Consider the following 72,089-nt stretch of genomic DNA (forward strand, 5'->3'; position numbering starts at 1 on the left):
CATGTATTTGATTTTCTTCATAAATAAAGATTACAGTTTATAAGTTTATTATGAAACTAGTTTGTTTAAGTGCAATATTTAAATTGTACTTAAGAACTTAAGATTGATCTCGCTAAAGACTTAAGTTGGACCAATTGGAAATAAGTATGACTGAGATCACATTGCATGTAATTTCCATGTTGCTTATCCATATTGACCTATGTCATTTAGTGTATTGATGTGGTGATTATTAGGGTCTAGTCACATTTGTTGTAGTGAAGAAAGCCTCGATGATTCCATTATTGATACATGAGATGAACCGAATTGTTAAGGTGGAAGTCTAAAGGTAAATAACATATGGATGCGCGCCTAAGGATTTTTGATATAATTGTTACAATATGTAGTCCAAGTGGGAGATTGTTGGAATTTTCTATTCCAATAATTAATGTGGGCTAATATAATAAGACAATTATTAGGAGATAATAAGAACCCTATTAGGTTAACACGCTATAAGAAGACCATGGTTCCTAATATATCGAGCCATCACACATAATTTCTCTTCTCTCTATCTGAAAAGTTACAAAAGTCCTATTGAGGAATAAATAGATTCTGGTTGAGGAAGAATCATAATGTCATTGTTCGTGATTGTGATGGATAGCCGCAAAGATCTTACAACAAATGTCAAAGGACGCTTAGATCAAGAACCAACCACAGATCTAGGTATTTTATTTAATTCTTAATAATCAAACATGTAGATCCTAAGACTTTTGGTGAATTGTCCTAGATTATAGACTTATAAATTTTTAGCTTCTGCATAAAGAATAAATATTAAAGATATGCCAACATGTACATCTTGTACATGAAAGTTTGGTGTAATTTGTTACTATAGTCATATATATAAATATATATTTTACCTTTAACAAAACAAAAACAATAACATGGAATCCTTGAATTAAGATTAAATAAAATAGACCGTTAAGATTAAAATCTAAGTATAAATATTTTATGAGATCACCATTGTTGTTACATCCTTATTACTACTGTCATCATTATCATTACCACTACTGTAAAAACAAAGCAAGGGGGAATAATTGATAGGTGAACTTCGTTGTTTATTCATTGAATTGCTATGTTTATACAAACTGATTTACAAGATTAAAAAAGCTAAAAACTATCAAATCTAAGTCTATTGGCTAATATATCTATAAAGAAGTTACAAAATTCAAAAATTAACAATAATCTTAAAAACTAATATATTAGTAAAATTAATAAGTTTATCTATAATTCTAAAATAACATATTTGCATATCTAAATCTAAAAATTGCTAACAATTCAAATTTAAAACTTTAACTCCTTGATATGTGTCCAACACTCCCTCTCAAGTTGGATTGAAATGTCAAGAACACCCAACTTTCTAAGAAATTGTTGATAAGCATCACCTCCAAGTGGTTTGGTAAAAATGTCTGGTAATTGGTCACGAGAACATAGATAGGAAGGAGCAATAAGGCCTAATTGAATTTTTTCACAAATAAAATGACAATCGATCTCAATGTGTTTAGTGCGTTCATAAAACTATATTTTCAGCAATGTGAATAGCAGTTTGATTGTCACAATGAGCTGGTATTTGTCATGGATGGGCAATATGAAGATCAGAAAGGAGAGATTTTAACCATTGCAACCCAGAAGTAAGGACTACAAGGAATGATATTCTGTTTCGACAAAAGAATGAGAAACTATTGGTTGTTCCTTGATTTTCCAAGAGATAGGACTTGAACCTAACATGGTAAAATAACCAGTGGCAGATTGACAAGTGATAGGACAACCAGGCTAATCTAAGTCAACATATCCAACTAAATTAATAGGATTAGATGCAGAGAGAAATAAACCTTTACCAACACTACCTTTAAGATAACGAAGAGCATGTTTTGCTACCTAAATATGGGAGAAACATGGAGATTGAATGAATTGACTAAGAGTATTTATTGAATATTGAATATCAGGTCGAGTGACCGTTAGATATAAGAGGTACAAGTGCAAAAGTATCATGATAATCTATACCTTCAACTTGAGTATAGCCTTTTGTGACTAAATGGGCTTTATATCTCTCAATAGAACCATTGGCTCAATATTTGATCTTGTAGACCCATTTACAACCAATTAGAGATTTTCCATCAAGGAGGGAGCACAAAGACTAAGTGTTGTTTGATTCAAGGGCCTAGATTTCTTTAGCCATGGCATCACACCATTCAATTGATTTCATGGCTTGAGAAAATGATTTTGGTTCATGATTTTCAATGATATTGTTGAGAAAGGCTCAATGAGAGACACATAGATTTGATAGGCAAAAGTGGTGTGCCAATGGAAAATTTGATGAGGATAAAACATGATTACAAATGAAATCCTTGAGATTACTTGGTTGATGACGAACTTGTTGAGGACGATTAGATGTAGAAGTCATCTCTAGAGGTGGACTATGATTGGGTGGCTCACATCTGTAGTAGTAGATGGGGCATTAACTAAAGTGTCATATTGCAAATCAAATGTGGGAATGATCACACTTGTGCCACTCAAATCATCATTCAAATTAGGTGAAATCTGATTATTGACAAGATTAGTATTGCTAAAAGGTTCATCATCATTGATTGGATTGTTTCAATTGATAGATTATAGGAGCATTTGATTGAGAAAAACAATCGTTTAAATTTGTCTATATTTGTGCTGTAGTTTTAACGTACAAAATACTTGGACGAATCTCATAAGAGGTAGAATTAAGAATCCAACTTGCAACCAAGTCATTATAGTGTTGTCAATTAGGAATTTCTTCTTTTTGCTTCAGTGTTGGGAGGGACCCATCAACAAACCCAAGTTTGTTTTTTTGCATGAAGTGCCATTGTGACAACACAAATCCATGAACCATAATTGTCCCTTGTCAACAAGGGTGTAATAAGAATAGTTGAAGGGCTATTTGAGTAATCAATTGTATAGGAATCTATATCTATGGGTGTGATTGAATTGGGAGAAAGGAATACAAAAGTCATGGTGGAAAAACCCATGATTCAATGATGCCATGTAAAATGAAGCAAGGGAGAATAATTGATTTGCTATGTATATATAGACCAATTTACAAGATTCAAAAAGCTGAAAACTATCATATCTAAGTTTATTGACTAATCTATCTATAAAGAAGTTACAAAATTCAAAAAATAACAATAATCTTAAAAACTAACATATTTCTAAAATTCAAATTCTAACAAGTTTATCTATAATTCTAAAATAAAAAATCTGCAAATCTAAATCTAAAAATTACTACCAATTCAAATTTAAAACTTGAACTCATTGATATGGGCAAATTTACGTAAGGGGGCTTATTTTAAAAACTATTTACGGATTGGGGTTTGTTTTAAAAGTAATGACGGAGGGGGTCTGTTCTTGGGTGTAACCCGCCATTGCCACTGGTGGCAAAGGTGGAGAGAGGCTGGTATCGTTACTGGTAGTGGCGATATAGGTGGAGAGAGGTTGGTATCGTTACTGGTAGTGGCGATATAGGCCACGTAGGAGGGAGAAAGAACAGTGTCGCCAATGGGAATGGCGACACCCAAGCTGGGACTCGCCGACCGTGATGGCGAGATAGGGCAAGGGCAATCTCGCCGTTAGCATTGGCGAGATGCTCCCTGTTCATGACTGGTGCCGCTAGCCCTTCTGGCGGGATTGGCGCTGTTCATTTCAGGTGTTCAGAGGCACATGCATTGCTTTGTTGTTGTAAATTTTGTTTAAATAAAGCAGTTGCATGATACTCAACGTATGAAGTTGCAGATGCTCTCCTTGTTCATGATGAGACTAAACATAAGGTCTGAAATAGGGTTCAAAGCTAGCTGTAGATGTTCACAGGTTGCGCATGCTCTCCTTGTTCATGATGAGACTAAACATAAGGTCTGAAATAGGGTTTATAACTAGCTGTAAATGTTCACAGGTTAGGGGTTCAGAGATGCTACACCTTATTCACATACATACAGTTTAATGGCGTGTAAATTAAGAGATAGCTTCAGCTTTCTTGTTGTAAATTTTGTTTAAATAGAGCACTTGCAATGATATTGAATACTTGCAAAATTTCATACTGAAAGAGAGTAAGAAACTGAAGAGAGGAAGAAAGACTTTCGTTTGAAGTTTGAAATTTGTTGATTCTATAGTAAGTATTTTATATTTATTTAAATAAGTCTTATTTAGTTTTGTTTATTTCTCATGTATAAATTTTTTATTTTGAAGTAATAAATTTTATGGTTAGAATAAAATTTGGAGGTCAAATTGCATTAATTTTGTAAATTAGATTTTTAATTTAGAAATTATTAGCAGTAATTATTTGTAAGCCTTTTTTTAACTGTTTTTGTGAATGAATTTAATTTCCGTATTTGACATATAGAATTGTTTTGGTATTATTTGAAATATAATTTAATTTAAGACAAAAACTAATTAGATGCTATTTCTTAACTATTTTGTGGTTTGTTTAGAGTTAAAAACGAAGTTTCATTTTACTTGTGATAAAATATAGTATAAGTTAACAACAAAAAAATTGTAATTTTAATTATAAAATATAGTATAAGTTAATAAAAAAATTGTAATTTTAATTATGTTCCGTCTAAAATTTTTTTAAGTGTAATCCTTTCATTTATAACCCTTTTATTTTGTGTCTGAAATTTTTTGTAAAGTTGAGGATTTTTTCATAAATTATTTAATTAGAGTAATTTTTTTTAGAATAAAGTATGAATGTGTAGTTTAAGTTTAATAGAGCAAGCAAATAAATAGTTTATATTTGTATCATTGATAAAATATTTAATTGAAGTAATAATTTGATTTGTTAGACTAAAATTTGAAGGTAAAGTTTAAGTGAATTTTTTTTAATTAGAATTTTTATTTTAAAATTAGTATGACTAATTATTTGTAATCCTCTTTGTTCATGGTTTTTGTGGCTTAGAAGAAATTTGACGTGTGACCCTTCCGGTTATAAATATTATATGTGAGTCTTTAAGTTTTTGAAGGAATTTTTTTTGAATTATTTAATTTGACATATGAGTAATTTTGTTTTTTTTTTGTTAGAATGACGTCTCAATGTTTATTTAAGTTTACTAGAGGAAGCAAATAAATTTTTTTATTTTTATGATTCACAAAATAGTTAATTGAAGTAATAATTGTTTTATTTAGAAACAAATTTTAACACATGAAGTTTAAGCCAATTTGTAATTAGGTTTTTTACGTTGAAGTAATTTTTTAATAATGTTTACTTATTTTAATTTGTATTTTAAGTTTAAGTTTAAATTTAATTTAGTAGATGCAGCAAGCAGATACACTTATTTATTTTAAAAAGACTGTTGTTATGATTAATTATTTTTAATTTTGTTGATGTAGGTATATCATGAATTCAATTATTACAGTGTTGTATTTCAACGGAAGAGTATATGAAGACAATGATGGTGTAATATTTGAAGGCAGTAAAAAGGCCATTCAGATTAAACGCGGAATTAGTTTCAATGCTTTGAAAAAAAATTGGAGATAAGGTAAAGTTAGAAAATAATGAAATTATTTCTACTATAAGTTGTAGATTTTTAGTTTCAGGAAAATATGTTGCGTTGCAAATTTGTGATGACGAAGATGTTGAAACTATGATTGAAAGTTTTCAACAACAACAACAAATGTCAGTTCTAGAGTTGTACATAGAAAAGGATGTTGCTGGTAGTTCTATGTTTCATGCTGCAAATTCTGTTACGTCATGTGGACGTAATGTATCTCATCATGAGTCGGAACTGCCAAGAAATATAAGCAATTTACATGTTGATGAAGATGATGATGATGATGATGATTATCTTGCATCTAACTCATACGTTGAAGAGTCTTTCGATGAAGATGATAGTGATGATGGAATATCTCATACAAACGATGAAGTCACTGACATCGTTGAACCAGTTTCAATTGTTCACCCAAGCGAAGGTAAATGTTTGTGAAATACAAAATTATTTGAATATATCTATCTTTTTATGAGAATTGTATTTAATGGTAATTAAATAGGAGTAGTTTGTTGACGTGATTTTATTTTATAAATTATTAGGTGTACCAGAAATTCAAAATCCATTTTGGAATGATGCTAGCCATTATAATAATATCAATTGGAGTCATCCGAACGAGGAGGACATTTGTGGTCTGGACATGCCAACGACTTTTAATGTTGGACAAGAATTATATGTTGGCATGGATTTTGATAGTAAAGATGCGGTCAAAAATGCACTCAAACAATATGTGATGAAGGTGCATCAAAGTTTTAAGGTTGTTGAAACGAAATCACACAAATATATCGTTTGTTGCCCCAACAACACCGAAGAGTCTCCTTGCCCTTTTTATATGAGGGCAATTTTATCCAAAAAAACTGATGCATGGAAAGTGACACAATGGGGTGGACCGCACACATGTCTAAATATGACTATGACACAAGACCATGAGAAGTTTGATTCAAATTTAATTGCGACTTGCGTAGTAGGTACGTTTTTTATGTTCATATTATCCTACTTTTGTGTTATTTGTTATTTTAATTTGTAATTTTATTTACTTATTTGAATTACAGGCATGATCAGAGAAGATCCATCAATAAAAATTTCTTTGATTCAAGAAAGGATAAATAGTGAATTTTCCTATAAGGTTTCATACAGAAAAGCATGGATGGCCAAACAAAAGGCGATTGCAATTGAATATGGCGATTGGGAAGAGTCGTATGCGAAACTCTCGTCATGGCTAACACACATGCAAAATCATTCTCCTGGCTCTTACTTTCAAATACTACATGACGATTTTATTGTTGGTAATAGGGTGAGTCGCGAACATCGTCAATTTCATAGAGTATTTTGGACATTTGGTCAATGCAAGGAGGCTTTTAAGTACTGTAAGCCAATCATACAAGTTGACGGCACACATTTATACGGCAAATACCGTGGGACCCTGTTAATGGCCACATCGCAAGATGGAAATGGTGGTGTTCTTCCTCTAGCATTCGACGTGGTCGAAGGCGAGACGCTAACAGCATGGTCATGGTTTTTGGCCCACTTGCGTGAACACGTCACAGATAAGAATGGAATTTGTCTAATATCTGATCGTCACGCGAGTATAAAGTCTGCTGTCGCTAATGAAGCACTTGGTTGGCAACCTCCCCACGGTTATCATGTGTACTGCGTCCGACACATAGCCAGCAATTTCAATCGCAAATTCAACAACGCGAAACAAAAAGAGATGTTCAAGAAATTGGGTAAGGTTTATTTTATACATTAATTTAATTTGAGTTTCATGTCTACGTACAACTTTTGATGATAACAAATTTGATGCAACATACAGTCCTTGCAAGCATGTGTTTGATCAAAACTTAGAAAAATTTCGTCAATTGAGTCCAGCCATAGCAAGATGGATTGATCGAATCTCAAAGGAAAAATGGAGCATGGCTTACGATACATCTGGACGACGATATGGTCACATGACAACCAACTTATCAGAATGTGTGAATAAGGTGTTGAAAGATTGTCGCAGCATTCCAATAACAACGTTGGTCAAGTCAACATATAGTAGGTGTCGAAAGTACTTTGTTGATCGTGGTCGTCAAGCCCAAAGACAATTAAGAGAAGGCCAAGTTTATTGTTCTAAGCTTGTTACAGAACTTAGGAAAAATCAAGAACAAGCTTGTTCGCACATCGTTCGCGTGTATGATATCCACTCGACAAGGTTTGAAGTAGAGGAGACCTTCAATCCTATAACGCAATGTGGCGGACAAAAATGGGCAGTTAACTTGAATGGCCATTATTGTCAATGCGGAAGGTATTATGCGCTTCACTATCCATGTTCACACATTATTGCAGCTTGTGCTTACGTGAGCATGAACTACTACCAATATATAGATGTTGTTTACACCAATGAGCACATCTTAAAAGCATACTCCGCACAGTGGTGGCCTCTTGGGAATGAAGCGGCAATTCCTCCTTCTGATGAGGCATGGACACTAATCCCTGACCCAACTACAATTCGTGCGAAAGGTCGGCCAAAATCAACAAGGATAAGGAATGAGATGGATTGGGTCGAACCATCTGACCACCGACAAAAATGTAATAGATGTGGAGCTAAAGGGCACAATAGGCGCCGATGTCCAATGCAATCTGACCGTGGGAGTAATTCATTGAATTGATTTATGTATGTTACATGCCTGACTTGTATTGCTTTAGGTTTTGTTCAATGTATTTACTTGTTGGTCTTCAATGAAATCGTCAGTTACTTTTTGTTGAATGTGTGCTTCTAATGAAATAAAATTACATTTAGAAGTTGAAATAAATGGAGTGGATCAATCGAGGTTGAGTGACATTGGTGTTGATCGTTAGTTAGAAATGTTAGTGTCTAAGTATTTTGTCTTAGTTTTTTATTTGAAGGGTTAGGGCTAAGTTCTTTTTATTTTATGGTTAGGGTTAAGTTTTTTATTTTAGGGTTAGGGTTAATTTTTTAATTGTATGGGATAGGGTTAGGTCTTATTTTTTATTTGTTAGGGGTTACTTCTAATTTTTTAGGGGTTAGGGGTTAGTTCGTATTTGTTAGGGGTTAGGGCTAAGTTTTTGTTATTTTAGGGTTGGGGTTAATTTTTTTATTTGAAGGGTTAGGGTTAGTCCTTATTGTTTTAGGGGTTAGGGGTTAGTTCTTATTATTTTAGGGGTTAGGGTTTAGTTCTTATTTTTTATTTTAGGGTTTAGGGTAAACAAATTTTATTTTAGGGGTTAGGGCTAACTTTTTTATAAGGGTTAGGGTTTAGTTCTTAACTTGAGGGGTTAGGGTTGAGTGTTTATTTTTTAGGGGTTAGGGCTAAGTTCTTTTTATTTTAGGGGTTAGGGTTTAGTTCTTATTTTTTATTTTAGGGTTTAGTGTTTATTTTTTAGGGGTTAGTGTTAAGTTCTTTTTATTTTAGGGTTTAGGGTAAACAAATTTTATTTTAGGGGTTAGGGCTAACTTTTTTATAAGGGTTAGGGTTTAGTTCTTAACTTGAGGGGTTAGGGTTGAGTGTTTATTTTTTAGGGGTTAGGGCTAAGTTCTTTTTATTTTAGGGGTTAGGGTTTAGTTCTTATTTTTTTATTTTAGGGTTTAGTGTTTATTTTTTAGGGGTTAGTGTTAAGTTCTTTTTATTTTAGGGTTTAGGGTAAACAAATTTTATTTTAGGGGTTAGGGCTAACTTTTTTATAAGGGTTAGGGTTTAGTTCTTAACTTGAGGGGTTAGGGTTGAGTGTTTATTTTTTAGGGGTTAGGGCTAAGTTCTTTTTATTTTAGTGGTTAGGGTTAATTTTTTTTATTTTAGGGGGTAGGGCTAAGTTTTTTAGTTGAAGTGTTATGGTTTAGTTCTTAATTTTGAGGGCTTAGGGTTTACTTCTTAATTATGAGGGGTTAGGGTTGAGTGCTTATTTTGTTGGGGTTAGGGCTAAGGTTTTTTATTTTAGGGTTTAGGGGGAATTTTTTTTTATTTTAGTGGTTAGGGTTAATTTTTTTATTTGAAGGGTTAGGGTGTAGTTCTTATTTTTGAGGGGTTAGGGCTAAGTTTTTATGATTTAGGGGTTAGGGTTAAGTTTTTTATTTGAAGGGTTAGGGTTTAGTTCTTATTTTTGAGGTGTTAGGGTTTAGTTCTTAATTTTTAGGGGTTAGGGCTATGTTCTTTTTATTTTATGGTGTAGGGTTAATTTTATTATTTGGGGGGTTAGGGTTGAGTGCTTATTTTCGAGGGGTTAGGCTTATTTTTTTTTATTTAGTGTTAGGGTGTATTTCTGAACATTTTAGGGTTAGGGCTAAGTTTTCTTATTTTAGGGTTTAGGGTTAATTTTTTTAATTTTATGGGTTAAGGTTAAGTTTTTTATTTGAATGATTAGGGTTTGGTTAGGGTTTAGTTCTTATTTTTTAGGGAAATAAAATTGCATTTAGAAGTTGAAATAAAATTTCTTTTTTTTTAATGTGTACTTCTAATGAAATAAAATTACATTTAGAAGTTGAAATAAAATTTCTTTTTTTTTAATGTGTACTTCTAATGAAATTAAATTACATTTAGAAGTTGAAATAAAATTTCTTTTTTTTAATGTGTACTTCTAATGAAATAAAATTACATTTAGAAGTTGAAATAAAATTTATTTTTTTTAATGTGTACTTCTAATGAAATAAAATTACATTTAGAAGTTGAAATAAAATTTCTTTTTTTTTTAATGTGTACTTCTAATGAAATAAAATTACTTTTAGAAGTTGAAATAAAATTTATTTTTTTTAATGTGTACTTCTAATGAAATAAAATTACATTTAGAAGTTGAAATAAAATTTCTTTTTTTTAATGTGTACTTCTAACGAAATAAAATTACATTTAGAAGTTGAAATAAAATTTCTTTTTTTTAATGTGTACTTCTAATGAAATAAAATTACATTTAGAAGTTGAAATAAAATTTCTTTTTTTAAAGGGTAAGGGTTTAGTTCTTATTTTTTAGGGTTAGGCTTAGTTTTTTTTATTTTAGGGTTAGGGTTTACGTCTGAACATTTTAGTGTTAGTGCTAATTTTTAGGGGTTAGGGTTATGTTTTTTTATTTTAGGGTTAGGGTTTAGTTCTGAACATTGTAGGGGTTAGGGTTAGGTTTTTTATTTGAAGTGTAAGGGTTTATTTCTTATTTTTTAGGGGTTAGGGCTAAGTTCTTATTTTAGGGGTTAGGGTTAAGTCTTTTTATTTTAGGGGTTAGGGCTAACTTTTTTATAAGGGTTAGTGTTTAGATCTTAATTTTGAAGGGTTAGGGTTGAGTGCTTATGTTTTAGGGGTTAGGGTGTAGTTCTTATGGTATAGGGGGCTAAGTTTTCTTAGTTTAGGGTTTAGGGTTATTTTTTTTATTTTAGGGGTTAGGCTTAAGTTTTTTATTTGAATGGGTAGGGTTTAGTTCTTATTTTTGAGGGGTTAGGGCTAAGTTTTTATGTTTTAGGGGTTAGGCTTTAGTTCTTTTTTTGTTAGGGGGTAAGGCTATGTTTTTTAGGGTTAATTTTTTTGATTTAGGGGTTAGGGCTAAGTTTTTAATTTGAAGTGCTAGGGTTTAGTTCTTAATTGGTAGGGGTTAGGCTTTAGTTCGTTTTTTGTTAGGGTTAGGGTTTAGTTATTATTTTTTTGGGTAATAAAATTACATTTAGAAGTTGAAATAAAATTAATTTTTTTAATGTGTACTTATAATGAAATAAAATTACATTTAGAAGTTGAAATAAAATTACTTTTTAAGGGTTAGGGCTAAGTTTTCTTATTTTAGGGTTAGGGTTTAGTTCTGAACATTTTGGGGGTGAGGGTTAGTTTTTTATTTTAAGGGTCAGCGTTGGTTCTTAATTGTTAGGGTTAGGGTTAGTTTTTTTATTTTAGGGTTAGGGTTTAGTTCTGAACATTTTAGGGGTTAGGGTTAGTTTTTTATTTTAGGGGTTAGGGTTAGTTCTTAATTGTTAGGGTTAGGGCTAGTTTTTTATTTTAGGGTTAGGGTTTAGTTCTGAACATTTTAGGGGTTAGGGTTAGTTTTTTATTTTAGGGGTTAGGGTTAGTTCTTAATTGTTAGGGTTAGGGCTAGTTTTTTTTATTTTAGGGTTAGGGTTTAGTTCTGAACATTTTAGGGGTTAGGGTTAGTATTTTTAGGGGTTAGGGTTAGTTCTTAATTGTTAGGGTTAGGGCTAGTTTTTTTATTTTAGGGTTAGGGTTTAGTTCTGAACATTTTAGGGGTTAGGGTTAGTTTTTTATTTTAGGGGTTAGGGTTAGTTCTTAATTGTTAGGGTTAGGGCTAGTTTTTTTATATTAGGGTTAGGGTTTAGTTTTGAACATTTTATGGGTTAGGGTTAGTTCTTAATTGTTAGGGTTAGGGCTAGTTTTTTTATTTTAGGGTTAGGGTTTAGTTCTGAACATTTTAGGGGTGAGGGTTAGTTTTTTATTTTAGGGGTTAGGGTTAGTTCTTATTTTTTAGGGTTAGGCTTAGGTTTTTTATTTTAGGGGTTAGTTTTTGAGTTTTATTTGGTTTAGGGTTCATTGATTATTATAGTTTGATACGCGACATAAATATTATCCATAAGTAAGCCTTAATAAACTGAATATCATACATTACACCATGAATGTCAAATTACAAATATACAACAAAGCCTTAATAAACGAAGACATGCAAATCATTCATTTTGGTGTCCGTGATGTCGTGAGGATGTGCCACATGGTCGATCTCATCTTCGTGCTTGGGGATCAGGATTTCTTCTGCCCCGATGCCTCCCCGCTTCTTCTTCGTCAGCCTCCGCAGAAAATGCGTGCCGCAAATCAACACCGAATAAGTCACCCGTATTAGGTATTTGTCCCGGTACATTCCATTGTGTTCCTAACGGGGCATTAGGTGTTGGAATTGGGCCATGATATTGCTGTGAAGGGGTCATTGTGGGCCATGAAAAATGAGCTTGTGTTTCTGCAACACCACCAAACGATTGTTGGCTTGCAGAAGTATCAGTGTGATGACCCTGAAAAGGATACTGATACATATGTGTCGGATACTCAGCAAATGTTTGTGGCGTGTAATACATTCCATGGCCATGCTCCGCCATTTGTTGGGAATATTCTTCCGCTTCAATAGTGTCCCTTCTTCTGTCTATCCCCTGAGTTTCAATACTTGACTGAAGCATGTGAAACTGTTGTGCAGGAAATTGACGCTCTGATGCGGGACCATGTGACACTGGCTCAGTGACTCTCTCTTGCTCTTCGGATAAAATTGTAATTTTTTCCACATAAGACACGAGATCATCAAATGTGCATGTATTCCTCCCTTGAGGAGACACCATGTATTGTAATGCCTCCGCAACTTCACCCTGCATTTATAAGGGTAAGAAAATTAATGGCCATCATTAAATAAAAGTTCAAGTTAAAATTTGAAAAAAATTAAAAAATACCAATGTAGCCGTCTTTGCATTTGCTGGGTCAACAAACATCTTTGTCTTTCGCCTATACCAGATCATGTAGTCCGAGTTAAAACTCAATAGGCCTTCTTGTCGGGGATAAGCGTCGACCCTAAATGCATGGCGATTATTCCATTGATCAATCATTGGGGCGAACAATTGCCCCCAATTTTCGTCATGTTTCCCTTTCAATGTTATGCCATGAATGTTTAAGGGTTGTGAAGGAAACTCTGAAATTGGTTGTTGCATCCCAAATTGTCTCAATACTCTGTCCGGTTGGTGCCACTCAATAACTTGGAAACAAATTAGTGGCACCACCGCGTACCACGCGAGACTTCCGACTAAACAAATGGGAGGCAACAATGATATTACGGTTGATGGGTACGGCTCCCACACAAACTGCATATAACAACATAGTTATGAACATTTTAGTAAAATAACACATATAATTTTTTATTTTACAAATAGAATAACATGTTCTTACCTCATGACGTTTCATAATATCTAACTTGCGACGAAAAACTCTCACATCATCATTGTCGATATGTTGGTTTCCACGTCGCAGCCATCTACAAAGATTAAAATTTAATATATGCTAAAACCATTTATTCTATTGAAATGAAAGACGCTGCTAAAAATGACTAACCTATGCCCCAGTGGTGTATTTTCTACTTGGGAAGGAGTCCTCTTTGGAGCCAAGGTTGGACATCGTTCCCATGCCCACATTTGTAGTAAGATGCACATACCTCCGATTGATTTAGTTTTATAATCGGTGGCATTGCACATCTCTCTGTATAGAAAACCAAGTACGGCAGCTCCCCATGCATATCTGCCACATTCTTCAAAGTCACGTAAAAATTGAAGGTATCTTAGCGAAACTTTGTTACTGCTTTTATCAACGAACAAGACACCTCCAATGAATCTCAATATCCATGCACGGGAAAACCTTCGTACTTGTTCTTCGTCGTCGTCATTATTTATTTGGGCAAAATGGTGAGCCAGCCAACTTAATTTAACCACACTACCTCTAATTTCATCTTCTTGTGGTCTGACTCCCAATAATTCCTCACATAAATCAGCCCAATCAAGATTTGTTGGACCGATTAATGGTAAACCATCCACACTTATACCTAACAATACAGAGACGTCTTGGAGAGTAATAGTACATTCTCCGCATCTCATGTGAAAGGTATGTGTTTCCGGCCTCCATCTTTCTATCAGAGCACTAATTAATGAGGCATTTATTTTTAAGTACCCCATCTTGATAATCCAGGCGAAACCAGATTGTAGAAGAAAAGGAAAAATTTGCTCAGGAATTTGTTCTTCCCCTTGATACGTGGGGACAGCTCGTCTGATATGTAATTTCCTATCTTCTTCCCCATTCCAAACATGTTCTGAAACATGTTTAGGTTGCATCCATAATACATCAGCATCGATGGGGCCAGACTTAATGTTAACATGTGATGAAGATGATGATGAAGATGCCATTGCTACTACAAAAAAAAAAATATAATACATTATTTGTAGATAATATAAATTAAATTAAACTACACACATTTATAAAAACATTATTAAATATATAACAATAAATTTGAAAAAAATCAAACTGGCCAATTTTTAATATATTCTATACATAAATTAAAATACATGTGAACAAAACTTTAAATAAATAATTTTTTTTCTACAATTAACAAAAAAATAATTGAATAAAATATGGACTAACAAATTATTTATAATACAAACAAATATTGAAATACAAAAAATTATTTAAAAATATATATACAAAAATTATAATAATGTACAATCTATCATATATTTAATAACATAAATTTCCTAAAACAATTAATATTAACCTACAAACTAAAACTAACACTGATCATATATATATATAACTAAAAACTAAAAACTAAAAATTATTAACTCAAACAATATTAACTTATTAATTCATTTATTTAAAACTATACTATCTATATATAACATACAAAAATATATAACACACAAAAATATAACACTAATAAAGCAAATTTACGCATCTCTAATATTACAATTATTTATTTACGTGTAACATGCTTAATATTATAAAAACTAAAAATCTATGTCTACCTAAAATTTACAAATATGTACGCTAATATTAATTTATACCTAATATTTCTACCTTATCTAATATTACGTGTGTGCCTAATATTTCTAAGGCTAATATTAAGTGTGTCGGAACGTTTGACTGTGGCTTACTAAAATATCATATATATACTACAAACTAACCTTCAAATATATACTACAAACTAATAACAGTATACTTATTTTTATACAAACTAACCTTCAAATATATACTACAAACTAAATAATATTTTTATACTAACTAACCTAACCTAACCTACTCTTCAAATATCCGTTACTACATAAAAATTAATAACAGCATACTTATTAATTTATTAATAATAATAACTAACCTAACCTTATAATACTTATTAATCTTAATTAACCTAAACTTACAATACCTATCTAGCTAACCTATTATTTTAAAAATATTAACAAACAGAATATATAAATCATAAAATATAAATATATAAATGTTATTTAAGAAAATCACTTACCAAGCAATTAGGAATTATGAACTATGGAAGAAAAAAAACTCAGCAAAAGCAAAGCACCAACAGCAAGGAGAACACTCAGGAAATTCAAGAATGGAGAAAAGCAAAGGTAAGGTAGAAGAAAAGAAGTGTGAATCCAAGGTTTACGTTCAAGTTATTTTATAGAAGAAAAGCGTATACAATGGTCAAATCCTACTCTGCATCCCTAAACAATGCTATGCTGCATCCCTAAACAATGGAGAGCAGAAGCCTGCAAGCCTGAAAAGCTGAACTTCACGTGAAGCATGGCTGCCTCGCCAGCACCCTGGGCGAGTTCCACGAGACCTATCCCGCCATAAGGGGTAGCGGTACCAGCTGGGTGTGTCGCCATTCCCATTGGCGACACCCTCCTCTCTCCCTCCTACGTGGCCTATATCGCCACTACCAGTGACGATACACCCCTTTCTCCAGCTTTGCCGCCAGTGGCAATGGCGGGTTCAGCCATGCCGCCAGTGGCAATGGCGGTTTCCCCTTAGAAACAAACCCCCTCCGTTATTTCTTTTGAAACAGACCCCATCCCGTAAATAGTTTTTAAAATGAGCCCCCTTACGTAAATTTGCCCATTGATATGCATCCAATAACTACTATTATCACAACCTTTTCCACCAACGTTCCCACAACTAACATCACCATCACTATGGGAGTGGCACTAATGGACTAGTGACGATAATTAGGGAAGATAGTAGTGGTAGTAGTGGTGATGAGAAAAAGTATGACTAGAATAGAGTTGAACTAAATTAAGTTTGACTCGTCTCAATAAGAATTGATTTATCTCAAAGCTTGATTTAAATATGAACTTTTTTTTTCTTTTCATCTGACTCATTCAAACTTATAAATAAACTCAATTGAACTTGTTAGTTTTATTAATTTTAAAATTATAATCACTTTAAATCTTTTATTATTTATTTTATAAAAAATTAAAATTATATGAAATTAATTACAAAATAATTATATATAGGATATATCTTATAAGATGAAATATTTTATTTAAGAGTAAGAAAATTAAATTTCGATAACATAATTAAACATAAACGGTCAAAATTTAATATTAAAAAATCAGATGACATTTTTAAAAAGAAGTGAGATCTTTTATATATACCCTTAATATAGTTATCATTGTCTCAATTTTTTATTTACTCTCATATTTATCAAAATTTAAAAAGAAAAAAAAAACCTCATAGATAGGAAAAAGTTTAGGCGACCTTTACTTGTTTTTGTACTTTTTAGTTGCAAAACTGTCACCTTATATTCTTAATAACTATATATTAAGACAAAAAAATTATAATTAAAAAATGAAAATAAAAAATAAAGAAAGAAAACAAAAGTACAAGTAAATCTTTATTTTTCATATTATTAACTCAATGTATAATGCATTTGGATTTTTTTTTTTTGAAGAAATTGAAAAACGGATTGTTCAAAGACAGAAATAGAAGTCATAGATTATGAAGCACGCAACACTTTTTTTCTGTCGCATTGCGTCATCCTTTTAAAAATCAATTTTCTTAAAAGTGTAATAAAAAGAAACAAATCATTTGGTATTTGTTCCATCATTAGTTTTCCACTTATTAAATGCAGATATTTTATTCATACAATAGTTTTATATAATTTCTTTATCAATAAAAAAATAAAGAACTAGATGATAAAATAAATGATGTAATAAACAAAATAAGAAAGAGAGTCTTGTATAAATTTTGTATAATTTAGTTTTAAATTTATTACATTAGTGCATCATTAAATTATTTGAGAATTTTTAATTAGGTATGTAAACTAAAAAAAATATAATTTAATCGTTGATTTTAGGCAATTTTTATAATTGGATCACTTGAGTTATTCATCTATCCTAGACTTATTTTTTCGATAGTTTCACGTCCGGATAAATTAATTATAAGAATTCAATTATAAAAATGGTTGAAAATGAATTATTCAAATATAGTTTTTTTTTTAATTTAAGGACTTATTAAAAGAAATTAAAAAGTTCTGAGAAATACTGATATATTGAACCTCAATTTTTATAAATACAACATTTTTTAGAGTTATTACATTATTATTTATAAAAAAAAAAGTTATATAAGAGTATATAAAGTTTTACACACTCATTCAATCACAATGTATATGTATAATATGTTTTTTAACTTTTAAAATAATTATTTTAATGCAATTCAAAAAATAATTTATAATTGGATAGTGTATATTCATTCAGAAAAAAAAAGATTATGCACTAATATTATAAACAAAATTATACAATTATTTAATCATAAATTTTTATACATGATAATTTTTTTACTTTAAAAATAATTATCATAAAATAATTTTAAATAGTAATTTATAATTAAATGATAAGATAAAACGATTTTATTTTACATGTGAGTACATTAATATTAAACTCATTCATTAAACTCTTATTTATATAATATTCGGTATTATATTTTTTTATATTATTCTATTTCTTTAATCATTATCTATTATTTTATCTAATACTTCTCTCTCCTTTATTGTTTTTTTGTCTTTAATAATTTTTTATATATAAAAAATGTACAAACATAATTTCTCGTTTTTTTTCTTCTTCTAAAGGTTCTTAACCACCGGCTCTGGCTGTGCTGAATTGAATCAGTCTATGGTTTTCATCTCTCTGCCACCCTCTCCAACAAAACCAACCTTTGAATCTTTCTTCATCAAACCACTCATCATCATTTCCATTTCCAAAATCCCAATCTTTGAACCCCAAATGCCACATTATTCTTTGTCTCATCATATCCCTTTTCTCTTGCGCCATTGGACCATTGAAAATCAAAAACCTTGCAAACTTTGATTTCATTACATACATATTTGATCACAATTCAAACCTTCTTACCGCCATCCTTTTTTTCTTTTTTGAAAACCAAGACTTGTTATATTGCAGTCTTTGGTTGGTATTGATTATTGATTAATCTAAATTGACTTCAATATTTTGCTACCAACTTTTTGAACCTTTTTAATCCAAAAACACATACCCTATGTGGTGAACTTCCCAATTTTTTAGAATCCTGGTGTGAGTGGTTTTTTTTTTAACTTTTAATTATTTGCTCTAGTTTTTATTATCACAAAAGGGTTGAATTGAATTGAATGAAATGGTTGTTGAGATTTGCTCAGAAAATTGTGGGGTGTCAATGAGTCCAAGGATTTCATTCTCTCATGACTTCTCCCAATCAGATGTCATCCCAGTTGAGAAGCACCCTTTGAGATCAAACTCATCTGGCTTGAACTCAAGCATTGATTTTGATTTCTGTGTTCATGAAAGCTTAGAGCTTGAGTCCTCTTCAGCAGATGAGCTTTTCTCACATGGGGTTCTCCTTCCCACACAAATCAAGAACAATAACATCAACAACAATGCTATTTTGAAGCCAAAAAGCCAACTAGCACCGCCACCACCTCAACCTCAACCTCAATTACCACCTCCCCCAAAAGCTATTTGTGACAATGCTTCTTCCACCACCAGAAAAAGCTCAAAGAAAGAGAGTCACAAAGTTGGCAAGGAGTTGAATGATGAAGTGGATGAGAAGCAAAGTTCCAAGTCATTTTGGAGGTTCAAGAGAAGTAGTAGTTGTGGAAGTGGATATGGGAGTAGCTTGTGTCCTTTGCCACTTTTATCTAGAAGCAACTCAACTGGGTCTTCACCAAGTGTTAAAAGGATACCACTTTCAAAAGAGGTTAAGCAAAATTCTCAGAAACGTTCTTCTTCCAGCACAAGGTTTTCTCAGTCTCACCACTTGGCTTCACACAATCATCAAAAGCCTCCATTAAAGAGGAGTCATGGGTCTTATGCTAATAATGGTGTTAGAGTTAGTCCTGTTCTCAATGTTCCTTCTGCAAACCTTTTTGGTTTAGGCTCAATCTTCTCCAACAATAGAGATAAGAGCAAGAAGTAATTTTACTCTAAAGAAAGCAAAAAAAATGTTCAATTCTAATTTACAGTTTTACTAATTTGCAAATGAGAGGGGTCTACCTTTTTATGTGTACTTCCCAGGTTTACCATCATGTGATTAGGAAAATTTGGTGTAGAGTTTTGAAAAGGTAAATGAAATGGTTTGCATCAAGAAGACAAAGTGATAAAGAAAAGATGTGTGTGTGTGTGTGAGAATGGGATGGACAAGCAATGATGTAATGCAGGCACATGATTTGGGGGCACAAAATGTCAGGAAAATGTTGCTTTCATGCCTGTCCCTTCCTAGTGTTTAATTTCTCTCTCTTCTTTTGTTCTTTGGTCACACGAAGTGTAGATACATTGATTTAACTTTGTGTCCCTCTCTTACTTTTTTCTTCTTCTATTTCTTCTGGTTTTCTCCACTTCTGTATGAATCTAAGATTAAATGAAAAAAGTTGTTGGTGCAGTTATAACTTGTAAGGATTATCTTCTGCTTTTGGTTGTTATTGTCCTGTATGGATTCATTTTTTTCATACAATGGTGACAATCAGAATTGAATTTATGATCTTATAAAAATCTACCACGCAATCCCTACTATTAGGCCGAATCCAGTGAATTATCCTGTATGGATTGATTAGTAACAATAAAAATGTTTTCAGAAATAAATATTTGAAGTCTAACAAACATAGAGAGCCAATTGAACATTAATATTAAAAAGCACATTAGATCATTGTTTTAAATACATTAATGGAATGAAGGGTGTTCTTTTTTGTTGATTTGTTTTGCCCCCTCTTTGCATAGTGGTTGCTGTTTGTTCTGGTGATCAACTTGAAGGTGACATGACTATGATTATGATCAGTGGCCCCTGGCATTTCCAGAGCCATCTCCTTCTCTTCAATGTTTGCCAACCAGGTACTGTGTCTGAAATGATTGATTTTTGACTACCTCTTTTTGGTTGCATTTTTTGCCACTTTGCAAATTAATCAATGATAAAGTCAGGGACTAGTGGTGAAAATTAAAGTTGAAATTGATGTCTCAAGGTCTCTGAAAAGATAAGCGAGTATGGACATGATCTTAGCCTCTTAGGTGAACTTCAAATATTGAAAAGCTTTCCAACTTTAGTTTATAATATTTGTGTATCTAACACAATTTTTTATTTGATGAGTCTTGTTTTGGTTTACATTATTCTTAGTGTTGGTAATGCTCGTGGCATGTGCATAGTTATTAACGAATGATTAACAAGAAAAAAAAAATACATTTTTTTATATTAAAAGATGAATAGTTGAAATTATCATAAGACAGATGCATGCATAATAAATTATGATGTTAAAATTTCAACCACCACAACTAGCACTTCATGTTTTACTTTCTAAAAGTGCACCTAGTAACTTAAAAGAAACTACAGGAAATTGTTTAGCTTTGGGGCTAGCTACCAAGTGAATTGGACCATAACCATCACAATTAGCACTAGTACTGTCGCAAGTAGTTTTCAACTTTATTCAAAAGCCAATCTATAAGGTTTCAATCTCTAGTTCCCATAGAAATAAGGGGATACACATCAATCTAAGTTGTTAGAAAACGAAATTACATCTTGGTAAACGAAGAAGACTATAAAGAAACCTCTCTTTTCGGTTCTAAAGGATGTAACACCAAGATAAAAACAAGGCAATTCAAATGAACGTGTGAAAAATATGACTTTGGCTAGGTAAATTAATATGGAATCGCAACATTACTAATAGTACCCAGAAAATTACTAATAGAAAAAGTTGTGTTATTATTGTATTCCTATACTTCCATTTTAAATATTCATAGAATAGAGGAATTGGACTGTTAATTCCAAACTTGTGAATGATATTGAAGGAGTTATAATATTGATTTGGTGGTTGAAGAAAGTAATCGTAAGTTGGAATTTCTCTTATTATTGACCGATAAAAGTAAATAAAAATATGAATGATGTTGCTTGAGTTTCCATGTTAATGCATGCTCATCCAACAAGATGCATTGAAATTTCATTGGTTGCAAAATGGAATGAAACTTTAAGTCAAAGATACTAGTTCGTCAAAATTGCCCACTGTGAATACTAGCTAGCTCCGTGGACAATCTCAATTTTTTATGCAATGAGCCCATCCTCTCTTCGCAATTTTTATTTTTTGTTTTAAAAATATTGAAAATAATTACCAATATAAAATGTTACTAATTTTAAAAGATGACTGTACCATAGAAGGAAACTGGCTATTCGCTAGTGTTGTTAGCCACACAGACACAATATCTATATATATAAGAGGACCACTAGCTAGTAAGAATTAAAATTAACTAATTTTAGCCACACAAATGCAACTATTATACATAAATGGTTGAGATTAATTTTATTGATGGAAAATATTTTCAGTTCGTACTTTCCCTATAGGTTATATACATACATGTACATAACGAGAGATCAAATTTGTTGTGCTTGAAAAATTATGAGTCTATCATAGTTGTGATAAAACAAGAACATGGTTTGTTTACATATTTATATATGGATAAAGTTTTAGCAATTGAGTCAATATTTTTACATGATCAGCTATTAGCTGACTCAGCACTTTCAAAAATTTGCTTGACGGGGTCACCTGCGTATTGTAGTTCAAAGGTTTTACTGTTTTTTTTAAACCAAAAATAAAAAAAATACTGTAATTAATTTTCTATATATTGCACTCTTATTAAAATATTCGATAATTTTCATTCGACACTTATTAAATGATATGGATTTTACTAGGATTATTGAGTCCTCGGTCAAAAAAAAAAAGGTCAATTGAGTCCCGTTTCTTGTTTTACAAATATCACATAAATTATTAAAGAAAGTGTTATTAACATTATTTTTTTATTGTTTTAGACTTTTAGTCATACATTTCTTTCATCATAAGTATTGTTTTTAAATTAATTTCAATCAAGACTATATTATTTTCTGAAAAACCAATTTGATACATTTAATTAGTTCGTTCATATATGTTATCAGAAAAAACAAAATGCAAATGGAAGAAGAAAATAAAAGAATCAAATGGAAGTTTAAAGGGTGATTGCTAATTTTATACTTGTACTTTGAGTTACACATTATTTTGTTGTAATTACAAATACTTTATTTTGTTTATACTCTGTTTTTTCTTCCAATTTTTTCACCTCTCTTCTATTTTTCTCCAATATTCTAAAAAACATAATCTAAAATTCATCATCACAATTTGATCCCTAAGTTTGGTCCCAATTTGATCCCTTAGTTTATTAAAAATGCTCTATTAGATTTCTTAGTTTTTTTAGTATATAATTAGGTCTTTTATTTTTAAATTTTATCCAACTAAGGGATCTAATTGAATGCTTTAAATAAACTAATATTAAGCCTTCTATTTTCTTCCCCTCTATCCAAACCACACATGGTTGAAAGTGAAACTCTGTGGTCCTCGTTCTTCAACTAGAGAGGCCTTTTTACACGCTATATTAAATAACAGTCGAAGCTATAAGTCAATAGTGTCATACCAAGATATGAATCATCCAAGATTCCAAGTCAAATGTCAAAAGAAAGGAAAATTAATTTAAGGAATACACCGAATACGTATTCATAGTCAAATAATGTCCCCACTTTCTTCCCAAAGTATTAATTATTTACCAGTGAACAAGTTAACGATATACTAGCTAGTTTTTTTTTTTTTTTTTTGAAAAAATAGAAAAGAGTAAATTAAATTATATTTGCTTCTTTCTCGAAATTATACATAATTTTTATGCTTTATGTTATCATGTTAATGGAATGAAATATTCCCTAGATTTATCAATGATTAATCTCCATAAAAAAAATTGATGTATCATCTTTTAGTGAAATTTTTTCTTCTAATTATATTTTTTTTCATTTATAATATTTTGAATTCGACACCTTATTTATAATATTTTTGCTTTATTAACATTTATAGTAGTCTTTCTTGGTACACCGTATAACTTTTTTAAACAATAAGAATTTTTTTACAGAACAATAAAGGAATTAATATAATATATAAATTTTAAATATAAGTATAAGATTATTTAAATAATTAAGGAGTTAATGTAATTAATAAGAAGTGGTCAGTTAATTATTTTTTAAATAATTAAGTGAGTTAATATAAGAGTAGAAAAATGAGAAATATCAAAGAAGAAAAATTGACAAAACCATGAGATTTTAGTAGATTTTTTTAAAAAAAAATTATAAAAATAAAAAGGAAATTAATCATGATAATTTTTTTTAATCATGTTATTGATACCAAGTTGTTTCCGTAAAAAAAGTGATAAATCTTTATCAGGAACTTTAAGCCATATAAAATAAATATTTTTTTCCTAATATAATTTATTTCATACTCAAAAGATGAATCATAATTCAAATTATAAATCATTTTGTTAAGGAATATAAGATCATTTATTTAAATCATTATCACTGATTAAACATATGGTAGTTGAAGCAGGCTGATTTTGCTTGCCAATACCTCCAATCTTTTATTATGATAGTAGTAGCATATATGTGATGTCATGGACGTTAATATTGTAGTAGAATTATTGGTCAACCACGTGGGTTCTCTGGTATGTCTATGTACTTTATATGGTGCGATAGGGATTTGGAGGGAAAACTCTTCCAATTGGGGGCACCTTGACCTTAGAAACAAACACAAACAAACGCGTAGGACATGGATGGCCAACCCTGCAACCTATCAAAATCCAATTTCTTGAACAAAACAGCCCACTGGTTTGTTTAACCTGCTCGATCTATGAGCATGAGTTGTTTTTGGTTTGTGCATGTGCCAAGTGCCAAAACATGAGACACATGTTCATATATTTTAATGTTTGCCCTGCCTTTCTAATCTGGTTTTATGGATCTACTTAATGAAGAATTAAAGTACTTGAGAAAAATCTTGAAAGAAAAAAATACTTGAGAAAAATCTAATGAGTACAGTTTAGTACACAACACATATATACGTTCAGTTTGTGGGAGGAAAAATCTAAATTGATCAATCTCATGCGAAATATACATTCAAGAAGGGATGGGAAATTTTAAGTGTCACTAAATTCAGATAGAGAATTAATCTCATCATAACTGATTCAAAAGACTGAAAATTTGTATGAGATTGAAATTTTTTCTGAGATCCAATCATTGGGTCGTCAAGAACTGATGGTTAAAAAACAAATACTTGCCAAAAAAGTAGTGAAATATTTCAACCACTTTTTTTTACCTATTTAGTAGTTTTTTTAATCTCACCTATTTAATAGTTATTATATATACATATATTCATTCTATTACGAAATTTTCCGTTTTTTTTTAACTAATATGAAGATACTTATTAACATCACTTTATGTTAGCTTTTTTTATCACCGTCGAAGAAAATTTATGTGTATTCATTTAATTTAAAATGTGACATTATAGACTAAAAAGTTATTGTATTTTATCAAAATAAATAATTTCATTATAAAAAAATAAATTATTTGTATGCTTTAAATACAAATATAAGATTTTGCATATTTTGAACCCCATTAGGCTCACTTCGACCCATATAAGTAAATAAACATGTTGACCAAATGTTTATTAAACCCAATTATCCACCATTTGACCATAGCCCAATATCTCTTGCAACTCCGAAACTTCTTGATACTACACCCAGTTCATTCAAATGTGAGATACTAAATGATTACAAAAAGATGGTTGGTAAAATTTGTATTGTAGATCTTACCATCTTTCGCCACTCATAAATTTTGTACAATTCTTAAAAATTGATGTAACACATGAGATCTACAAATAATTGTTTAAGATCCAAGGATTAACATCTTTATTGTGGACGCCTAATAGTCAATCAAGAATTTAGTTAATGAATTTCTTTACATACGCTATCATGCGGGAAAACACTACTCTACCTCAATAAAGGCCTTTTATGAAAGCTTAATAAGCAAAAGATACATATATTCTAATTCTACATTCTTAATCGTTTCATGTATATATGAAGTGCATGTTTGGTTTAGCTTTTGACATTTTTGGATCCACGTGACATGAAAATGAGCATCCATGTTCCCGTAAGTGAAAAAATTCTAGATTTTACCACGAATATTTTTCAACTCGAGGTGGTGCTCAACAATGCCAATATATGATTTCGGATGTGACTTTTTTTATAAAAAAAAAAAAAAAAAACAAAGGGCTGTTGCAGCAAGTGAAGGTCGTTTATAACTCTCCACTTTCACTTGTATTATATCTAATTGTTACGTTAATCTTTTGGTGCATATATATCATTTTATCTTCTGGTCATTTTAGAGATAGAAAATACTTTTACTTAGAATATTAATTGTGATATTTATTTTATAACTGCGTTGTGACGACCTATGAATATCTATTGTGATTTACGGCTTAATTTACCTCCTTTAAATAAAAAAGCTCATAATATTAAAACCACAAATAAGATTATTCCGCTTTTTTTTACTGACCAAATAATATTAGAGTATCAAAATAAATAACCCACGCCAAGTGGTAAAACTATGCTCGAGATTTGTTAACATTTGCAAATTATAAAAAACCATGGTTTAAAAAAGTTGACATAATTTAGACTAAGATTGTAGGTCCTCTTTCGAAGACCCTTTCATAAAAAATTGGCGTATGCCGCTTAGAGTGACAAACACACGGTATTCTTTAGTAAAAGGCGAAAGAATAGTTCGCTCTGTGCTTATCACACGGCTCCGTGCTTAAAACTAAATGCAGCTCTTCCATTTTATAGCATAAGCAGTTCACTTCTATTTGGTATATTACTCAATGTGGGCTTTGCTCAAGAAATAGACACTCGATCATACCCATATACAATACTTCATTTTCTATCAACTGTGCGCTAATAATGCTATACACAGAAAGCATGTCTTTTCTCTAAAGGTACCAACTTATTGTTGATGAATTGGGAGCATTCTTTGTAGTTTTGGGGGTCATAAAATATGAAAAGATTGTATGAGCTTAAAATGTCTTTATCTCCTTCTAATATTGTAGTGGAGAAAAAAGAAGATAAAAAACAGAATTACAAATTGCTTGGTAGTGTCCCATGAGAATTTATATATTATTTGTGCCCTTCGTTATATTAACTTTGTCAAATGACTCAGTACTATTTGATAAGAGAATAAACTATTGGTGTTTAACAGAATTTAGAATGGAAAACCATGAGCAAGCAGATGCTCCCATTCTTCTACTTCTGCATGGTTTTATGTTGGTTAGCCTGTTATCAGAAAATTGAGAGGAGATCAAGTTATTCCTACTTGGTGAGGCCAAACATGATAGAGTTTAAATTATAGAAAAGGAGTACCATAGAAGACATTCATTATATTGATTAAAATTGATAAAAGACACATTGACAGGTAGGTAAGTGCTCTATATTACTCTTTAACACCTGTAGTATTCATTTTATTTTTTGTTACGGTTCATCAAAGTCTGCTTTGTACAATTTAATCGCATGTAAAGAGAATTAGGAATGTGAACAGAGGAGTGCATTGCTTTGGAGGCTTATGGAAAGCTACACATCTGTGGCATAATGCGTTTGTTTTTATGAGATGTGTGGTACTTCAATTACTTGTGTTCTGCACATGTTCTTGTGAGCAAATTGCACTCCAAAGGGTCATTATTGATCATTGATCAATTTATGTGCATCTCATCTATATTTCTTTTAAATAACAAGTGTTTCAAATTACACAATTTAGATTTCTTATAAACCGTCTTTATTTTCTGCTAACCATTGTATATTATGTTTTTCTCCTCGCTGATATGATCTGTCTAAAGATTAATTTGCTTATCAGGTTATGGTGTTCTTTGACACCTAAATAACCTTTTTAATACTTATAAGTTGGGGAATTATCTTCGAATACTATTGTTATATCCTCCTACAAATCACAAGCGTTTAGTTTTTTAAACTTGGCTTGATTCCAGTTCCTGAGGCTCTTGTTCTTGCATCAAACACTTCATGTGCAACCATTTATTTGTTAAATAAAAATAAAAGGAGCTCTTGTTCTTACATCAAACACTTCACGTGCACCCATTTATTTGTTAAAAGGAAAATGATGTATGACATCTCTGCTAATTGACGTGTGCAACCATATATTTTAATATAAAAAACCACAATAAATGCTAATACTGTTATTGTTACATTGAAACAAACCTAGAGTAGGATAACAGTGGCATTCTTCACTAAAAAATCATAGAATAATTCACTCTGTTCACTTTGTCAGTAACGCATGGCTCCGTATTTATAACACAGATACACCGTTTCATTTTACTCGATGTGGGCTTTGGTTATGAAAGATTCGCTAACACAACCGGTTCTTCTTGAGAAATCTCCATTTCTACACAGAAATTTTCTTGTTTCTTGAATCCTGCACTGACAGGATGTAAAATTTCAACTAACAGATTTTTTACGTGTTCTACATTCAACATTATTTTTAGTTTGTAGTTTTTACATAACTATAGTGTGATGAGGAAAGTTATCAAATATCAAAGATATTATTTCTGAACTCTAATATTTTGGGAGTGTGGAATGACTGCAATTATTTCTTTACCTTGGTAAAATATAACATATTCCTTGAAACCAATACACTTATATAGTCATCTGAGCTTTGATTATACTCAGTTTAAGCTTGATCTCTGTGTTCAATGTAATAATTTATTAAAACCTGTATTATGATTGGTGGATATCTGCATTTTGATAATTATAATTGACATTAGTTTTTTTTTTCTATTGGAAGCTTTCTTATTTTGCATTACTTTGGATGAAACTAATGAACCATACATTAACTATGGCAAGGCTCTTGGAGGTATACCCATAGTCAAATTTTATATGTTAAGCCAGTGTCTCAGTCTGAAAAAAGAAACTGTATGATTACACATTATCCATGATAACATTTCAAATGTTGTTATGCAGCAGAAGTAATCATTTGCATAAAGAAAATACCTTCTGAAAATAATCCAATTCTATGGGAGTTAAAATTTGTAAAGATGAGATGTCCAAAACATGAATTGACAAGCACAAGTGTGCAACTGACATTTTTTTTTTTACCTCATCTGACTTGTTTGGTTCCAATTACTTACAATGGGAATTCTGGTTAAGTATCAAAGATGGGGCCATGGACATGAATGACAACTGTTGATTACAATTAAATATCGCAAAAAAAAAAACACAAAATTTTTAAGTTAAATTTGCAGGGTCCTCTTTTGAAGACCCTGTTACAAAAACCGGCGTATGGCGCTCATAAGTTACGGAGAGAGATGTTGAGGATGAATTCCAAGGTTTTGAACTTATAGAGAGGTAACAGAACAAAAGCATTATTTGATAATTTTGCATGTTTAGAAAAAAATATATTATTCACAAATTTAAAGAAAGAACGAGAACCTGGTACATGTTACAGTCTGTGCGCTAATAACAATACTTCATTTCAAAACTCTACATTGAACAAAGTCCATTTAAAAAGGAAAGTTAAAACTTTGTACAATATGATAGTGATAAACACTTTTTACATACACCATAACTTTACAATTTACGTAATCCTGTAAGTTGCTCAAAAGGAGACAAAATAAATGAACGAAAAACTAAAGAGAAATGTCATAAACCATCACCACAACCTCTAGAAGCAACAAACTCAACCAACAAAGAACAAGTTCAAATTTAGGGAACCAATATTTCCACCCACATTCAAAAGAACTGAAAAAGTCCAAAAAAGGTTTTCTATTCTCTTTCCTTAATTCAGCAGAGGGCGAGCCCTGGTGCAGCGGTAAAGTTGTGCCTTAGTGACTTGTTGGTCATGGGTTCGAATCCGGAAACAACCTCTTTGCATATGCAAGGGTAAGGCTGCGTACAATATCCCTCCCCCATACCTTCGCATAGCGAAGAGCCTCTGGTCAATGGGGTACGAAGTTTTTTTCCTTAATTCAGCAATAGAATCTGGCACAGACAGATAGAAAAGGACCTCTTCGTTGGTGGGGTTGCAGACTTTGTTAGTTTAAGTTCCTGAATCAGAGATAAATGATTAAGGAAACGAGTATCATAAATATTAAAAACCTTGATGATTTCAAGTACAAACAGAATTCAAGTTTAAGATTGCAGGGTCATCTATCTAAAAACCCTTATTCAAAAATTGGCTTATGCCGCTTAAAGTGACAAGCACACAATATTCTTTAGTAAAAGGCAAAAGAATAGAATAGTTCCTCTGTACTTATCACACGGCTCCGTAGTCTAAACCAGTTGCAGTCCTTTGTTTTATAGTATAAACAGTTTATTTCCACAGTACATCACTCGATATGGTCTTCAGTCATGTCCACTTCCACATAATATGTTTCAGTTCTTGCTAATTGTTAAATGCAACAGAGAAATCTAGCAGACTGAGCAAGAAAGGACCATTCTGAATGTCCTCAAGAAGCTTGAAACTTGACCTGTTAGTTACTTCCATGGTGGGTTGCACTGTTGCAAGTTTTGTTGGTTCCCAATCCTGAGGCTCTTGTTGTTCTTGCGTCACGCACGGTCATGTGCAAACCTTGATTATCTCAGTTCAGCACAAGGTTTTAAAAAACGATCCACGACTGAGATTTAGGCCACAATATCAAGGTTTTTTAACTATCCACAATCACGATTTGACCTACATCTGCCACATTTGTCCTTGATTTGCTGCGACATCAACAAACGCAACGAAACCGCAAACCCGACCATAACCGATATTTAAAACCTTGGTTCAGCATATGTGATGAGAATCCTAAAACTGTCAAAATACAGAGACCTATGACCAGGAGTAGGACCAAACAATCAGTGGATACCCCCCAACAAATAGTAGCAGACATACTTAACAAGGCCCAAGTGAAGAAGGATGAAGGCCTAAAGGCAGAGGCACTATTAAGAATATTAATTGTTGCTGAAGACCCAGACTAATTTGAAGGCTCATACCAAATATGTTCTTTTTTTATTTATAATTTTTTCGTTTTAATTTTGGCCCAAACTGTTTTAAAGGTCCATGTTTATTTCTATCTTTTTGATACTCTATATGTATGGATTTCGTTTTCAATAGAGAGAACTTTTGGCATTTGATAAAATTTGATAAGAGCTTTTCTCTGGGTTTCTTGTTGAACCAATCTCAGACTTATCTACCCTGACTTATCTTCCCTCTCTGGAGGTGGCGTCATCCAAAACTTTGTAACCTATATCAAGCGATCCGCTCCTAGTAAGGATCACATCATGTGGTATCAGAGCTTCGGCTCTTGTTACAGGTTCTATCCTATCCAATTTTTATTTTTTTCCTTTGTCATTTGTGTCTCAGTTTCGTGTTTACGTCTTGTTTGCATCCTTGTTGCATTCTTGTTTGCATCTTGTTGCGTTCTTGTTTGCGTTCTTATTTTTGTTCTAGTTATTGTTTTTGTTTTTTTCAAATTCAATGTAAAAAAAAACAAAAATTATGTTTCAAATTTTGTTTGGGGACAATTTGGCTTACGAGAGAACTTTGGGGGTTTAGGGTTTAGTAGGCCATTGAATTTCTCATATTTGTTTGTTCGAGTATTGAACGAATTGCCCAATTAGCTATTGAATTTGGACCAGTGGAATTGATTGAGTGAATAATAGTCTATTATCCTAGACGAATTTTGAAAAAGAAAGCAAAAAAAAAAAAAAAAAGCTGCAGAAAGTTTGAAAAAAAAAAGTGGGTGTTTGAATCTTTGAACACGAATTTGAGGAAGTTAGAGGCATTTTATTTTGGCAAAAATCTGTTATCCAAGTTTGTTATCCAATATGTTAGTTTGTGATCCTAGTTTGTTATACAATCTGTTAGTCTGTTATCCTAGTTTGTTATCCAATCTGTTAATTTGTTATTCTAGTTTGTTATCAAATCTGTTAGTTTGTTATCCAATCTGCTATTCCATAATTATGTTGTCTTTCCTGTTCTATTACCTTTGTGCATCCAATTTGATCCATCTAGGAACTTACAAGGGAGTGAATGGTAAAAGGCAAGAGTGACAAAAAAACATCATACAAAAGCCTATATTGAGAGCATCAAACACGAGTGAACTATCATTAAAGATAGAAACACGTGAGTAGAGTGTGGTGAGGTCATGTGATCTTTGTTTAAATTATTGCAGAATTGTTTGTTCCTTAATCATGGCAGGAGCTAGTGACGGTGGTGGTGAATATCATCAACTGGACGGATCTCAGCGCTTATTATTGGACGTAATGACTACACAAATGCAACATTTGTTGAACCGTAACAATGAAGAGCTCTACAGACGAATAGAAGGACTAGAGCACCAAATGAATCCAAATGTTGGGAGACCTTATGGTGGGAACAGAAGGTCCAATGATGGACCGAACTGAATGGAGGGGCAGAACAAAATTAAGGGAGTAAAACTTAATGTACCCCCTTTCAAAGGCAGAAGTGACCCAGACGCCTACCTTGACTGGGAGATGAAGATTCAACATGTATTCTCTTACAATGATTATATTGAAGAGCAGAAGGTGAAGTTTGCAGCAGTTGAATTCTCATACTATACCCTTGTTTGGTGGAATAAAAATCAAAGAAAGATGATGAGAGAGGAGGGGCGAGAGATAGATACATTAACTGAGATGAGAAGGGTTATGCGAAAGAGGTATGTTCCAACTAGCTACAACAGAACCATGCGACAGAAACTCCAGAGGTTGTCCCAGGGAAGTTTGACTATGGAGGAGTACTACAAGGAGATGACACTAGTAAGGGCCAACATTGAAGAGGACACTGAGGATACAATGGCTAGTTTTTTGAGTGGCCTAAATCCTAACATTAGAGATGTTGTTGAATTATAGGAGTAGGTGGAATTAGATGACTTGTTGCATAAGGCAGTCCGGGTTGAACAACAGTTGAAGAGGAAAATTGCAGCAACAAGGAACTCATCCAAAAATTTCAACCAGAACTTGACCAACAGATCCAAGAAAAAGGGAGGCAACATGTCCAGTTCACATGGAAAGTCACAGTGTCCAGTGCTGAAATCAAGCATAATTCTGCTTCATCATCCAACACTAGTACGAGAAACATAAAATGCTTCAAATGCTGAGGTAGAGGACATAGTGCTTCTGACTGTCCAACTAGGAGGACCATGATCATGAAGGCAGATGGAGCAATCACCAGTGAATCTGAAATCAGTGAAGAAGAAGAAGAAGAAGAAGAAGAAGAAGAAGAAGAAGAAGAAGAAGAAGAAGAAGAAGAAGAAGAGATGTACGATTAATGGTAAACTTTGCTCTTTAATTGTTGATGGAGGAAGTTATACCAATGTTGCAAGTTCCAGGTTAGTGTCCAAACTTAATTTGGATACTAAGCCTCGTCCTAGGCCATACAGACTTCAGTGGCTTAGTGATGATAGGGTGTTGTGTGATGTGGTTCCAATGGAGGCAACTCATATACTGTTAGGAAGACCATGGTAGTATGACACCAAAGCAGTGCAAGATGACTTCACCAACAATATTTCTTTCCAGCACCATGACCGGAAGATTATTCTTAAACCTCTATCCCCTAGAGAAGTGTGTGATGACCAAATTAGAATGAGAGAAAAGAGAGAACAAGAGAAAGAAAAGAGTGAGGTACCAAATAGCAATAGGAAAAAGAAGAGTGATTCACCTGAGAGAAAGAGTGATACACATGAGAGAAAATTTAATTGTGTAGCAAAGGCGACTGAAGTGAGGAAAGTGTTACTTGCTCGTGAGTCGCTCTATCTATTGTACTGCAAAGACAGTAGAGTTTCTGTTGATAATTCTAATGAGTTAACGATTTCTGCTTCTCCTAGTGTTGAACTCTTATTGCAGGAATTTAAAGATGTCTTTCCCAAGGAGACTTCTTATGGACTACCACCTTCAAGAGGCATAGAACATCAAATTGACCTCCTTCCAGGAGTTTCATTGCCTAACAGGTCAACTTACAAAAGCAATCCCCAAGAGACTCAACATAAGGATGCACAGGCTAAAGTTGAGTATATGAAAAGATTGCATAAGCAGGTGAAGGTTCAAATTGCAAAGAAGAATGAAAGTTATGTCAAGCAAGCCAACAAGAACAGGAAGGAAGTGGTACTTGAATCAAATGATTGGGTTTGGATACACATGAGGAAGGAAAGGTTCCCTAAATAAAGGAAGTTCAAACTTCAACCTAGAGGAGACGGACATTTCCAAGCACTAGAGAGGATCAATGACAATGCTTACAAGATCGACATTCCAGGTGATGATTCTGAACATTTGAGGATAAATGCTTTCCAAGAAGGAGGAAATGATGAGAATCCTAAATCTGTCCAAATACAGGGACCTATGACCAAGAGTAGGACCAAACAGTTAGTGGATACCCTCCAACAAATGATAGCAGACAAACTTAACAAGGCCCAAGTGAAGAAGGATGAAGGCCTAGAGACAGAGACACTACTAAGAATATTAATTGTTGCTGAAGGCCTGGACTAATTTGAAGGCACATGCCAAACATGTTCTTTTTTTTATTTATAATTTTTTTGTTGTAATTTTGGCCCAAACTGTTTTAAAGGCTCATGTCTATTTTTGTCTTTTCGTTCAGATACTCTATATGTATGGATTTCATTTTCAATAGAGAGGACTGTTGGCATTTGATAGAATTTGGTGAGAGCTTCTCTCTGGATTTCTTGTTGAACCAATCTCAGACATATTAAGATAATCCTTGTGGCGTCTATCCTGACTTATCTTTCTTCTCTGGAAGTAGCGTCATCCAAAATATTGTAACCTATATCAAGTGATTCGTTCCTAATAAGGATCACATCAATATGCATAATAATAGGGTCCTCTCTTCATGAAGAAAATAAATCTAACCACAGAGCTAAGCCTCGAAGGGAAAGGGTGGTCTGAATTGAAATTGTGGTTAAGGATCAAAGATATGAAGGGAAAGGGTGGTCTGAATTGAAATTGTGGTTAAGGATCAAAGATATGGGGGTCATTAATGAAACTTTTGATTCAAAAGTGAAGTGAGGCCCATGAAGGCAGAAGTGGGAAGTAGTGAAAAATGTGGTTGAAGGAAAAACAATAATAATAATATAACATTAATAGGTGTGGTAACACAGGTTTATATTATATTCTGGTTCCTAACAGCAAACAACATGAATGGAACTATTAATAGTTCTAGGAAATGAACCATTTATTCAAATATGCAAAACTTAAACTGAAGTTGTAGGGTCCTCAAAAGAAGACCCTTTTACAAAAATTGGCGTATGCTGCTTCTAGTAACAAGTACACGGTATTCTTTAGTAAAAGGCGAAAGAATAGTTCGCTCTGTACTTATCACACAGCTCCGTAATTAATTGAAATGAAGCTGTTTTATTTTATAGTGTAAGCGGTTTACTTCAACATAGCATATTACTCGATGTGGGCTTTGGTGATGTTATTTTACTTGCTGGGACAGAATGTACCCAACTGTGTCAGATTTTTGGCTTGAGGAAAATTAACAAGCATCAAAGATGTTATGTTAATAATGTTATAACTCTCTAATACCCTTGGTTTCAACTTTTTGGGAGTGTGGACTGACTGACTGTCATTAGTCATTTACCTTAGTAAAATAAGACAATATTTCCTAAAACAGTACACTAATAGTCATCTGAGCTTTGATTATACTCAGTTTAAGCTTGATCTATCTGTTTACTATAATATTTTATTAATACTTGTACTATGATGGGTAGATATCTACATTCTGGTAATTATAATTCACATGACCTTTTGTTTCTACTTGTAAGTGCCTAAGTGGTAACAGTATGCACCAAATAATGAAATATTATTAGGATCCTCTTGTAATGATAATCGTGTTAGTCCTTCCTGTAGTTTGTATGAAAACTCAGGTAAACAGAATTAATAAAATATGATTTCTAATTTTCATTTATTTAATCCCTCTGGCTTTCAGGCCAAGTTTATTTCCTCCTGTTGTGACGCCTTTGGTCCTTGATTAAATTCCAGGCCATGGTTTTCACCTTGACTCAATCAATTGCTCATATGATCAACTGGAACAGTTTGAACATAATGCTAGGCTTTTAGGTTCTGCATTATCATTCAACAAAGGGCAGATAGGTTGCGAGATACTGACTGCACTTACCAACCAAATTCCTAGAATATTGCAAAGTCTAAATTATTTTAGTAATTGATTGATACAAAGCAAGCTCAATATGAAAGATGTTATCCTCAATGCTGAATTGGTTCCTTGAAATGCCACTCAGCAAAATGAGCATACCGAGTGCCTCAACTTTTCATTTTTTGCTTTCTGTTTGACAAATTGAAAACCATGGCAAGAGAATATGTACACAGATTGTAATGTCTTCGTGGGATGTGAGGAATCTAAAGTGAGAAACCAACTTAAGGTAGGTAATTGATTGTGTGATAGAATATCTAGATTCAAATTGCTGTCAGTATTATAAACAGAGTAGTCAAGGCATGGTTTGCATGGAAAAGAGCTGCATTATGCATGAAAGCTAAGATTTTGGTTCAAGAAGCCAAGAGTTAGATTGAGAAGTAGCCATGTATAGACAAGATTGGTAAAGGACGAAATAATGGATTGTGAGATGAGCAACCCCTTGAGGAAAAGGACTTAATTTAATATTGAAGCATTTGAGACTGATGTTTATATACATGGGAGATGTACTCCAAATTTTGGTAGGTGAAATTTGTTGAAGTCCTTGTTGATTCCAGGAAAGGGCACCATTTGAATTTGTTTACTTCTTGCTACTGAAATTCCTCTAAACTAGTCATGCAACATATTACTAGTAATTTTTCTTTTTTCTTTTTTTGTTTCTGATCCATGAACAACGGTATACATTGTTGTACAAATAGATCGATGGTATTTCTAATTGGGTCTCTCTGGATCTTTTGCATAACTGGATAGATAGCATCCAAGGATGATAGTATTTATTATTTTCTGTATGTGTTGCCTAAAACTCACCAATATTATTCAGTTCTTGGATCATTAACCTAAGCTGATGATTAGAAAGTTGAAAACTGTTTTATTTCTATGTATTCATTAAACAAATGAAGCAAATATTGAAGATCAAAACAAACAAATGAAACAACTGGCATTAGCCATATCTTAAGCACACCAGAAACAGAAATTTTCATATCTTAAACTTGGTAATTAAAAGACTACTAGTATAATGTGGGTATAGTTGAATGGGATAGTCCACTTCAGGTTAAACATTAGTCACCAGACATAGATCTATTTTGAATCTTTGATGAACAAAGTCCATTCTAAGAGGAAAGGGTAAAATAAAACTATGCATCTCCTATAGTGTTACAGTGAGAAACACTTTTACGTACACCATAAAAATTTACAATTTTACATCATTCTGTAAGTTCCTCAAAAGGAGACAAAAAAAAAAACAGAATGAATGGAAACCAAAAGAGAAATTGCACAACCATCACCACAGCCTCTCAAAGCCAACAAACTCCACCAATAAAGAACAAGTCCAAATTCAAGGAATCAATATTTCCACAACACCCACATTCAAAACTGTCTGTGGTGCCCGGAAATTGTTCTCCCCATCACCTTGTTACTCCTTCCTCCTCCTCTACCTTCACCATTGATGGCAATGGCAGTAGCAGAAGAAAAACTCTTAAGCTCATCAATGCAAGCATAGCTCTTCCTTGCCATCACACCACCACCACCACCCTTCTTCTTCTCCCCTCCACTCACTGACTTGCTCCCTCTTGAACTCAACACCACCCCATTTCCACTCTTGCTTGGTGGTGTCATTGAAGGCAAGTTGTTCACTGGTTTCCTATTCTCTTTCCTTAACGCGGAAGAGAAATCCGGCACAGACTGAGCAATGGAAAAGGACCCTTTTGAGTGTCCCCCACAAGCTTGAAACTTGACCTGTTTCTTCCTTGGTGGGGTTGCAGGTTTTGCCCTTGGTTCCAATTCATGAGCCTTTTGTTGTTGTTGTTGTTGCTCTTGCATCAAACACCTCATGTGCAACCTTGATTCTCTCAGTTCAGCATATGCAGTGTAGTTTGGTCCTCTCTCCAAGATGAAGCTGTCTGCAGAGGTGAGCCTCAGAGGGAAAGGGTTGTCTGAATTGGAATTCTGGTTAAGGATCATTGATATGGGGTCAAGGGCATGCAAGAGAGGCTCAATAGTGAGGTTTGGTTGATGAGTTTGTGGCAATGACATGTTACTGTTTGTGTTTGTGTCAGCCATGATTGATGGGAAGAAGAATATTGGAAGAATTTGAAGGTTTTGGCACAGTCTTTTCTCTTTTGTATCTATGGCTGATTGAGTAATCAACAGTTTATTATTATACACCTTCTTCTTGAAATTCTTTTGCTTAATTTTCTTCTATGTAGAATTTGATAAAGTGAAAAGGATTTAATTTTGCAACGGTCTAAATATTAGGTGGATGTGGGTAAGAGAAAAAGCCACTTTTACTTTATTGTTTTGTTAAGCCTAATGATGGGTTTTACTAACGTTCAAGTTGAGGTTGGATATGGTTGAAGAATCTAAAGTCTTTGTGCATTTAGGATATTCTATATTAACCGAATAATTAATTGGTTATCAAAATGTATGTGAAGTAAGAAAAAAAAAGTGGGATTTGTTTTAAATTGTATTGTATAATAATATTATATTAAGTTATATGGGTTGGGCTTTTAATCATTAGGGGATAAATTTTTCTTAATTTATCAAATGAGGTAATTTTTGAATTATTTATCAAATAAGAGGAAGTTGTATGGATGGTTACGACTTTTTAGAGATTTCTATTTTTTTTAATGAAATCGTATCAATCATCACAACTTTTGCCATTTTTATTTTTATGGGGTTAGTGTTGCATTATTGCGCAGTGGTGCACCATATGTTTGCATTTTGAGTAAGGTATTTATGTTTGATTTTCTTGCTTTATCATCGTAGACGGCCATTGTGGGCTGTGCAAATGGCTGAATCCTAGGGAATGTGCATGTCTTTGAGTTATTATATGATTGATATTGAGGATTGATAGAAACACATTCTGACAAAAATCCACTTATTAATTAAAAATTATGAATCAAAAGAAAAATTCATTAATTAAGATATGAGACTCACCTGATGATTTTCAAAATTTTCAACCTATGAGAGATAATATATTGAACAAAATGTGTTAAGTGTATTTTTATCATTTCTCTACCAGTATGAGTATTGTATCAATTGAGATTCTTAGTCTATGAAATTTTTTATTGTATACCATTGAATGTCTCAGCTATATATATACATCATTAGTATAGTATGTTATTTCAATTATCTTTTTCAATATTATATAAAGTTGATGTGCTATAAAAGAATCTTTCATCAATTAAATAGGTGGTTCTCTTAAATTTTCATATTAAATGTAGAAGAATTTGTTGAGAGCTAGTGCGAATGTGCGATAGCCTTTTTACATCTAATTTCTGATTTGATTCTTGGAATACAAGTAATTTTGGATTGATTTATATGCTGGTGTTTAACTTAAGCAGTTAAGCCTTTATATTATCACAAGAATGGGATACCTAATCCCCATTTTTTTTTTTTTTTGTGAATACCTAATTGTAATCTCCAATATAAGCTATATGTTATCATGCAGACAAAATATACCGAAACAAAAATTAGGACTTGGAGAAAAGTTTATCAAATTAACGAAAAATATCTAAACAAGAATAAGTAACGCTTGTATTATCCTAACAACAGCTACTGCATACATTTTTTTTTAGCTTATTTTCATAAGTTACGATAATATGCTCAAAATAATTTTATACTAGTTTTGAAAGTTGTATTGTAAGCTCTTTTGTACGTTGTCAAAAAATTTCATAATGTTTTTTTGAAGATAAGTCCAAGTAAATTAAAATAAATTCATCTACAATTTTCTTCGCTAAAAATATAATTTAGTTTTAATAGAAGATTAATTAATTAAATGAATTATGACAGCAAACTTAAGTTTATAAAAAATATAATGTTAAATTTTTAAAATGGGCCTTATAATCACGACACGACGGAGCGGGAAAAAAAAACTCAAGACAAATAAGTTTATAAAAAAGTAGAGATGTAATAGTTGATAGTTTATTTATTAAAAAAGATAAAAGCTCATTTAAACCAAAGTAATTATTTTTTAATTGAATGTTTTGATTTTAGAAAAGAGTTTAAGAACATCAATTTTTTAAGTGCAGGGATTGAGAGTAGCTCGAAAGCAGTTGCGGAACTTGACTAATTTTGAGGGGGGTAATATATTCAAAAAGAAGAAAATAACAAAGTTACTAAAAATTGTTTTCTATTCGGTGGGTATAGTTCAGTTAAAATAGGTTGAATTTGTGGGTTAATTTCCACAAAAAAAAAAACATCTTGGAAAGTAGAAACGATTTGGGGCAGTGGGATAACAAAGAGAAACAATAAAAATTAGAAAACTAGAATTGCAAATTGTTTCTCTTGTTGGTTGGTTTGAATGGTTTTCCCTATTGGGAGAGTGGACCGAAGGGTGTGGTTGGTAGTTATATAAGGGTGTTGTTAGGTGCACAAGATTGAAATATCTTTGATCCGTTGATCCGTAAGTCTTTTATGGATCAAGTTGATCCGTATGTGCTTAATATCAACATACGGATCAACTTTACCGAACAAGTTGATCCGTATAATTTACGGATCATCCTCACACACTCCTATCATAAATATGAAGAAAGCGCAGGTACAGTTTTGACATTTTAAAAAATGCTGGGTGCACCTAGCAACACCCTTATATAATTGTTTAAGCTCAAAGATGATCCTAGAAACTGTGTTCTTCGCTGCTTATGTTCAGCTTGTTATGGGTTTCACTTCTTTTCAGAAATCTTACTGAGATGAAGAGATAACAAATTGCCCCTGTGGCGTTGTTCTTCAAACTGAAAGGTGTGGCCTTTGTGGATGCAGAAATACATTTTATGGACATGCAATTTACTGGTTTTTTTTTTTAATTTTTGTTCATGTAATTTTCTTTTTTATTTTTGTTCTTGTAAAATATGTGTTTTTTTTTTCATTTTAAAAAAAATTTAGATAGTGTTTTAGATAATAAACAAATACTTTTAACATATAAAAAAATGATATCTAAAATGTTTTAAAAATGAAAAAAATAAAAATAATACATGTTGCAAAAAGACTAAAACTTAAAAAAATTATAGGGACAAAAAAAATTAAATGACATCAATAAAAAAAATATTCAAGTCTTATTTTTTTTAGTGGAAAAAAATAACTTTGTCAAAAGGGTGTATTATATAAAGGTAGAAACTAGATGAATCTTATGGTATTAAAGAGTGGTGCATCATGAATCACTTGTGAAAGTGGTGCTTGTTATACTCAGTCATCTTTTAGCCTTAATTGCTTTGTACATTGATCGAGAAATTAAGGGGGCTGAAATGTGCGAATAGGTATTCAATCGATTTTTATTTTGAGATTTTCGTTCTTTGTTGGATTTGAATTGAAATGTCATATTTGTTCTTTTTTATTCTTCTTATTTTGTTCTAATTGATTTCGATTTTGTTTTAATTGATTTTGAAATAAATATTGATGATTTTTTAGACATCATCAATTATTTTTTGAAATATTTAACAAACATATTAAACTCATCGGTCACCTACATCACTTAAGTATTTATTAGGAATAAAAACTTATTTTAATCAACTAAAAATTAACTATTCACAAAACTAAGAGAAAGTGAGTTAAACATCACTCTAAATAAGGTTAAAAGTGAGAAAATTACCTCAAAGTTTTCTTCAACAATTAAGTGTATTATGTAATTATCAATTTCACACCAATAACATGATTAAAAAATAATAATTATAAATTATATTTTTAAAGGAAAATCATATAATTTATTACTAGTATCCATATGTGAAGTTTCAATCTTTTGATATAAATATCTATTATGTGATTAAATATACAGGAGATATAATTTTGCTATAAAAAATTTCACAACTTAAATCGAGATCACTTGTACCCAAACAACACCATGCAACACTCTTATAGGAAATATATCAACTTCATAGCTCAAGTGAATATTACTTGTACTTAGAAATAACTATTATGATATACGCCTAGACTATGCGTCGGCCCATTACTAAAGAAGGCATAAAATCACTCTATAGATCAGACACATGAGGCCAAAGGTCCAAAAGGCCAATAAAAAGGATTTCTTGCCCCCACCAATCACTTAATTTTACTCTCACTCAGTTCAAAATAACAAATTCACATTCAAAGATGATTCTTGAGGGAATTCACTCCCAACTTTCTCATAGCACCAGGCACTACTACATTTTGATTAATTTACGACGCAGTAACAACGTCGGTGCCTGTAAAAACGTCGTTGAACGATTGCGGTGGCAATTTTGTAATTTTTTATTTTGTACAACAATGTTTCATTGCTACACCGTCTTAGTTAACTGGGCAAGAGGTATTTTTGCAAATATGAATCACTATTCTAAGACGATGTATATGTAAACACCATCGTAGATATCGTGTCATACAAAGACGGGTTTACCTATACACCGTTGTTAACATTAGGGAATATAATTCAAATGTGTGCTCATTCCTCGAAAACCCTCTCTCTCTTCTTCTTCAGTTGCCTCGCAAAGGAACCCGTGCACCACCGTGACTTCCACAGAGGAACCCTAGTACGCGCAAATGAACCATTGTGAACGGCTCATGCCCTAGGTTGTCGCATACCCCTGAGCTCCGCGTGGCGTGGTTCTGAGTTTTGAACCACCGTGAACGGCTCGTTCCCTTTAGTTGTCGCGACCTGCAAGTGGTTGCCAAGGTAAGCTTTCATGTCTTTTTCTTTGGTTATTTGGTGTTGAAGAAGTAGTTTGTTAATGGTTGACTTAACTTTAGGATGTTATAATTGTTTGTGGTATTTTTGAATGGCCCTCCGAAAGTGTTGCATGTTTGAAAATTTCTCGCAAATGAATGTATGAAAAATAAGTTAACATGATAAGGGTTAGGACTTTTATTGTTAGCATTTTAAGTTGTTGTGCATTTCTGGATGAAGTGGAGCATTTTAATTTGGTGGTGTTTTTGGATGAGGAATAAATTCTTGTCTATTGAGTGGGCGTTTTGCAATAGTTGGGTCGGAGGTTGAAGCATTTCCCTTGCTTGGTGGCGATGGTATTGAAGGCCAAAGACCACTTTGGATAGTAAATATTTTTAAAGCTTCGCCTTCCATGGACACTACACTTAAAGTCTTAACCCTATAAGTTGTAATTGTCTATTATTGTTCTTAGATATGTTATGAAAAACCAGGCTCGGATAAGCCACAATTTATAGACATTTCCATTAGTGAAAGTAGCTACCTATCCAAAGGCATGTGATCCTGTTTCTGCACCTTATATTTGCCTATTCTTTTGACTCGAAGTTACCATTTCTTAGATGTGCACTCTATAATTTCACCATGTCTACTTTGAAATGTTGTAGGCTTAATTGATTATGCATCTGTTAAGCTCATACATGTGCTTTGACTATTTATGGCACCTGTAATTAACATGTTTCTTTATGACATTGCTTATGAAGATTTACCTTGTTTGCAGTTGCAAAGGTTGAAATTATTTGGTAGTTAGGGAGCTGGGGTTTTCCAAATCACTAACATAAATATGATCCTCACAAGCTAGTGGTAGTTAGGGGCTTGGTAGTTAGAGACAGAGCCAAGTCTCTGCCATTCAACATGGAAGTTTGTTGCACCATGTTATATGATGAACAACTAAGCCAATGGGTTTTGTGTTGTTCTCAACTCTTAGTGGTAGTGTTATCACCAAAGGAAATCATATGGACTATATGGGCAAAATATTTGTGTTGAACTTCAAGGGAAAAGTGTTAGGTAGCTTTTGAGTATCACGCATTCGGTCATAGGTGTGTCGCATACTTTTGTAATGATAATATTAACTTTTAAAAATCAAATATCTTCCTCAACATGCGGATAATTTAGCATCAGACAATCAATTTGGACAGTTCACATCAAATATTTTCTTAGTTTTTTACCCTTTACCAATTTCTCTCTTTTTCAGCCTCTAAAGGAAAACTGGGAAAATAATATGGAGATTAGTGGACTTTCTGAATAAATGTTAACAGTTAATGATTAGGATGGGACATATGTTACTAAGTTAGTTGTACCTTCACATGCAGTTAGTATGTGAGGTTCATAGAAAGGATAATGTCAATTTAGGTAGTTATATTCATTTTAAAAGTGAATGCTTGGAGGCATATATGACTAACTCAATCCTTTTTTAAGTTTTTATATGTATATTTAACATGTATTTCAAATAAGTATTACTTTATTATGGGATAATGTTGTTTTTTGATTCATGTGTTGCTACTAAACTGAACACACTTGGCATTATTATTGTAAGATTTAGATTGATACCAAACTCCCTGTAGTTGGTGACCAAGCTGCTTATTTCAATTGTCTTCTACTTATTTATCTATACAGGTAATCTGTTATGTGCAGATGATAATGATGTAGCTAATTTTGTAGTCAAATCAATTTGAAAAGTTGAAAGAATTTGTATAATGTGTAGTTGACAACACACTCTGATACATCTTTCTAATTCCTTTTTATTTTATTAAATTCATGTGAGACCAAATTTGTGCACATATTTTTACCCAATAATAAGAAAAAATGTGTTGCTATCGTATGTCTTTGTGTTAGAAGTAAATGAAACCAGCTACAAATTACAAACCAACTATAAGAAATGAGAAGTAAAAGCTACAACAAACCAGCTACAAATTACAAACATCAATGTGGAAAATCAAATAAAAACATGTGGAAACAGCTTAAGATTTTATTTATACCTCAAATTTTGCTATTAGTCGTGATACACCATAATCATGTAGTAAAAAATGTATGACAAGGGACAAAGAAATTTAATTCATTGGTTAGAAGTAAACATTATAGAAAATCATGAAATGTTATAGCGAGACTAATTATGTATTTTTTCATTAGGGTTAAATATGATTTTAGACGTAAGAAAATTTATCAAAATTGGCTTTAGGCCTTAATTTACTTTTACCTTGGGAGTCACTTTCAACCATAATGCTTCTTAAACCTCTAGAAATAGGTACTTAAACATGACTTGTATCGCAATACACGTTTTATATAGTCATGTATTGGTAAAGATAAAACCGTTGTTGATCCAAGATGGAAATTAAGGTAAGATTCCAAGTCAGTCCCATGCTTGATATCCTCCCATTGAGGTTAGGATGCAACCAAGAATGAAAATCAAGAACATATTTCTTAAACATTACAAAAAGAAAAATAAAAATTATAAATCACAACTTTTTCAGATCATTCATGATATTTCTAAATGGCGCAAGATATGTGTGTGAAATATAAATACATGCAGCAAATGAGCTGCATATGGAAAATGTGTATATGTCCTGTTCTTCCCATAGCCACATATCATGCTACTATTCTAAAGTAAAAGATGTTTGATTCAGTAATGTTAAAATTTTAACTGCATAGGATGTGATTCATTTCTAGTTTGCAATTGCCTCAAAAAAATTATTCAATTGTCTGCGATGTTTTCTTCTAAGTAATTGTTTAGAGTTGGAGCAGATTAATAGAGTAGTGATCTCCTATTTATTTTGAACAGTTTTTTGTTGTGATGGTTGGATGTGTTTGTTAAAACCTTCATCTGTAGTCATTTAGGCCATTGTATTCTGAGTTTTTATTCCTTAACTGCCTCTTTGTACTTTATTTCAGCCTAATTTGTGTGGTTAGGCTTTATGTTATGGGATAAATTGTGCGGTTAGGAATTGTTATATGGAAAAAGTTATTTTATTGATTAAGGATTCTATATATAGTTGGACACATGATTTTTGTCTACTGTTATAGACCCATGCATGTTCCTAGTTTTGATTTTAAATTTTAATGGTGGTAGTAAGCATTATTTGGTACTTCAAGTCACATTTTTGTACTGCATTTCAATGAAATATTGGATTCATCCCAATTACCAAATAATTTTTTTTCTTATTCATTTGCTATAGTGATTTTGTGTGGTTGAAATGTCTTAACACAAAACTAACATAAATATAGAACATAGACATTAATGTCAGTTTTTTTCAAACAGGATTGACAATTATAGTATGGTGCAACACGCAACCTTTTTTGGTTCGTAGGCAACAATTCATATCTTAGGTCTATCCTATTATTACCAACCTTAAGGCAGAGTTCTTCATTAAGGTATGTAGAAACATGGAAAAAGTTTTGTTTCTTCATACACCTTTTTGTTTCTTGACTTTGTTGTCACATGTTTTCTATTTGTCTTCCACATGACCCTCGTGTGCTTCACATTTGTGACCCTCGAAGGTCATTCTCACAGTTGTGCTTGACGTGTTCGAAGATACGATGGATCACTTCATCTATCAACTCCTTAAAAGGTACGAACCCTAACCATGTTGATTCCAGTTTGTTGTTAGCCGAAAGCATGTGCTTATGTTGTTTAGTTTCAGTTAACATACTAATTGTTAGGGCAACTCCTGGTTTGTGAACATGGCCATTGAACACAAAATGTTGTAATTGAGTGATGAAAAAGGCAATTAAAACTTTGTAATAGGCTAACATATATAGTTGTAGTTGCTTATATGTGAATCTCAAATCGGCAACCTGTAACAATTTTGAGTGGCTTCTTCACTCGATCACATTTGTGTCTTTTTCACTTGTTGCATCAATGAGAATCACCATACAAAAACTACCAAAAAAAAACTTTATGTTCCATGGTCAAAATATAATGTTTGAAGCTAAATTTATATAATAAAAATTAAAAAAATAGTATTAATAACTAGCAGGTAAACCAAACCTGTAATATATAATTTTCATGTTGCTTTGCATGTTCTCAACATTAAAAGTCAGCAACTCATTCAATTCATTGCTAGATTTCTTCTCTGATGAAGCCAAATCAGAATGTATAACCATAGTTATCTGCCTAGTCTAATGTGTCTCTGTAAACAGAAACAAAATTGAATGATTTTAGGTAGAAATAATATAAACAAAATCATGCAATTGAATTCTTAATTCAATATCCAGAACCATTGTGTTGAAGTTAGCAACAACTGATTTCAAAGGGAAAGTTGGAGATGAACATGACTGACCATAAACTCTATGACTAGTAAGTGTTGACTAGTAGTAGAACTGAGTGGGAATTAGACTTTTTACTCTTGCTTCTTTGGCTTCTGCAGATACTTCATGTAATGCAGAACCTATGATCTCCATTGCCTTTTTACTCTTTTGTTCTTCATCCCTAGAATTCTCCAATTCACTGATAAGTTTGTTGTTTGTCTTCTAATAAGGCCTGCGCACTAGAAGCAACAACAGGGAGTAAAACAATCTTTGTTGTGCCATGTTTAGTTAAGTTAAGATTAGAGGGCAGAGGAGTGAGGATAGGTTTGGCATGATCCATCTTAGCCTTTTCAAGTACATGTTGAATGTATGTAGCCTGAGATAACAACAAAGAACCATTACTGAAATGTTTTACTTCAATACCGACAAAATAATCCAAATTACGTTGTTGTTTAAGGGCAAAGACAACATGTAGTTTGGTAATTAATTTTTTAATAAGAACAATACATGACCCTGTCATGGTAATATCATCAACATATATGAACAGATAAAGTCAGTCAAAAACAATTTTGAACACTACAAGTGATGGATCACACTTGGTATTTCCTAATTAAGCTTTGAATTTTCGTCATTTAGCTCTACAGTTTCATTTTTATGTACATGAGTGACTTGTTTTGAAGTTCCTGAATGACAATTTGAAGATGCTTTAATTTTATGACACTCTCCTCCACTTCAAATTTATCAGTTCCAGAACTTCCAACTACTTCACGTGCCTGTTCTTCGAAAACCTTTATTTAGCCCTGTAGTGTATGAGACATAAGTTCTTAAGCAGCGCCTTCCTTCTCTGATAAACGCCATTCAATGTTTCCTTTTAAAATATTTATTTTGACTTTCTCAAGAAGCCAATTTTCTCAAACTTTCTTCAAATTCATTCTTCAAAGATATAGATTGTTCCCCAACATATTTCAGGAATAGAACCAAGTCCATAGGCCAAGGATGACCATGACAAACCACAAATACCTTCCCCACATTATGCAACAATATTTCTGTCTTTCATAAACATTTCATTGCTTCCAATTACGATAGATAAAAAGCCAAAATATCACAGAATGGTGATTGTGAACCACATTCACCGGTGTGGGAGTTTCAAGTTGGGGAAATGAAACACAATCCTTTTTCCTCTCATTTCCATATAGTGCATTGAGTGACAAATAAGCTATCAGAATAGTTTTATTAAAACAAAAAAATAATGCAACCAATTTCATCTAGGGTTCAAACTTTCAGATCATATCTTATATTACTATTTTGAAATGAACATAATTAATTTTCCCTGAAACGAACACACAAGCCTCAAAGACAAGACTGAACACAGACAAGAACTTGAAAAATGAGGATGTTATAAACTCTGCACAATGCAGCCAAGCTTGTGGAGACTAAATAAACATATTTAACAAAAAAGACTTAATTTACCCTGTTTGAACCATGAATAAATTGAAGTAAGACGGAATGAGTAGGACACTGATGCATTTATTGTCAACCTTATGCTTGAAATCTGCTCCTCCTACACGTACACCATACCCAAATATTGTTGAATCTTGTTTGTTGTGAGCCGAAAGCATGTTCTTATGTTAATTTGTTGTTAAGGTTAACATGTTAATTGTTAGGGCAGTGCTTGAAAATGGAGAAGTAGTTCTTCTCATGAGGTTAACACTTCTTAAATTTTTATGTCATCATCTGACAAGTTCAAGAGGTAGTTCTTGCACGAGAACAATGTGTTCACAGTACTAAACTTAAGCATTCACTACTGAAAATGACAATTGCATCCTTGATGGGCACATATTCATTAGCAGCAAGGGTTACAGGTCCATTTTGAATTCATTGCTTAACACCTATTTTAGAAAAGTCATCAACTTGCTCCAAATATTCCATATAGAACAAGCTATGAGGATTCTCATTCACTACTTCCCGAAATCTCTAAAGAAAATTGCCCCCAAGCTTTTCGGTTGCCCTTTTTTTTTGGACTCGTCATGAGCTAAAGACAAACAACTTTAACCAATGGAGACAAAGTTCTATGTAGAACAACTTGAAGAGCTATAATAGAAGAAATTTCAATTGTTCAAATGTATAGTAAGTCGGTCATGTAGTGACAACATAACAAAGTCAGAAATACTAGTACTAAGTGGCAAAACATCCAGCCTTCGATATCTAGGTTAATTTGGCAGCGAGGTGCTCCTTAGAAATAGGAGTACCTCTAACCACTAAGTACTAACCTTTCAATAGAGCTTATGTTCCTAACATTCTGCACTGTTGGCCTCCATCATATAAGTTAAAGTTCCCACCCACCAAGCTTAGTGAGATTGAGGTCAGGTATTGTCAAAATTTATAGGAAACATTAGTTCAACCCCATAACTATGTAGATGCAGCACTCCACATAATATAGCAACTATGATGTTACTATACAGGCTAACCACGTTACAGGGTATATGATGGAATTATATTCCTTTTTGTTTTTAACCATACAACAATATATCATTTATATTTCTGAAAAAAATTCTTTGGTTGTAGGTAGTAGGTTGAGGCAAAAAGTTAGAAAGAAAATTCTTGTTTCACAAGCGTCCGACTTGACTTTGTTGTGTTTGGTTTGCCACTCCTCTGATCCCACTCGTACTACCTATTCACTGTATTTGTTTGGTATGTATTTCTTTCACTCCCACCACTGATAATTACGTTGTTATTGATATATCAAATTTGGTTTCTATAAGTAATTATGTGCATTGTGAGTGAACCTTAGTTTCCCGTTTGAGATTTTATACAACGATTAATACGGATAGTTTGCATTAATCGTTGTATGGAATCTTGAATTGTCCGTTTGGACAGTTTGAGAAGACTAATTTTTTATACTAGATTAATATGTGTATGTTACTTGTGTTTTCTAAAATTTGTTAAAATTTCGGTATACTTCATTTCACTTTATTCTCCGAGTGCATACTTGAATATGGTGGATGAAGTCATGGCACCGCTTTCATCTTGTGTACTTGGAGACATAGGCGAAATGCTGCCAAAATTTCAACAAATTTAGAAAAGACAATTAACATGTACTATTCAATCTAGTATAAAAACAAGTCTTCGTGAATGGGATAGGGCCACACCTTTATTGAAAAAAGTGAGGTTTACATGCATGTTACATATGTTGATAAAGTACTAGTATTACAGCAAAGGAAAATCATGGACTGAAGTTGGATGCAAGCATCACGCATTAGTGACGAGTATGAGAATGGAGTTGAACAATTCCTCCAATTTACTAAACTCAATGTACCATCTTTGCGGGGTAAATATTTTTGTCCTTGTGTGAAATGTGCAAATGGGAGACACCAGCCAATAAGTGAGATAAGATCACATCTTATATGTCACGGGATCATTCAAACTTACACTAAATGGATATGGCATGGGGAATTACCATACAAGCCACCATCAGTCGCTCACACTAAGCCTATGGATGTAGACATGGGAAATCGTATAGAAGAAATGATTCACGATCTAGGGCAAGATGGATTTCAACAAGCACATGCCCCTTTGTATGACAAAATAGAAAATGATTCGAAGATGCCTTTGTATCCTGGGTGCACAAGTTTCACAAGGTTGTTAGTAGTATTAGCTTTGGTGAACTTGAAGGCACGATTTGGGTGGAGTGACAAAAGCTTCACTAAATTGCTTCTTCTATTGAGAAAACTGTTTCCTGAAGATAACATGTTGCCAAAGAGTCATTATGAGGCCAAGAAGATCTTATGTCCAGTGGGAATGGAGTACCAGAAAATCCATGCATGTCCAAATGACTGCATTTTCTATAGAAATGATTTTGCTGAAATGCACAATTGCCCTACATGTGGTCTATCATGCTACAAGGCCAACAATGATGAATTCAGTCATGATGCAACCTCAAACAGCAGTCGACCAGCAAAGGTCTGTTGGTATCTTCCAATAATACCAAGGTTTAAGCGTTTGTTTGCTAATGGAGATGATGCAAAACACTTGAGGTGGCCTGTAGAAGGCAGAAAAAATGATAGATTGCTCTGACATCCAACTGATAGTCCCCAATGGAAAGAATTCGATCGTTTGTATCCTGATTTTGGGAATGAGCCAAGAAATATCAGGGTTGTTGTTCCTTCGGATGGAATGAATCCATTTGGTAATTTAAGCACGAATTACAGTTCATGGCATGTTTTGCTTATGATTTACAACCTCCCTCCTTGGTTGTGCATGAAGCGAAAATACATAATGCTTTGCATGATGATATCGGGTCCAAGACATCCAGGGAATGATATTGACGTCTATTTGGCTCCGTTAATTGAAGAGTTGACAACATTATGAGAAGACGGGGTTGATGTCTGGGATGGTAATCTGCAGCAGACGTTTAGGTTGTATGCAATGGTTTTATGTACCATAAATGACTATCCAACATATGGCAATTGAAGTGGTTATAGTGTGAAAGGCCATCACGCATGTCCTATATGTGAGAAAAATACTACATTCTTACAACTAAAACATGGCAAGAAGATAGTATACACAAGGCACCGAAGATTTTTGAACCAGTATCATCCATATCGACGATTGAAGAATGCTTTTAATGGATCTCAAGAAAATGAAAGTGCGCCAAAACCATTAGATGGCAAAGAAGTTTATGATCGCGTGAAGGACATCATAACTATCTTTGGAAAGACACAAAAGAAATCTGCAACTAAGACAAACATATGGAAGAAAAGGTCCATATTCTTTTATCTTCCATACTAGTTTGATCTTCATGTTAGACATTGTATAAACGTATGCATGTAGAGAAAACTGTTTGTGATAGTTTAATTGGCACCCTCCTTAACATTAAAGGCAAAACAAAGGATGGTTTGAAGTCTCGTTAGGACTTGGTCGAAATGGGTATACGAGAGCAGTTGCATCCAATCTCACAAGGTTCCCGAACGTATCTACCCCCAGCATGTCACACAATGTCAATAAACAAGAAGAGGAGTTTTTGTCATTGTTTGCTATGCTGAAAGTTCCATAAGGATACTCTTCAAATATCAAGAGCCTTGTGTCCGTCAAGGATTTGAAATTGGTTGGCTTGAAATCTCATGATTGCCATGTACTAATTCAACAACTATTACCTGTCACGATTCGGGGAATCTTGCCTAACAAAGTTTCGGTTGCCATAACACGTCTGTGCTTTGTTTTTAATGCTATATGTAGCAAAGTCATAGACCCAGCAACATTAGATGAATTAGAGAATGAGGTTGTTGTTGTCCTTTGTCAAATGGAAATGTATTTTCCTTCATCATTTTTCGACATAATGGTCCATTTAATTGTTCATCTAGTAAGGGAGATTCGAATGTGTGGTCCTGTTTTCTTACGGTGGATGTATCCAATTGAGCATTACATGAAAGTGTTAAAAGGGTATACAAAGAATCAACACCGACCAGAAGCTTTGATTGTCGAAAGGTATGTTGCTGAAGAGTGTATCGAGTTTTGCTCCCAGTACATTGAAGGTGGTAAAGCGGTAGGCCTTCCTGAAACTCGACATGGCCACACACCAAGCAGTGGTGACATTTTGGTAAGTTTCGTCATGCTGAAGTATATGGTTAAAAAGATTTAAATGTTTTAAATTATGCATATATTACTAAACAAATTTTCTTGTAGGCGAAATTTGATATCCCAGAAGCCCTTAATGCAAAGAAGAAGCTTATGTCTAGTGTCGCCAGTAGATGGAGGCAGTTTAAATCATCCCTCACCACAAAATTTGTGTATAGTAATTCTGAGGGGGAACAGTAAGAAGATCCTTCACTGAAATATGGCCTAGATCCACAAACATGGGAGGAATTTGTAGCAACCCGCAAAACCCCTAACTGTCAGGTTAGATGTTAATATTTTTTAATTTTAATACTCTCTTGTAATTATAAATGCAATTAAATTTTATTCATGCGACAACTATATGGTACTCCACAGGGAATTAGAAAGAAGATGCAAGAAATCCAAAAATTCAATGAGTGTTCGCATATACTTTCCCGTGGTGGATATGATTTGCTAGAAAAGAAGTTGTTAGACGAGAAAATAAAGAAAAGGCAAAATGATACAATGATGACCGAAGATCCACAACTAATTGAGGACCCCCCCCCATCTCCCATTAAAAGACACGTCAAGTAGAAGATGGCACACACTAAGTGATATGGGCAGATGACATCTCAGGTGGCACAAGAAATATCTGATAAAATTGTCAGTTGCTAGTTCAAATTTAATTACAATAATTTGAATTTTTGCTTAATTGTTTATTTGTGTTTGACTTAAAATTACTATTAATTTGATGTTGTCAACGATTATATGTAACTTCAACGATGTGAATTTTGTGCTTTGTGTAGGACTCATTGGAAGAACAAATGACACAAGGTTAGTTTGTCCCCCAAGGTCGTGACGACATACTTAACACGACCATAGGGAGACCAGATCATGGAGGTCGTGTTCGTGCAGCTGGGTCTGGGGTGATAATTACTCAATACTATGGGAGGAGATCACGTGCCTCCACTACGTCATCCATATCCATCTCCCAAGAACAGATGGCTAAGATAATAGGAAGCATTAGGGAACAAGTCAAGAATGAGATTAAAGAAGAAAAAAGGTGAAGTATAGAGATATAGAAAAAGAAGTTGAAGGACACCATTATTATTGAGATGTCACAAAAGGGATCACAGGTCGCACAACCTACTCACGTGGATATAAATTTGTTAGGTGCACGTGTGAGCACTAAGGAGAGCAATGCTGAAATTTGTGTGAACCGGTCTGGGGAAGAACAAGTTCCTGATGTCTCACCGACTATGGGGTTGTATTTTCAACGTCAAGATTCTACCTAGCTAGTGGCATTGGGAAAAATATATCATGGAGCCTCTACCATACATTGTTTGGCGTATGCAGATGATGTCGTAAGGGTTAGCATTGACAAAGTAATTGAAGGTGAAGCTGAAGTCCCATTCCCGACATCTGAAATTAAGTATGTCAGGCAGGCCCTTAACACATTCATTGCATGGCCAACACCTCTTGTAAAACTGGTATCATATGAGGTAGTATTGTAACATGTTTTGCAACTGAATACCTTTTTACATGTATATACAAATCTTTTTAACATTTATGTAATTCATATTTGTTTGCATCATAAAGGATTCAACCATTAGTCCAAAAAAAGTCGTTGAACCTGTTGATGGGGTCAAAGATGTTGTTGTGCATGACCTCTTGCGTGAGTTGATTAAGTGTCTGATTGACATTTATAACAACCCTGTTCAGTTTGTGTGGGATGGTAGTAAATTTGGGATTCCAAATGTAGAGTCAACCTTGTTCTTAACATATGTTGATGTCAACGAAATAACAACAGGGGACAAATGGTTGAACATAGCCATACTTCAGTTATGGACCATGTAAGTAAAATTCATTTGTGACTATTAAAGCCATATTGCATTGCCATATACTTGATGTTGAGTTATTTGACCAAATCTGCAAATTAGGTATATGGATGAGTGGAGTAATAGCTTGGGTCATAGATCGCTATATGGATTCCTTGAGCCTCAATCAATACACAATGTAAAGGATCGACGTGGGCAATGTGAAGAATATATTGGAAAATGGCTTAAGGAATCGCAATGACAAGTGTACTTAGGAGCTTATCTGAATCTGTAAGTAAAATATATATAGGCTATCATGCAACGAATTTTGTGTTCATTAAATGTATCTATTGTGTCAATTGCATGGCCCATTGGCAACTGATTGTTTTGTGTCCTACAAACTATCAAGTAGTCTGGTTTTGTTCAATGTGTAAAAGGCCTGATGTTCATATCAAAACTGCAATTAACAAGTTAAGTAATATATTTGAAGTCGTTCAACATTTTTTTGGATGGAAACATACATTGTCACCTTATATATGTGTAAATTATATTTAATCTTGCAATGCAGTGCATTTAAGGCATTAAAGACGACTCACGACGACAAACTTCCTCAAAGTACACCCCAGTGGATTGAAGTTAAGGTTAGTCCCAGTTGAAACCATGTTTGCAAATGAAATTGTTATTAAACCTGTTAATACAAACATTCAATTATTTTTCCCATTTCATGTAGAGTCACGTTCAACGAGAAGGCTACGAGTGTGGGTATTATGTGATGCACTGGATGTGGAACATAATTGGCGCAGGGTTGAAGACTGATTGGAGTCTAGTAAATTGTCTATTCCCATAACATTGACGGCAAATGCTCATATTTTATTTCTTTTTAATTGGAAATGATAAATTGTTTCTTTGTCGCAATGTGTAGTGGTTCGGTGATGCCACGCCACATGACACGAAAACGATGACAACATTACGTCAAAAATGGGCAAAATATTTTTTTAAAGTTAGAAACTCCCAATGTACAAAGCAGTAATTAGATGAGATGTGGACATCCACTTTGTGTTTTTCATGTATTTGTTTTAAGTTTTATAAACACTTTTGCTGCTCTAATGATTAATATTTGCCAATCAACTAATAAATCATTTCAAATTAGTAAATTTTACCTTCTGGTTTCATTTTTTATTTTAGCCAATATTCTCAAAGTTTCACATATTTGCTTAGTGGTGGAGAATATTGTCAATTTGAATATTTATACCTTTTAAGTTAGTATTGATATTGCTTTTAGAGTGTGAATATGATGATGAGTATCGAGTTAGCGGCCTTATGGTCAACAAAAGCTTCGAAGAAAACAAACAGTTGTATGGTTGGAGTTTTGTGTTGTGTAAGTGTGAAGATATCATTCCAAAGTAAAACTTGTTTTTTTACTTTAACTTGTTTGTATAGCTAGTTGACAAGTTCCAGATTAGCCTATGCTGAATAAAATGGATTTTATTTTGTTTTGCAGCTGGTCCCAACTCTTGGCAACTCTTCCTCTTCCAAATGTAAGAATAACCATACTTTGTCATTTTTTCAGTAGCTACTGCACAGCTGATGTTTCACCACATTCTACTATGCAATAATTAGTTTGCACGTGTACTATATAGTATTAGTATAATCCACTTGTTTAAACCACCTATGTTGCATATTCTGAATCCTATCATCTTGTGGCTTTGATGTCTAGAGCATTGGATGGTAAAAACTCATCATCACTGAACTTGAAGGAGACAGAGCTGAGGCTCAACCTCCCTGGTTGCGAGTCTCCAGAGAGAAAATCAGGTTCTGCACTATGTCTTCAATCTAACTTTTGTAAAGTATTTGACCCAAGTTTGATAGTTTAATAGTTGCTAGGGGGAACTTCTATATTACTTTACTAGTTATTAGGTTATTGTTTTCTGTCTTTTTCTTTTTCAACTCAAATTGCATATAGTTTAGAGGAGCTTATTGTTTTCCGTTGAGTGGCAGATATCATATTAAGTCAAAGTATAAATAGTTAATAAATTCCACCATATATGAGTTCTTGTTGAAGTCTGACTTCGACTTAATTAAGCAAAAGAATATGAATGAAATAGTTTTGTTGTGTTCATAGCCTATTGAAAATCAACAAATTAACCTCTGTGTCAAGAGAAAGTGTCTTCGGGGAGCCAAAGCGTATGTCTGATCTGGTTGGCACATTGTTTTGTACTTTTAATTTTACCTGAGAATGAACCTAAGGAGTGCATCTTGCTTGGAAATTCAAGATATATGACTTACAAATGTTTCCTGAAAGGAAAACAGGAGATGACCTGGGGTAACTGGTTTAGTCAATCTCATATAAGAGTCATTCATGTTTAAGACCGAAAAATTGTAGCAATATCTGAATGTTAGGGCTGGTCAAACTCCTCAATTGTTTTCTAGTAATTTGTTAATTATCAACACTTGTATTTCCAAAATTTAGTTTAGATTCCTTGAGTCAAAATTTCGATGTAAAGTTCATCATCAGAAGGTTATAATAGTATGATATATTACTTTCCAAATTATTATATCTGGCAATTCATCATAATAATGCAAAGTTGTAGAACAGTCTAGCTCATAAATTGTGACATAATGGTTGATGGGTATATACTATCCTTAACATTAAGGTGAATTTTGTTATGGAAATTTTCCTTTTAGATGTATTACTTAGAGTTTCTATGTTTTCATACATAATATGATTATGCTTTATAGTTAATTTAGGAGCATTGAGTTTCATATTGGAAATCTAGGTTCAATTCTTATTGGGTGGCTTTCATTTATTAATGATGGCCAAGAGAAATGCTCCTTCCAATTATGAGCTTCCACTCTCAAAATGCTTTGTACTAGGACTCTTTTTACTTTCATGAGAAAATTTTAGGTTGGATTGAATCTAGAGTTAGTATAAGATATGCTTGTCTTAATATACAGTTGTACTGAACTGAACTAATTTTTTTTTTGTTTTTTCCATTTGAGGATTCTTAATGTGCTTTTTATCCTCCTTTCAATTGTATATATATATTTCTGGTTTGGTGACTTTTCAGTTATTATTTGATACATGTCACTCTTGAATGTTATGTATTTGAATGTGTGCACAATTGTTATGCAGCGTAATTATCGCTTCTTCTTCATGTTTTTCTTCTCAACTACACTTCTTCATGTTTGACTTCTCAACTACACTCCATAGTGTTAATAATTTACACCTTCATATCAATGTGGTTTGTTGGTGGCCTGACTGCCTTTCATTTATATCTTATAAGTACAAATCAAGTAATCAGTCCTTTTTAAAATCTTTATATAGTAGTATAATTTAAAATTAAGTATCTATCCTACTAGACTTGCAACTTTATATTTGTGTCCATTACTGTTACAAACTACATATGAGAACTTCAGATACCGATATGATCGACCTGCCAACCCATATAACAAGGGAGTATTCAATAATTTCTTAGAGATATTCTGCACCAGCATTCCCCCATCAAAGAACATTTTTCAGGGCGAAGGTGCTGTTAGAATTTATGCAAATATCTTATTGTAGAATATCTTAGGTTATCCTCCAAATTTAGTTTCCTTCCTTATTTCCTTGTTATATCTTAGGATTGGTTACCATATTTTCTTTTAGTTTGTATCTCTACTTTGTTAGGATTATGATTGGTATAAATAAGTGTTAGTTTTTAAAATGTGATAACATTAATTCTTTGTAATATATTTCAGTTAATATCAGTTCGGTGTTTCATCTTTTATCTGTCTTCCTCACTCTATCTATAAACTCCTTAATTTCAACATGGTATTAGAGGATTCTTAATGGGTGATGTTCCTTGGGAGTAAGTTATTTCTCCTATTGTCATGATTATGATTATAATTTATAAATTTGATGATAATGCTGCTTTTCAATTATGATAGCTCTGGTTGAACTTGTTAAATCCTTTGTTGTTCACTTATTCACCACATGCTAGTATTTTAATTTGTATTTTAGGAATTTGTCTTAGGAATTATAATAACTTCACATAAAAAAATATAATAACTTGTTTTGTATGAAATTGTCTTAGGAATTTTTATTTTCTTAATCTGTTGTCATTAATATTTAAATGATAGATTAAATATAAATAATACATAAACCTCTTATTTTTATTTCATCTATCATTTAAATATTTATTTACTAAACAAATTTTACCATTAATATTAATTATAATCATGCTAATATATATTATTTTTAATTATTTATATTTTTTCTGATGGGATATCAACCAGAAAAAATATCAATAATTAAAAATAATATTTAATTCAAGGACGGTGCTTACTTCAGCACCGTATTTGAAAGTAAGCATTTTAAGACGGTGCTGATGTAAGCAGTGTCTTGGAAGGCTTACTTTCAACGACATTGTTGAGGTAAGCACCGTCTTAAAAAGTTTGTTTTCTAAGACGTTAGGTAAGCACCGTCTTAGAATGCTTACTTTTAAAAACGGTGTTAATGTAAACACCGTTTTTGAAAGTAAGCATTCTAAGACGAGTAACGTTTTTTAAAGTAATTCTTTTAAGATGGTGCTTACATCAGTATCGTCTTAGAATACTTACTTTCAAAGACGGTGCTTACCTCAACATTATCTTTGGAAGTTGCAAACTTTCTAAGACGGTGTTTTGGACCTGTCGTTGAAATTTTTGAGCTTCGACGACGTCAGATTCTACAACGGTCCAAAACCATGGTTGTATTTTCTATTCGACCGTCTTAGAAAAACTTTTTTACAGTAGTGTAGGACTTGAAAACTGATTGCTCTTGAGTTCTCACATCAAATTTTATGGATAATTTATATTTGTTTATGATATAAATATTTGTTCCTATAATTTATATATTAATTGTTATTCATTTAATCATAAGACAAATAACTTTTTACATTTTTATGATAATTAATTATAATTATAAAATTTAGATATTATAATTGATCAGTGCACAAGCAAAGATAATAATAATAATAATAATAGTTATTATTATTTCAAAAAAAAAATGTGCACCAAGTGTTTAATTAAGATTCCAAAGAGGCTTTGGACCTTTTATATTTCAGAAATAAATAATCTTAAGAAGGAGTTGAGGGACTTTCCATTAAATTTCTGGAAATGCCTTTGATGCCGAGCAAGCTATCTATTAACTAGCTTGTTGATCTAATAATTACGAGCTAATAAACTATCATGTGTTTATGTGTTCATAGCCAACAAATTTAGTACCACAATAATTCTTATTTGAGGGAAGCCCCTGCACATACATTTAAGCAATTGTCTTCGGTTTGAAACAAATACCGAGAATTAGATGGCATTTGATAACCTAATCAACTAAAGTGAACATTGAAACAAAAGAAAATCCTTAGGGCCTTTAAATAATCAAAGCTGGGCAGAAAATTAAGTAAGATAGTTAGATGGGATTGGTTGACTTCACACAAAGTAAAGACAATCTCGTTAGCAAAGTGAAAAAGTAGCTGAAAAAGTAGGGGGACCAATTATTTTAGTTTCAGAAACTATTTATATATTTCATGTGAAAGATATACACGTACGTGAAGCAGCCACAACCCTAAAACTCGTGAAGCACAGCAACTCGTGGGATACAGCAGTGCTAAAACTTGCGGCATATTGTATCTACCTTTTGGGATAATAGAAATTGTACTACATACAACAAAATATACAACTGAGAAAAGAAAGAGAGAAATTAAAGGAAGATAATTTTAAATTTAAAATATAATAAATGATAGGATAGAAGAGAGATAGAAATAAAATATAATATTGTACATGTATCACTTCTCATATTTTAAAGATTTAAATGTATTTTTAGTTCTTGTAATTTAGAATTTTTTCTTTGTTTTTGAAATTTTTTTATTTGTTTTAATCCTTACAAATAATATTTTTTTATTTTTCATTCTTTAAGTAGTTTAAGTGGTTAAATAGCATTTTTTAGAGAAAAAAAAATGTAATTAAGTCAGCATATATCTTAGACAAATGCTACATTCACTCCATTTTTTTCTAAGTACACTCCCTTTTGTTTTTGTTTTAAATTTTTACTATGATAAGTACTCTTTATACCCAAAATACTCTTATATCATTATTCTGAGGAAAAGTTTATGTAATATTGTTTTACATTTTGTATTCTAGAAAGTTATGTCCGGGATACAAAATCTAAAATAGAGTTCTGGAACCTAGTTTTCAAAGAACATAATTTTAGATTTTGTATTTTGGAAAGTATTTTTAGGAATTTAAACACATTTCAAAAATCACTTTATCGAATTTACTTTTTATTTTTCTTTCATTCACAGTTTTATTTCTTTTAATTATGCAAAAAAAAAAAGGAGTTCAATACATATTGTGTTTGAGAGCTTGATGATGAAAAAACACTAATGTAGATAAAGAGACCAAATAAGCAAGGACAACCAGAGCAATATATTGAATGAAAGGTTATAAAAGGGGTGAAAGAGATAAACAATTCTAATGAAAGAGAGGGAGAGTGTTTGTTGCCTTGGATGGAGTGTATTATCGTGGACAAGGGAGTGTGCTGTGAGGGAAAAAATAAAGTTTGAAAAGAAGGTCATTTAAGTCATAATTAAATTACAATAAGCAAGGAAAGTGTACTTAGAAAAAAAATGGAAAAGAATTTGCCAACAAAAATTGCACCATCTTATGCTTAGCGACCAAAAGTGCAATTAAGCCCAATATTTTTTTAAGACTAAAATGCAATTTTAATCTCTCTATTATACTCAATCTATAATTTTGACATCCTATAAAAATAATAATGACATCTAATCCTTTATTTTCAAAATCAAGCATTTTAATTCAACCTTAATTTTTAGGACAGTAGTTGTTAATAAAAAAACATTGATCACTAAGTCACTGATGTGACTTTTGACATTGTAATAAAAGTTTTTGATAATTTATTTATTTATTTAGATTTCGAGTCAATGAAAAGATAATATAAATGCTTCAAATACTAACTGACTTCACTTAACAGAAAGTGATCATCAAGTCATTATAAAATAAATATTTATATAAATTTAATTAAGGCTATATTTAACAAATCATTTTAGTTAATTTCTAATTTATTTTATTAATCAAAAGTTTGTTTATTGGTTCGATATATATATTTTTTAGTATCTTTTAATATTTTTTAAAACACTACTTAAAATAAAAATTTTTAGATAAGATATTATTGTATTACTTTAACCATTGTACTATTAATTTTCATATATTTTTTTTATTACACTATTTATTTTAACAAATATACTATTCATAATACTTGATATATTATTTACTTCACAAAATTGACAATCATAAATCTTAGATTTATTTTATTTTCCTATTATTATCTAATACTATATTTGACGATTTATTTTGACTATTACGCTAATTAATATAATAAAAGTATATTGTCTATTTAAAGTGTATTTTTTTACATCATTTTAAAGATTAAAAATATTTTAATATATAATATAAGATTAAGAGTAGAATACTCAATATGAAAAAAAATCTAATAATTGAAACTAAAAATATAATAAAAATAATTTATTTATAAATAAAAATTACAAAAGTTTAAAATATACATTAAAAAATTAAAATTATAGCACCTCAAAATATAATTTATCCATAAAATAATATTAAAAATATATAAATATGTTCATTTATGTTATTTTATATTTTTTAATTACTTTAACAATTAATTTTATCGAACATATAGTAAGTTAATTTAAAAGTTTTCAAGTATCAACTAATTTTCCGTCTTCTAACTATTTTAACTAATTTTCTCACACATAACCCAAATAACATCAGGGGGAAAATGTGACAGTCCCTGCATCTCCACATGTACCATACTAGTTCTTATATGATAAGTTGAGGTTGAAGGATGTGGTAGTGTTACTATTGTAGATGTTGTAGCCGTGAAAACCATACCTCATGCGTGGAATACTTTTTTCAGGATTTCTTTGTTGCAACTAGTTTAAAATGAGTGCAGAAGACGCGCATCAGAATCAGAATTGGATATCAAGGAAGGAACTCTGAGCTCAGTTGGTTTTTTTTATCTTAACACTATTATTAGAGGAAAAGAATCCTGACTGATCTGAAATTCAATCCAAAGATAAATAAAGTTTGACTAAAAATTATTTTTTACTAAGAATCGAACTCAATTAATATCTAAACAATTCAAACTTAATTTCAATTTAGCTAAGTTGGTGGGTGAGTTATTATAAACCACTTGTTACATATCTTTAATTCTCATGAATAAAAAAATGAAAATGGATTAACAATGGAAAAATTAATAATATATTTCATATTATTTTAAGTTTTGGGGAAGAATCATTAATAATTACTAACCATTTGTTGTTGCACCTCAATGAATCCAACCTATTGCATTTATGTTTTTGAAAAAAGTCGCCGTTTTTAGAACAGCATAGACCTTCAATTAAAGAGCACTAAAGCAACCTCCTAAACCAGTAAGATGTGTATCAAATCCCGTGAAAAAGGTTCATTATATAAAGACTTGAGTCCTAGCAAGTCCTCCATCCACGTCTTAAAACTAACTAGCTAGCTAGTCTCAGTTCAGTTAGCACACCAACACCACATCCATAGGTTCATTTCAATATGGCAATCTTGTCAAGTTTTGCTCCTTTGACCATTCTTAGTTTAGTCTTGTTAGTGGTTGGAATCATTGTGTCTGGGGTTGAAGCTAGGCCAAGAGCATTCTTTGTGTTTGGAGATTCACTTGTTGACAATGGAAATAACAATTACTTGGCCACCACGGCACGTGCCGATGCTCCTCCTTATGGGATTGATTACCCTCCAACTCATAGACCAACTGGTCGTTTCTCCAATGGCTACAACATTCCTGATCTTATCAGTTAAGTTCACATATCTCTTCCCACATTTTAAAACTTTTTTTAGCTTCAACATTCATCTTTTAAGCTTCATTTTCCATCATGCATATTTGAAGTTTTGAACCCTTTTTGGTCATGTAGCTTTTCCTATAATAATTAACTTAACACAGACACATAAAGTTTATGTCTAACTAGTTGGGTTGTTTTCAGGTCAGAGACTTGGTGCAGAGTCAACATTGCCATACTTGAGTCCAGAATTAAGAGGAGATAAGCTACTAGTTGGTGCCAATTTCGCTTCAGCTGGAATTGGAATCCTTAATGACACTGGAGTTCAGTTTGTAAGTTCATTACTGGCTACTTGATAGTTACCTTTTCCCATTATATCTACTATGTGTTATGCCCATAACCTTGAGCACCAGAATATATAAACATAACCCAACATAAATTCTAAAATAATAATAAAATGGTAAAATTTAAGGAGTGCACTTAAAAAATGATTGTGTAACTTTTGCAGGTAAACGTGATCAGAATGTATAGACAGCTAGAATATTTTAAGGAGTATCAAAACCGAGTGAGTGCTATAATTGGAGCTTCAGAGGCTAAGAATTTGGTGAAACAAGCACTAGTGCTCATCACTGTAGGAGGCAATGATTTTGTAAACAACTACTTCTTAGTGCCCAATTCAGCAAGGTCCCAACAGTACCCACTACCTGCATATGTCAAGTATCTCATCTCTGAGTACCAAAAGCTTTTGCAGGTAACACCCTTTTGATTAATCAAAAGGATTAACAGTTAATGTCCTCTAATCTCTAATATGATACGTATATATATATATATATATATATATATATATATATATATGTTGCAGAGGCTATATGATTTGGGAGCACGCAGAGTTCTTGTGACAGGCACAGGACCCTTGGGTTGTGTTCCATCAGAATTGGCCCAACGTGGTAGAAATGGACAATGTGCTCCTGAACTACAACAAGCTGCAGCACTCTTCAACCCACAACTCGAACAAATGTTACTTCAACTCAACCGCAAAATTGCAACTGACGTTTTCATTGCTGCAAACACTGGAAAAGCTCACAACGACTTCGTTACTAACCCCCAACAATTTGGTACTACACACTACTAATAACTAACTAATCTTCATGTAGGACTAGTGCAATCATATAGAAACAAGTACTAACATTTGTGTTATTGTTGCTTTCTGTAGGATTTGTTACATCACAAGTAGCTTGTTGTGGGCAAGGACCTTACAATGGTATTGGGCTATGCACAGCACTCTCCAACCTTTGCTCCAACAGAGACCAATATGCATTTTGGGATGCATTCCATCCATCTGAAAAGGCCAATAGGCTTATTGTGGAGGAAATTATGTCAGGTTCTAAAGCCTACATGAACCCAATGAACCTTAGCACCATCCTAGCTTTGGACTCAAACACATGAAGATAACACAAATCTAATATATCCTAGCACTTGTATTGGCCTTCCATGCTAGTTCAAGACATCTCTCTTTCTACATTTTTAGTATTGTAATTGTGGTTATTGTATTCCTCTATATAAGTGAGAAAGAAAAAACTTTCATTTACCAAAAATAACAATGGAGGATACTGTAACATTCATTCCAAAAGCCACATGTTACTTGGTCGCTTTCTCTCTTTTACTTGAGCGCATCCTTGACGATTATATGGAAATAATCCCTCCAGATTCAAATATAAGTAAAAATAATTAATTTTGTACTAATTAAGAAAGTCACTTAACATAATTTAATTGTAATAATCTCAATTAAAAAATCTTATTTTCCTAAACTTTCCTTTATGTAATCTTCATATCATGAAAAAAAAAAAGTCATTAAAAATAGAATCGCAATTAAATGAAGGATGTTTTAAGAATAGTATCATTAAATATGATAAATTAATTAGATTTTCTCATATTTACATCATACAAGGTAATTGTTGCTTATATTAGAATTCATAGAAATAAACCTTCAAGCTTGTCTTAAGAAGATAGTTGTGCATCATTAACTATGAAACATGAACACCTTTTTTATTTGAAGTGTCATTGTGGTAAACGCATTTTAACCATTAACAACTTCGTGACACTTATATCTAACATGAATCAGACGCTTTTCATCAAGTGTCCAATTTAAAAATAGTTTTTGTCAACTAGAACGCTTAAGTTAGTACCTCTATAAAATTCCAGAGCCGACGCTTCCACATGGATAAACACAAATTGATATTATTAAAAAGTATAATTTTTTAATTTGAAGAAAAGTTACCTTAAAATATAATATAAAATATTAAAAATCATGTCTCTCTCAATTTTTGCGAGACTCGTTAGTTGTTATCATTGAAAAACATAAAGGTTGGTTTAAGAAGATCAATAAGCTTTTCTCAAAAGATATAACTTTATTTTCTTATTTTGGAATTTATTTTATAAAGAGACTAATAAGCTTTTTTTTTGTTGTAAAACATTGTTTTTTGATAATTTTGTGAGACTTGTTATTATAAGTAAATGATGAATATATATGCAATGTTTTGTTGTCCTATAATTTAAAGAATGTCATAGCGTTTGTGTTATGTCTAGTATCCGTGTTAAAGTGCATGCTTGACAGATTGGTATACTACTCTAATGCGATGATTTCCTTGCACTAGGATTTTTTTATAAGATAAAGTGGTTATCTTATTTATGATAAGGCTATTATTTTCTAGCATGATAGTAGGAGCAATTGAATAAACTCCTAGTTGTTACGGTCATTACCGTTAATATTGTTGGAGTCTTCCTTGGGCCTTTCAAATCTAGATTGTGTGTTTGTTCTTAGATAAGGTTATGAGTGTTGCTAGGTGCACCCCGCATTATTGCTGGTGCACCCAGCATTCTAAGAAAATGACAAAATTGTTCTTGCTTGGTTTTCCTCTTCCGAATCAACTTGATCCGTAACTTCCGGATCAACTTAATCCGGAAGTCTCTTACGGATCAAGTTGATCCGGAAGAGACTTCCGGATCAACTTGATCCGGAAGAGGAAAAATAAAAATTTTGTTAATTATACAAGATATTTAAATATATTTATTTCATTAATTATAATATAATTAAATATAATTATTTATTTTATTAATTATAATATATTTATAAATATTAATTTATTATAAATAATTAATGCTAATCAATCATAATCATAATTCATGCTAATCAATCATAATTCCCTAAAAGAGGATATAAATAATTTCAGAGTTAGCAATCATAATGCAGTTTTTGAAATTGCTAACTCTGAAATTATTTATATCCTCTTTTAGGGAATTATGATTGATTAGCATGAATTATGATTATGATTGATTAGCATTAATTATTTATAATAAATTAATATTTATAAATATATTATAATTAATAAAATAAATAAATATATTTAATTGTATTATAATTAATGAAATAAATATCTTTAAATATCTTGTATAATTAACAAAATTTGTATTTTTCCTCTTACGGATCAAGTTGATCCGGAAGAGACTTCTAGATCAACTTGATCCTGAAGAGGAAAACCAAGCAAGGGTAATTTTGTCATTTTTTTAGAATGCTGGGTGCACCAGCAATAATGCTGGGTGACCCTAGCAACACTCTAAGGTTATTGGGCCTTCTTAAGCCTAGGTTGGGCCATGCCTAAAATAGGGTAGGGCATGCTAGGTGCACCCAGCAACATTGCTGGTGCACCCAACAATTAGGTGAATGGGCAAAATTGTCCTTGTACCAAAGTTTAAAAATAAAACTAATTTTAAAAAAAAATAATTCTTTCTTCCGAGAGAAGGTTCTTCTGGAAGAACAATTTGTTCTATCAGAAGAACTTTCTTCCGGAAGAAGAAATTATTTTTTTTTAATACAAGGGCAATTTTGCCCATTCACCTAATTGCTGGGTGCACCAGCAATGTTGCTGGGTTCACCTAGCATGTCCCAAATAGGGTTGTTGTTTCTTGCACTTCCAAGTTGCTTCGTGCACCTCTTTCTTTAGAATAACCAGTCCAGAACGTAAACTTACACTCCAGAATGATTAAAGATTTTGGCTTCCGGAATGACCAACCTGGTAGGTAAAAAAATATTCTGGAAAGGATGCAGGAAGCAACAAACCCTAAAATAGTAGCCTCTCAAGTCGATAGCTCACGGTAATGTGGGGTGCTACTAACTTGCTAAAGTGTGCCTAACTTTGGTCACAGGTCGGATTAGATCCTAAAGTGCAATATGCCAAAGTTGGTTGCTCATGGTAGCATGGAGTTTGACTTGTTAATGTCTCTCCGACATCTAATATGGTTATTCAAGACTTGGTGCAAGGTGTTACCCTGAAGAGATGGTTTCTGTTGAATGATGCTTAATTTTCCTCTTTTCTAAACTTATATTGAATGATGTTATTGGTTTCTGTTGATTAATTTTATTCTTGCTAGACTTTTCTTTAGTCTTGTTCAGGCTATTTTCCTATGCTTGTGTATGGCCTTGGTGGCTATTTACATGAGCCCACTTACTAATTTCTCCTTATGCATTGTCAGTAGGGTCGGATTTACTCGAGCCTTGATTTCATTTGAGCTTTGGAATTTATTGTACTACTAAAAATAGTTTAACTGCAAAATTAATTAAGAGAAGAAGCTATAACCAATTTAAGTGTTTGGTCCATGGTCAAATCGGTCAAACCGTTTGCTTCAATCTAATTTTGGCAACAGATTGATGTAACAAACGAACAATGTAGGCCTTGCATTTACCTAAAAACAACAAAAGTATTCCAGATATTATGTTATTACCTGCTCGTAAAAGGTTCGAGTTTGACATGTGATTTACAAAAATAGGTCCATTTAGTTGTCCATTTGTGTACATAAAATAAAATTGGAAAGAGAAAAAATAAATATTTAAATGTACATAACTCCATATGTAAGCCAATTAACTTTATCATTCCTAGATCAAACAAATTGGAGAAAGAAATGGTAAAACCAAAATGCTCCAAGCCGCTTCTTTTGATGAGTAAGAGTGACCAGTAAAACTCGCTTTATTAGATTATATTATAAGATGATTTCTTCTTGCACACGGACATTAAGAGTCTTATTGGGAAGAACAATGCAGTTAAACACTACTACTTCATCTTCAACCGTTACAGCTTCACCTAAATGATTATTATTACAAAGGAAAAAAAAAAGCAAAAGGTCACTACTGACAAATGGTGTTTAACAGAACATCAAATTTGAGAACCAGCAATATGAAATAAACTAAAGAATAAACTTAGATATAGTTTTTCAAGTACTTTTGGAGTTTTGGTATTGTTTTCCAATCAAAATTAGAGTTTCCCTTTGATAATTTGCCTAATAAGTTTCCATAAAGGTTTACTTAGATTATTGAGATAAAACTCCAATTTTAAATGGAGAACATTATCAAAAGCATCTAACCAACTGTATTTAAGTTCTCTCCATGAACAAAAGGCAAATAAGCAGGCAGGAATATGTACCTAAGATGGTTGTGCCAAGTTTTGAATCATAGTTACCATCAGCCTGAACCATTCAATTCATATTAGTGAGCCATAGTAAGCTAGAGAGGTTGTAATTACAATGCAGGGTGAATTGAACAAGTTTTCCATCAATTAAAATTCCAAATGTCTCAAACATATTGATGCCTGAAACTTTTCCTCTTGTTTAAAATTTTTCTATATTTTTGTTTGATGTTCTTTAGCATTTGCACTAGTTTTATAAAAAATGCACTGAACTTGCCTGCACATGTGACCATCTTCCAAGTGATGACTTCCATCCAATAATTGAGTTTGTGACAAAAGCATTTTCCTGTCACAAGAACAAAAACATTTGTTAATACATTGTAAATAGATTTAAATATGTCTCTGGTCCATTTTTTCAATTTTGGTCCCTGTAAGTTTTTTATTCATTTTTAGTCCATTTAAGTTTGCATTTTTTCAATTTTGGTTATTGTAAGTTTTTTTTGTTCATTTTTAATCCTTGTGACTTTGAGCCTTTTCAATTTTAGTCCCTTTAATATTTCAATTTTTTAATTTTTAGTTCCCACAAGTTCATGGTTACAAGGACCAAAATTTGAAAAATGTAAACTTAAAAGGACTAAAAATGGGCAAAATATCTTATAGGGACCAAATATTAAAAAAGCACAAACTTACAGAAACTAAAATTGAAAAAACACGAACTAACATGGACTAAAAACATATTTATGCCTTGTAACTATTACACATGTAGGCTTCTGGTTCCTTACCTTAATTTCAACATCATCCAAGATGATACAACTGCTTAACCTGACACCAGCACCTACACGAACATTTGCTGAGATAGAAACATTGGGACCAAGCTGTTCAAGAAAGAAAAGAAAAACTTATTTTATATTTGATTCAAATTTCAAAGTATTGGTTAGGATCCAATTGAAAGGTATGGGAGTCCCACATGAAGTATTGGAATTCTAGTGTGAGGTTTATAAGGCTTTGGTTCTTGAACTACAACAGCTAGCTTTTGTAGTGGTGTTCTCCTAAGGTTCTTATCAGTATACATGTCCATATAAACAAAAATTTTGATTTTCTCCACAATTTTGTTTTCATTTTACTTTCAGCCAACATTTATAATTGCAATAATACAATATGCACTGTTCATTCAGTCTTTGGATTTAAAGTCAGATTAAAAATCTTCCCACCATCATTTGTCTGCAAAATAGTCTGCTCTAACAAATTAGTTCCTAAACTTGTATAACGGAAACAATGCACCCATAAAAAAAAGTATTTGAAAATATTGTATAAATTCTAGTCAAGTTTTTTTCCTTTTAGAGAAAATCTATGCTATCTATGTCTTCAGCACTTCAGCAGGTAATTACCGTTGAGGCTTTAGTAGTTTACAGCAGAAAATGCATCAAGATACTAGTGCCAATTTAACTTTTGTTTAAAAAAGTATTTACAATCTTGTGAAAGCTACGGAACTACCTTTGCAGATGGATGAACTTTGGCAGATGGATGAATATATACATCACCAACAATGGTAGCTTTCTTTTTACCATCTCCACTCGCCAAAAGATCAAGTGAAGTATATCGGAATTGAGCAAGATACAATTCTGAGCATTTCAATGACATTCTGTTCATGTCAAGTGTATACTATCAGTTAAACCTAATAATGATCCAATATTAAAGCTTAAGGCAGTATTAAGATAGTAAGCAACCCTACCCTGGAGTTTTAATTTGCTCCCAGAAATCCGTTGTCTCATATGTATACAGTTGCTTCTTTCCAGCTAGAGGTGATAATATATCTTGATCCAGTCTTACAAAATCAACGGGAATAGTCCTGAAGGGAAAATGTCTTCATGAGCCTTTGAAGATATTGCAGTTTTCAAAGGAGAAAAAATGTGCAATGAAAAGGATGAATCCTTTGGAACCAATGTGATATGTCTCAATATTCATTGAAATAGAGGAATGAAAAGCAATGAGGGTTAGTCATTTGTATTGCAGAGCAAGATTATTTAATCCCTAAAATAGAAAATTGTAGTCAAGTGTAGAGACTCTCTCACATTTGACTCGCATTCAAACCAATATTCATGCATGCCATTAATAGTCTTGAATTCTTTTTTAAAATAATAATAAAATAGTGGTATTTAATCAACCTTGTGGCAGATTGGAATGTTTCAAAGTTGGAGACACGGCGTAGATTAGCTGCAAGGGTGTCAATAAAATCAAGTCAATTTCCAATGGTACATCAAATATAATGTAGCTAAGTTTAAAAAAACAATCATTTGACTACTTCAGTATGCAGAGAGCCTTTTCATCATATTAAAATATGAAGCATCCCATATTTTATTTTAAGTAATAAATTAAAAGCAGAATAATAAAGGACAAGAGCAAAATAGATTAAAATATGTATTTCAGTATTTGATCCTTATGAGTCACATAATTTCAATTTATATATCTATAGGGGGGGAAAATTAATTTAGTCCCTAGAAGTGCAAAAGTTTTCAAAATAGTTTCCAACATTTGGATAAGCTTATCACAATGCCATCCTCCCCTTGTTGCTAATAGTTGTTGGTGTTGTAGTTACGCATCATTAAAATATATATTGGTCTCTATGTGACAAGAAAATTTAATTTAATCCATGATACATTGTTTTTTTATCTAGTTCTTAGTCATGCAAAAGTGTTCAAAACTCAAACTTAGTTCTTAAAATGAAAAGTGTATCCAAGATCTAGGACTTTTCCATCTAACACTTGGTATGAAATACAACCCTAAATCACTGCAAATTACAATTCCCTATAAAAAAAGTAAAAAAAACAATTATTTGCAGCAAAAAATTATAGGTCTGCTAATGACATAAGTTGGTCTATATACCACCATATTTGTGTATGTGGTTTGTTCATTTTCTAGTGCATCCCCACCCATTGGAGAACAAACATCAATTTTCGCAACTTTTGGTAACATGCCTGTATCAATGGGATCTCTCACATTGGTTAGAAGTGTGTTACCTAACAACTAAGTTGGATCTGTTTCATCTAATTCTCTCCTTAGCTTTATAGATTTGCCAGGTCTTTTTTATGTAGTTTGGGATAAGATCCCCACATCATTACTCTAAAATCCTCTTCTACCTTAATGATACATAAAAAATACTAAACCTTGGCTGAAGTATATGAGCAAGTTTATCCAACTCCAACTTAAATATTATGTTTCAGGGAATCAATTCATGTAAAACACAAATTAAATCTAAAGGTTGAAGCAAAGTTAAATCTTATGTTTCAGGGAATCAATTCATGTAACACAAGCCTTTTGTTATCTGAGCTTTTTCAAATGTGATTGAAAGAGACCAACCTCTGCCTTCTTGATTAATATACACATCGTGGATGGCAGTAAAAATATCAGGGGTGAAAACATAGACACCGCAGTTTATCAAATCACTGACCTGCATATTATACAATGTTTAATTTTTCTTAGGTGTAGTCAGAAGCAAAATATATAGCAAATACCAGTCAAGATCCAACATCGGATTGCACTTTTTTCTTAGTAGAAAAAATGAAGTGAAATAAACCAAATTAAATACTCACAAATGTCTCAGGTTTCTCAGTATAATGCAGCAACTCATTAGTGGTTGGATCAGAAACCAACTCCCCAAACTGGTTAGCAGATTCAGCTGAAACCTACACAAGATATCCACAATCCAAGAAGGAGAATGAAATAGGTGAGATGTTTTCAATTTTTTCTACAGTAAATGCTACCCCCTTATATACACATATTTTCCTATGAGCCAACCTTGATTACCAACATTGTCCCCATCCCGCCATATCT

General features: G+C 32.4%; 4 protein-coding genes and 3 non-coding genes across 7 annotated transcripts in view; 2 read left to right on the forward strand and 5 right to left on the reverse strand.

Annotated features, from left to right (window-relative positions):
• The first annotated feature begins 18,154 nt into the window (after positions 1-18,154).
• On the forward strand, positions 18,155-19,959 carry LOC114399289. The gene has a single exon (XM_028361453.1). It carries the CDS (start codon positions 18,686-18,688, stop codon positions 19,481-19,483), a length of 798 nt encoding a protein of 265 aa, XP_028217254.1. The 5' UTR covers positions 18,155-18,685; the 3' UTR covers positions 19,484-19,959.
• A 6,107-nt stretch (positions 19,960-26,066) lies between these two features.
• Positions 26,067-26,185, reverse strand: LOC114400963. The gene has a single exon (XR_003664085.1). It is a non-coding gene; the product is annotated as a U5 spliceosomal RNA (small nuclear RNA).
• Positions 26,186-29,580: 3,395 nt separating this feature from the next.
• LOC114400965 lies at positions 29,581-29,699 on the reverse strand. Its single transcript, XR_003664087.1, has one exon. It is a non-coding gene; the product is annotated as a U5 spliceosomal RNA (small nuclear RNA).
• Positions 29,700-34,653: 4,954 nt separating this feature from the next.
• LOC114400962 lies at positions 34,654-34,771 on the reverse strand. The gene has a single exon (XR_003664084.1). It is a non-coding gene; the product is annotated as a U5 spliceosomal RNA (small nuclear RNA).
• Positions 34,772-36,545: 1,774 nt separating this feature from the next.
• LOC114399555 lies at positions 36,546-37,831 on the reverse strand. Its single transcript, XM_028361758.1, has one exon. The coding sequence runs from the start codon at positions 37,652-37,654 to the stop codon at positions 36,962-36,964; it is 693 nt and encodes a 230-aa protein (XP_028217559.1). The 5' UTR covers positions 37,655-37,831; the 3' UTR covers positions 36,546-36,961.
• Positions 37,832-62,480: 24,649 nt separating this feature from the next.
• Positions 62,481-64,436, forward strand: LOC114399567 (GDSL esterase/lipase At5g33370-like). Its single transcript, XM_028361766.1, has 5 exons — positions 62,481-62,819; positions 63,007-63,134; positions 63,311-63,553; positions 63,665-63,917; positions 64,016-64,436. Exons 1-5 carry the CDS (start codon positions 62,564-62,566, stop codon positions 64,246-64,248), a joined length of 1,113 nt encoding a protein of 370 aa, XP_028217567.1. The 5' UTR covers positions 62,481-62,563; the 3' UTR covers positions 64,249-64,436.
• A 3,101-nt stretch (positions 64,437-67,537) lies between these two features.
• Positions 67,538-72,089, reverse strand: part of LOC114400834 (mannose-1-phosphate guanyltransferase alpha-like) — a 6,469-nt gene continuing 1,917 nt past the window's right edge. The window contains exons 7-16 of the mRNA XM_028363478.1: positions 72,054-72,089; positions 71,849-71,941; positions 71,616-71,706; positions 70,424-70,472; positions 69,991-70,107; positions 69,753-69,900; positions 69,041-69,133; positions 68,536-68,604; positions 68,277-68,319; positions 67,538-67,937 (exon numbers count right to left, since the gene is read on the reverse strand). The exon at positions 72,054-72,089 is cut by the window's right edge and continues 11 nt beyond it. Of these exons, the coding sequence (XP_028219279.1) occupies positions 67,837-67,937; positions 68,277-68,319; positions 68,536-68,604; positions 69,041-69,133; positions 69,753-69,900; positions 69,991-70,107; positions 70,424-70,472; positions 71,616-71,706; positions 71,849-71,941; positions 72,054-72,089 (840 nt within the window). The 3' untranslated portion in view covers positions 67,538-67,836. The remainder of the gene's footprint in view (positions 67,938-68,276; positions 68,320-68,535; positions 68,605-69,040; positions 69,134-69,752; positions 69,901-69,990; positions 70,108-70,423; positions 70,473-71,615; positions 71,707-71,848; positions 71,942-72,053) is intronic.

This window comes from Glycine soja, chromosome 19, assembly GCF_004193775.1.
Source record: "Glycine soja cultivar W05 chromosome 19, ASM419377v2, whole genome shotgun sequence".
NCBI lineage: Eukaryota > Viridiplantae > Streptophyta > Magnoliopsida > Fabales > Fabaceae > Glycine > Glycine soja.

Excerpts from the sequence above, each read along its gene's own strand:
- LOC114399289 (XM_028361453.1), top strand. The coding sequence starts at position 18,686 with ATGGTTGTTGAGATTTGCTCAGAAAATTGTGGGGTGTCAATGAGTCCA.
- LOC114399555 (XM_028361758.1), bottom strand. The coding sequence starts at position 37,654 with ATGGCTGACACAAACACAAACAGTAACATGTCATTGCCACAAACTCAT.
- LOC114399567 (XM_028361766.1), top strand. The coding sequence starts at position 62,564 with ATGGCAATCTTGTCAAGTTTTGCTCCTTTGACCATTCTTAGTTTAGTC. Across the intron at positions 62,820-63,006 it reads CAACATTCCTGATCTTATCA|GTCAGAGACTTGGTGCAGAG; the intron begins GTTAAGTTCACA and ends GGTTGTTTTCAG. Across the intron at positions 63,918-64,015 it reads TACTAACCCCCAACAATTTG|GATTTGTTACATCACAAGTA; the intron begins GTACTACACACT and ends TGCTTTCTGTAG.